The 72,089-nt window shown below is 37.9% G+C and overlaps 3 protein-coding genes and 1 long non-coding RNA gene across 4 annotated transcripts; 3 read left to right on the forward strand and 1 right to left on the reverse strand.

Annotated features, from left to right (window-relative positions):
* Positions 1 to 1,299: 1,299 nt before the first annotated feature.
* On the reverse strand, positions 1,300 to 2,091 carry LOC138882362 (uncharacterized). Its single transcript, XR_011403953.1, has 4 exons — positions 2,009 to 2,091; positions 1,701 to 1,925; positions 1,463 to 1,606; positions 1,300 to 1,378 (listed from the first exon to the last, which is right to left on the reverse strand). It is a non-coding gene; the product is annotated as an uncharacterized lncRNA (long non-coding RNA).
* Positions 2,092 to 5,052: 2,961 nt separating this feature from the next.
* LOC104246457 (large ribosomal subunit protein bL35c) lies at positions 5,053 to 9,506 on the forward strand. Its single transcript, XM_009802267.2, has 3 exons — positions 5,053 to 5,397; positions 6,142 to 6,258; positions 9,162 to 9,506. Exons 1-3 carry the CDS (start codon positions 5,122 to 5,124, stop codon positions 9,234 to 9,236), a joined length of 468 nt encoding a protein of 155 aa, XP_009800569.1. The 5' UTR covers positions 5,053 to 5,121; the 3' UTR covers positions 9,237 to 9,506.
* An 11,835-nt stretch (positions 9,507 to 21,341) lies between these two features.
* On the forward strand, positions 21,342 to 27,660 carry LOC104246459 (uncharacterized). The gene is made up of 6 exons (XM_009802268.2): positions 21,342 to 21,688; positions 23,580 to 23,861; positions 23,947 to 24,120; positions 24,456 to 24,562; positions 25,491 to 25,825; positions 26,795 to 27,660. Exons 1-6 carry the CDS (start codon positions 21,563 to 21,565, stop codon positions 27,367 to 27,369), a joined length of 1,599 nt encoding a protein of 532 aa, XP_009800570.1. The 5' UTR covers positions 21,342 to 21,562; the 3' UTR covers positions 27,370 to 27,660.
* Positions 27,661 to 31,501: 3,841 nt separating this feature from the next.
* On the forward strand, positions 31,502 to 32,041 carry LOC138880682 (uncharacterized). The gene has a single exon (XM_070160857.1). The coding sequence runs from the start codon at positions 31,502 to 31,504 to the stop codon at positions 32,039 to 32,041; it is 540 nt and encodes a 179-aa protein (XP_070016958.1).
* Positions 32,042 to 72,089: the final 40,048 nt, after the last annotated feature.

Genomic DNA, 72,089 nt, shown 5'->3' on the forward strand with positions numbered 1-72,089 from the left:
TTTCTTAGTTAATAGAGAGCAATGTCAATATGCTTCATAAAAAGGCAAAAAATAAAACAAATCAATAACAAATCTGTCATAAAATAATGAAAAATGATAAATTAATAATAGAAAAAATAAATGCCTTGTGAATTATCTAACCTTATCATCAAGAACAAATTTGCTATTTGAAAGCTCAAGGAAAAACATTTTGCTATTGATTTTTTGATGATACAATTTGTATGGTTTTTTCCTCACACTATTATCATCAACATATAAATTAATTTGTCCCCTGAAAATTTTGAAAATGTCAAGTTAGAATTTAATCCTGAACTTAGCCTTTCATGCTGAAAAATTAATGACAGGCAGTCCTTAAATTTGAATTAGAAGTTCAAAAGCTAAGGACAATTGGTCCTTAACTTATAGATTCAAGTTTAAAACTTAAGGACTGTGAATTCAAAATTCATAAGCTAAGGACATGCAGTCCTTAAGTTTGAGTATTAAATTCAAAAGCTAAGGACACTTGGCCCTTAACTTATAGATTAAAGTTTAGAACTTAAGGACTTTCTGTCCTTAACTTTGAATTCCAGGTTCAAATTTTAAGAACAAGAAGTCCTTAAGTTTTAAACTTGAATCTATAAGTTAAAGACAGTTAGTCCTAAAATTAGTCTTACAATCACAGAAGTTAAGGATGTAGTGAAACACATTAAGAGACTTACTCTTTTTTGTGACCTCTCTTTTTCTCCTTGCCCAACCACACAATGAATTTCTTCACTAATTTTTCATCTTCTGTGGCATAATGAAAAATACACCTACGAGTATAGGTTGATTTCATCCAACCTGAACTCTTCGGAGTATTTTGATTGTCTGCCTTGGAACTTACTGCTTTTCCTTCCTTATCAAAAGGAGATTTCAACTGCCAGCTTAACTTCTTGTTCCTTTTACCTCGACCAAGTTCTTCTTCAACATTTCCTTCACCCTCCATAGTCAAAGTCGTATCAATGTCCATTTGTGTACTTGGAGGAGTAGGAGTAAGAAGAGAAAATGACGGACCATCATCACCAATACTGTCTCTCTTTCTTTTCCTTGTATATTGGTTAAGATTGTCATCATTGGTGTCCTCTTTATTTTCCTATGCTGGCGACACTATATATATATATATATATACATATTCATATTAGTTTTCTGCAACAGGTCAAATAAAGAGACAAAATTTCAACTGTACATATAATAATTAGGGCACAATCAGTACATGTCTTCTCCGCAGTACCTTCTTATGTTTTTTCAAGAGACAACTCAGCTAAGATATTGCGTGCAACATTTTCTTTTTCTTGCAATTCCACATTTTCTTTATCTTGCAGTTGTTCACCATGATCTTTAGATGCTTGTTGACAAGATTCTGCAAAAATATTTACAAGAGCTAACATGTTAATAATCTTTAATTAAAACAAACATATATAAAATTAAAAAAGCACTGCCTAACCATTTGCAATATCCAAGATCATTCCAGCTACATCATCATCATCACATGTTGCATCTATAGATTTGGAACCAATCTCACTTCTGCCTATGTCTTGAGATTGTAGTCCAGTTTTCTCTTGATACTGCACTCCAGCTTCTTCGCTTGCTGCTTCAAAAGATACTGTAACATTTGCAATTAATACCCATTCTAATAATTTACTAAAATAAAGATACAATATATAATGAAAATTTTATCTAACCTTGACTGGCACAAGTTTGAACTCCAAATTTTTCTTTGTATGACAGCGGTGTAGAGATATCATACGTTCCTTCTAAGCATTTGCATACAATCTCGCTGACACTTGTCCCCAATGGACTTGTTAAATCCTCCTGTGATTGCAATCCACAAACTCTACAAATTTTCTCTGGCACTCCTTTCTCTTGTTGATTCTCCTGCTCTTGACAATCTCCTAAATCTTCAACTTCTGCATGCACATGCATAGTTTATATGTATTAATCTATTGAATATACATTTCAACGAAGAAAAAAATCAAAATCTATATCTAACCTTTCCCAATATCAGTAACATTTTCAGTTTCATCATCTAGATGTGCATCTCTAAATTCTCTTTCATACTGACCCTCTGCATGCACATCCATCATCACGTTCAACACCACCTGCATCTTGGTTGAATATGCCAGTAGGCTCAGTAGCACGACAATGATCATCAACTCCATATTTTCTAATTGGAACACTAGATTCTCTATCTGTGTTCATCTGATCAGCTTTCCCAAACATGTTCATCAAAGTATCAAGCTTTGATCCTAGAGTTTTCTTTAAATCCTGAGAAAGCAACTAAGTTACAAAGAGAAGGACATGTTTAAAACTTAAGGACAGGCAGTCCTTAAGTTTGAACTCAAAGTTCAAAACTTAAGGACATGCAATCCTTAAGTTTGAACTCCAAGTTCAAAAGTTAAGGACAAGAAGTCCTTAACTTTGAATTCCAAGTTCAAAACTTAAGGACGAGAAGTCCTTATCTTTCAATTCCAAGTTGAAAATTTAAGGACACAAAATCCTAAAGTTGGACTAACTGAAGTTACCTTGATTTCATTCTCAATCTTTTTTTCTGATACAACAATTTTCTGATTAACTCTGGTAACTTCTGCTTGCAAATCCTTCTTAAAACTCTCTGATAATCTCTGAATCAAAAAACATAATATAAAAAAAGGTGTTCGTAAGCAAGAAATAATCAAATAAAAAACTAATACTATTAAAAGGCAGAAACACATACTCTAACAATTTCCTTAAGTACGCCTTCGTCAAATTGTGTGGAAGAAGACCTTGGGCCTCGATCTTGTGAAACTGGCTCCTCCACACAAAGAGGCTCTGTATCTTCTTCTTCCACGGGAATAAAGGGTGACACCTCAATCAACTTAAACACCTATTATATAAGAAAAACTAAACATAAGTATACATAACTAAAACAAATAAACAAAAAAAGAGATAGTAATTACATTAACTTACTTTTTTATTATGGAAATATTTTCTACAAAGAGCATCAAATTGTGGAGACTTCATTTCAGAATAACATAACATTCGAGGATAACCAACTTCTTTGAAGTTCACAAATTGTTTCTCTTGGAAAATAGGAAGTACTTCCATAATCCAGACACAAAACGCAAAAGGAAAGCCAACTAAAGTGTAGCTATCAATATCTTTTTCTTTTTCTTTCTCCTTCTCAACATCATTCTTATTTGATTTCAAGCAACTCTTCAATGATTTTAATAGCGTCTCATAAGCAAGAGAGCCCCAGTTGAAGGAAGCGCAAAGTGGATCATCGTCAATAATTTTCATTATTTACTCCGATACATTCCTATTTTTCCTCTTGCCCATCAAAACCGACTCAACAAAATAGAGTGTTGCCAACTTCAAAGCATCATCATCACTGCCAGCAAATGATGAAGTTGTACCATGTGGGCGACTAGAAATAAAACTATACAAATCAGCCAACTCAATTTTGTCCTTTCCAGGGAAATAGACTCTTAAAAGCCTATTCTCTTTCTCATTTAAACCTTTCATGTCAAGCGACGAATAAGACTTCAAACCAGTAATAATATGGAATGCATCACGAGTAAACTTAATATCGCGGTCAAATACCTTGAAGGTCATCGAATCAGGTTCATTACTAACAATTTTAGAAAGCAATACACAGTGCATAAGTTTACCCGAGAACTTCACACTTTGTAATCTGAAGAAGTTGCCAAAAATACTTTCCCTCAATTTCTTCCATTGGCTATTCGACAGAAAACTTTAATTGTTTCCTTATATTGAAAATCTCCTTTCCAATATACCAGAAAATTACGCCAACCGTCAAAATCAAACAAATGATCGCCTTCCATTATAACACTAGAAAAGAAGGAAAAACAAACAAAGATTAGGACTTAACTTAAAATTTCAAGTTTAAAAGTTAAGCAAATACAATCCTTAACTTTAAATTTTAAGTGCAAACGTTAAAGAAATGCAGTCCTTAACTTATACTTTCAATTTCCAAAGTTAAGGACACTTAGTCCTTAACTTCAAGTTTCATGTGCAAAAGTTAAGGACAATAAGTCCTTAACTTTAAATTGTAAGTGCAAAAGTTAGGGAAATACAGTCCTTAACTTATACTTTCAACATCCAAAGTTAAGGACACTTAGTCCTTAACTTCAAGTTTCATGTGCAAAAGTTAAGGACAATCAGTCCTTAACTTTAAATTGTAAGTGCAAAGGTTAAGGAAATACAGTCCTTAACTTATACTTTCAACATCCAAAGTTAAGGACACTTAGTCCTTAACTTCAAGTTTCATGTGCAAAAGTTAAGGACAATCAGTCCTTAACTTTGAATTCCAACTACAAAATTTAATGTCGTTTCTTCCTTACATTTAATGAACACAGTTAACTGAAAATTCATAATCACAGTAAGCTTATGAATTTCTACGACTATTTTTATGAAATATACCTACATAATCAAATATATTGAATCAACCACAAACACATTTCAAATTTCACACACTAAAAATTTATCAAAAACAGAATCACACAAAATATACTACACTGAATCAACATATAATGCTAATTTTTGAAATTTCACACATACTTCACACGGCATTGAACCAACTTACACATAAAGAAAAACGAAAATGCATAAAAAAAAAACATATTACCAGTCGCGATTGACAGAAGATGACGGAGAAGATGAAAGAGCAGAAGTTTATCTGAGATTGCAGTTTGCATGCGAGGAAGATGAAGAAGCGCAAAACACGGAACCCTGAACCGCTCTCGTCTGAACTCTGAACGAATGGAAATAAGGGTTTTCGTCGATTTTGGGATTATACAAGAAATAGAGAAAGGGTAATTGTGTCTTTTCCCCCTTAGTAGTGGCTATTTTTTATAAGCATTTTAAATAGTGGATAAAAATTAAATACACCCTTATTTAGCGGCTACTACACGCCATTTTTACCCATACACCAGCCAACTAACAGTGTCAAGTGTAATTTCACAAACAAGAGGGGTCGTTTTTATCATTTCCATAAGTTAAATTGAGGTCCATAAAATTTTAGAAAATAACCACAAAGGATAGAGAGAGAGCTTTTCAATCCTCACTTTATCCATATACCAATAGCTTCAGAAAAACAAAGCTCAAATGTCACTAACAATGGCTTCTTCATCTTCAACTTCACTATTCTCCACATTTCTCAACCTTTCCCCTCAAAAAGCTACTGGTTTTACTTGCCGTACATCAGTTAAAATTCCATCAATTACCCAGAAAACTTCCCTCAATCTCAGTTCTTCACATAACATTTCAGCTTTTGCCCCAATTGTCTTTAACAAAGTCTCATTTGCTGCAACACCCACTAATGGAAATCCACAGCCGTTGACTGTAGTGTGTGCTAAAGGGTACAAAATGAAGACCCACAAAGTAAAGTTTGCATTTTAATCACTTTTTTATGTTTTTTTTTTTTTTTGTGTGTGTATGTTGTGGAAGTTTGGTGATGAATGTGAATTGGGTGTTTGAATTTGTGATAATCTTGGAAATTTTACGCTGCAACATCCACTAATGGAAGCTGACTGCTCTTAATTGTAGCGTGTGCCAAAGGGTACAAAATGAAGACTCACAAAGTAAAGTTTGCATTTTTCTCAATATTTTTTTTATGTTTGTGTGTTTGGTTTTTATATGTAGGAGGTTTTTTGTGGTAATTGTGATTTTGGGTGCTTGAATTTGTGATAAGCTCGAAATTTTCAGGCTTCAGCAAAGTAAAGTTTCTATTTTGCTCGCTATTTTGATATTTTGTGTCTGTTGAGTTTTGATGATGAATGTGAATTGGGTGTTTGATTTTGTGATAATCTTGGAATTTTCAGGCTTCAGCAAAGTCTGCTTCTATTTTGATGTTGTGTGTGTGTGTGTTTGATTTCCATATGTGCAGAGTTTATTTGTGGTAATTTATATTTTGGGTGTTTAAATTTGTGATAATCTTGGAAACTTCAGGCTTCAGCAAAGTAAAGTTTCTATTTGCTTATAATTTTGATGTATTTGCGTGTGTGTGTCTGTTGGGGGGTGGGGGGTTGGATGGGTGGGTGGGGTGGGGGGTTGATACATGTGGAGGTTTTCTGCGGTGAATGTGATTTTGGGTGTTTGAATTTGTGATAATCTTGGAAATTTCAGGCTTCAGCGAAGAGGTTTAAGGTATCAGGTACTGGGAAGATATTGAGGAGGAGAGCTGGGAAGCAGCATTTGCTTAGGAAGAAGAATGCTAAGAGGAGAAATAGACTCTCCAAAACGGTTTGACCTCTATCTCTGTGAAAATATAAATTCTGTTGTGAATGCTTGCTTAAACTAAAAAAGATCAAATCTTGGAGCAACATTAAAGTTGTCTCCGTGGGACCTATAGGTCACGGGTTTGAGCCGTGAAAACAACCACTAATGCTTGTATTAGAGTAGACTGTCTACATCACGCCCCTTGAGGTGCGTCCCTTCTCCGGGTCCTGCGTGAACGCGGGATGCTTTGTGCATCAAGCTGCCTTTTTTATTGAAGTGGTGATTAATGAATTTGGGAAGAGACTCCATATTTTGTATTGCATCGATAAGATAATGAAAAAGAGATGCTTAAGCATGTGAAACATTCCAAGGAAATATCTCAAAAAGATTTTTATGTGCAAATATCTACTGCTAGTTTTCAGTTCCAAGCAAGGAAAATAACTTATTTATTCATGTAGTTTTTGGTTAAGCATTGCTCAATATTGTATCAAAAGAATACTAATGCAAACCACGCTATAGCAAATGTTGTTATTCTACTAGACGGTAGTGAAGAGAGAATATTTTATTTATCTCCATAGCTGGTTCATTTGGATTAAAGGAACTGTGGTCTCTCTATGAATATTTACTGCGTAAGGTTTAACAACAACAACAACTACGCCTTAATCCAAACAAGTTGGGGTCGGTAGATATTCACTTCTTCCTTTAAGCTAAACTCAATATAATCATCGTACTTACCTCGTAAGGTATGCGGGTTGAAAATCCTTTGGAGCTATTCTTAATAATTCAACCTATCTTGTCGTGTATTAGATAAGCTACACCCCTCCCTATTCTTCTTCTCTCCCTGGCGGTGTAGTATGCCATACTTAAAAAGATGCCCTTCACTTACTTGTGTGAGCTCCCTGCCAGCTCATGCTCCTTATCAACAACCAGGAGGTTGATGCTCCATTGACGTCCATCAATAGAAGGAGAATGCTACTTCCCTAAATCAAGGGATGGCGTGCTTTCAATTCCATACAGCTACCTCCACGCTCTTCCACTGCCTGAATTACCAGCACAGTCTTGCTTGTTTTGTTCAACTCAAATCTCTATTATAGCGCTTTCTCAACTCTCTCTAAACTTATATAATGAATGTGATGAACATGTATTGGCTTTGATAACAGTAACTATACCCTCGAAAGCATGTAGACAGAAGGCCCTTTTTTCTGACTAGGGTTTAGGACTATGCCCTTGCTTTCCGATATTCATAAAAAGGCCTAGGTATTTTGGCTAGCCACCAGTTGACATGATTAGTTGACTATCCTTGTGTATACAATAAAGACAAGTGTCAGAATCCCAAGCGAGTTGGAGTTTGTTGTGGGAATCTTCACTATCCCTTATGCTTCTTTGAACCCGTTTCATCTATTTTTATGGATCTGCGAAATAAAAATGTCCATGACTACGAAGTTAGAATGTCACTTGCACAGTTTTTAGATAAGAGATATTTGAATAATTCTTAACAGTTCATAGATTCATTCCATGATTGCACAATATTTGGTCCAGTTCCTGTAGTGTGCTTGACATGTAAAGTACAAGTTTATTATTTATAACAGCCATGTTCTCCAAAACATGCCCTGTATGCTTTTCTATTCCAACACAATGGTCCAAGTATGCTTCTGCCATAGGTGTAATCTAGATGATATTTGTGCTAATAGCCGAGGATCTACCGAAACAACCTCTCTTCCTTCATAACGTAGGGGTAAGGTCTGTGTATACATTACCCTCCACAGACTCCACGTGTGGGATTGCACTGGATTTTTGTTGTTTGTTGTTGTAGGCTTGCACAAATACACAGAGGTACCGAAAGAGTTGGAGATTATGATTATAAACCATTATTGTATGCACTAGACCTTTTCTAGATGTCTTAGAGTCAGATGTAATTTCGAGAGTAAGATTTTCCAAGTGTTTGGTGACAGGTTCCGGTAATGCAACTTCCCTTCTTCTGCATGCCATCTTGCTCTATAATATTATCGATGCGAATGAATGACAGTACACTTGAGGATACATTAGTTGCAAATTCATATTTAGCGAAATTGTGAGAGCCACTTTTTGGCGTTGAGGAGATTGACTATATGCAATATGCAAATAGTCTCTGGTTCTGACCATCTTCCTCTCAACTTTTACGACCGTTCAAAGTGATTAAATCTGCTTTGAACCCTTAATAAGTCATCGTGTTGGTGATATTTTATTAATACGGCTTGCACATTTTCTTACCCTCCCTCCACTTTCTAGTACCTTCCCTATCCTCTTTAACCTTTTGAGTCTGGAATTTCCTCCATCGAAGATGTTTACTTTTGTTTAATATTATGACCTCTTTTCTTGTACCGCGAGAAATCTTGCTATAGATGCTTCTTGGCCACAAATTGAAACATGAAAAATACTCAGCATCTAAATCTAGCTCCCTTGAATCTTCTTATCACGTATCTTTTTGTTACATTTTTTCCTTTTTGGTGTGCATTTGCTTTTTCGTGATAGATTTTTCTTTGAGCAATAGTACTTTTTTCTAACACTTGGTTGAGTTCAGCAACTAGCCGATTGACCTCTTATATGTGTTCCGTGTTGCCTTTGTAACACTAATGGCATCACATACTCTTTGAGTAAGCAAGATCAACCATACATTTGATTTCTCTGGAAATTTGGAAGGCTATATTCTTAGTGCAGGATAAAATGAGCGCTGGTTTAAGAAATTTGGAAGGCTATATTCTTAGTGCAGGATAAAATGAGTGCTGGTTTAACGGTATCACATAAATAGAACGAACTTACGCCAAAAACGTAGAGAAGGAAACACGTCTATTTTCTGGCTCGTGAAACTCTCTAACTTCCGCTGTAAGATATGCAGTATGCTTTCCTCAAAGTTGGATGACTCATAATCTTGATGTTTGTGGATACAGGTACAAGTTGATCGCAGCGACTACAACAATGTAATTGGTGCATTGCCATATCTGAAGGTAAACCGAGCCAATTAAGGTCAAGATGCAGTTAGATACAGACTCTTCATCAAGTTGCAGAGCTCGACGGGGTTCTCTCTTTTTGTATAGAGGATGAAGAAAACACCATTTCTTGATTACCCCTTCCAACTTTAATCCATCTGAAATTCTTGTACTTATGATTTTTCATATCATTTTGACTTGTTAAGCACCAGTAAGTTCTGTTTCTTTTTCCCTTTGTAACTTTGTAGAAACTCTTCAGCATCAACTTTGTAAGTTTTTTGTGCAAGTGAGCTTCTATTTTCTTAACTTGCTTTGTTTGATAGACAATATGATTGTGCAAGATATATTACTATAAAGATAAAGGATTTTAGTTATATTTGGCCTCATCGCTTTGGTCTAATGTAAGAGCGTAGCACGTGATATGTGGGGTTAGGGATTTCTCAGTATTAAAAAAAGTTATATTCACTGAAAATGTAACTTTTACAGTATCAGTTTATTTTAACATGTGACAATAGTGGAGTTACTATTTTTACCAGGTTATTGATTAATAATTTTAAAGGTGTGATAAAAAAAATTTCGAGATTCGATGATGATTTAGTAATCGATGCATGTGAGCTCCTTTCTCACGACGAGAGAAGAGCAAAGACGTTTCTCAAATTCGATAAGAACATAGTTGGTGCACCTTGATTAAGCTTCATTTGGTAAAATAAGATTTGAACCAAATGTGATGTCCTTTATGAATTTACTTGAGATAAAAATTTATGAATTTACATGTGGACTAATCCTTTTAAAGTCAAATACTGCTGCAACATTACTCAAATATGTTGTAACAGCTCTTGGGAATTGGCGGTCTCTAGCAAATAAATATACACAGACAATCCAACGAAATTCGTCTTTTTATTTTTGGTTTAATTCTTTTTGATTCGATTAATAAATTTAGTATGCAATATACATATGTTTCCAATATCTCTCTTCATTTTTTTTTGGTTTAACTGATCCGCGCATCGCGCGAGTAAGTATACTAGTTATTTTTAAAAGTGATATGATGTAAATATTTTTTTGCACCGTTAGTACATAAAACTAAAACTGGATACATAAATTGTCGTATAGTGAAACAAACTGTACGTCTGTAACATTTGTGGTATTACGTTTGCTTGGCATGTAATTTTATACATATCTCACTTAGCAACAAAGATTAATTTTTTTTATTTATAGATTTATGTTTGCATTCAGCCAGAAAAATAGTTAATTCAACGCATGTCTAGAGATATAGCGTGTAATAAATAGAGGTTCAGCATTCTTTGATTAGTGAATAACTATAGATATCCCTAATGATATAGGATTACTCAAAATTTAATTTATAATGAGGTATCACTAAAACATATAAAATTTAGGAGGAAATGGTTCTCTTGACCAATTTATTATGCACCATCTTTTACTTTTTTTTAAAAAAATAATTGTGAATTAATAGTTTTTGCTTACACGTTTTATTATATTAAAAAATACACTAAATATTTCGTATTCACTACGGTTTTAGCAATAATACTTTTATCCACCCTTCTGAAATCTGAATTGCTCAGATTTAGGCTCCGTTTGTCCATAATTTTTTTTTTCCTTTTTTCAATTTCTTTTTTTAAAAATGTGTTTGTTCATGAAATTTTGAAAGTTTTTATTAAAATTTCAAAAATAAAGTTTTCAAAAACTACTTTTCCAAAATTTTCAGAATCTTTTTTTCCCCACTTAGAAAACTGCAACATTTTTTTCCCAAGTGAAATGCATGTCCAAATATAATTTCAAATTCCAAATATTATTTTTCAACTTAACTCTAAATATTACTTTTTTTTTTCAAAAATTACAATTTTTATGTCCAAGAACGCCTACTTATTTTTTATTTTTTTTATTTTTAATAGCAGTTGCTTCAACAATCATGACATGACCTACACTCTGAATGAAAATGACATAGACAATCATTTTTGGGGGTTAACATAATCTTTTTCTTAATTTTTAAACTTTTTGGTATGCTACGTCATATTCCATATTATCCAAATGCTTACGTTAAATAATGCTTTTTTGACAGTATGACTCCTATGTATTATTTAATTTTATTGACCCCCATATAATATTTTTTTTGAGAAAGAAAGGAGAATCTATTCATCCCATTAGTTGAAGGTGTGTGACTTTCAAATTGAAAAAAAAAAATTAAAAATAATAACAATAATACAGAAAGGATCACTAACTATGAACTTATCCAGAAAATTAAGTAAAGAAAAAAAGAATAAAAATTAGGAAAAAGTTACACATTTTTAATGATAATTGCTTATATACTAACCGAAATTACTTACTTTTATCTACAACACTTTAAGTAAGTCCATAAGCTAGAACACATACTTCGGGTTCGATCAAATCATGTAGCTTTAATCCAAACGTTATAATTGTTTTAAGAAATTTATTAAATATATATAAATTATTAATTTAGAACCTAATAACTTAAAGAGAAATTTTCATAAACCACTATTGCTTAATTAAAGCCTAATAATTATAGTTTGCCTAATTTTCATAATTAGCTACTATTTAATTGTTACTAACTTGTATCACTTGTATTCAAATGTGCAACGAATACATTCGTCTAACGAAACAACTAAGGCGAAATCTATAAATACAGAAAAATAAAATGTTCTTGTTGAGAGTCAAACTCAAGACGTCCACTAACTAAGCAGACGCTCTAATCAATTGAGCCACGAGAGATTGTTGCTCTCTTGTTTCAGTTCAAAATAATTAATCTCTTATTTTATTGATTTGCTATAATATTCAAATATACCTATGAATGGTAACTTTGCTGAAAGTATAGCTACGAATAATGAATACAGTGTAAATATTTGACGTGTCGCGTAATTTTCCCTAACTTAAACATACTAGAATCCAAAATCTATAAACTTCAAATTCTGTATATTTCGAGTAAAATCGATAAATTGCACGTGTCATTATATATTTCGAGAAAAAGTTCATTTGTTTATTTTTATTATAATTTAAAACCATTATATTTCATATTGAATTGCACGTGTCATTATATATTTCGAGAAAAAGTTCATTTGTTTATTTTTATTATAATTTAAAACCATTATATTTCATATTGAAGCATCATCAAGAGTCAATTTTTCCTTAAAATAAAGGTAAGATTGCTATAGAGTGTAGAGTGCAAATTTAGTCAATTTTAAATAATACACAAATTTGACGATTTTAAAGTTTTTTCTTTTTTAAATGAATAAAGTAGAAGAGAAAACCAAGTAAGAGAAGTAACTCCAGCATCGAATGACACGTGTCACCTCCCACCAACCATTACCCGTCTGATGTAAAGAATCTGGACCCCACTTCCTATATCCAACTTCTAAGCCTACCTGTCACGTGCATATTTAATTCTATAGCAAATTACAAGATTGCCCATTAATAATTTACAAAGCGGGTTTTAATTTATATCCTTCACATTGTTTTTAAATTTCTAAAACAAATTCTTTCATTTAATACAGTTCAAATTATTTGCCTATAATATCTTATACACCCTTTAAAAAAAGATCTTTAATGGGTTTATTCATAAGTATATTTTTCTATTAACTTTCATAGTTCCTAAAATATCTCACTTTATTAATATTTCACTAATGATATTGAGAAAAAAAAATACAAAAATAGCAATAAATAAAAAGTTTATAAATATTTAAGAACAAATTTAGAATGTCTAGGGCTATCCATGATAATTTATAATTATATGATAATACATTAATGCAAGTATACAAATTAATTAGTCATATTTAATAACAAATAGCCTATTTGACAAAGCTTCTGTTTGGCCAAGCTTTTAGCCGGAAAAAATTACTTTTGAGTAGAAGCAGAAGCTGATTTTGAGAAGTAGAAAAAGTAATTTCTTCCCAAAAGAACTTTTTTGAAAAGCACTTTCGAGAAAAGTATACTTAAAAGTATTTTTAAAAACTTAGCCAAATACTAATTATTGCTCAAAAGTACTTTTTAAATTAATTATATAAACACAAATTGCTTCTCATCAAAAGTATTTTTTTGAAAAACACTTTTCAAAATATACTGATTTTAGAAATTTGGTCAAACAAGCTGAAAGTATAAAAATGTATTTTATGTTACAATACTCAATTAAAAAATCAAAAGAAAATTACTATCAATCATGGATAAAATGCATAGTAGAATTGCCTAAAATACTTTTACATGAAGTGCAATAATTACGAAAATTTATAGTATGAAAATCAGAAAATAACTTACCAACAAAAAAATCAGAAAATATGACCTCGAGTTCCTGACCCTAAGCAAGCATCACCCAATAATCAAAGAATGGGTTAGAGAGAGAAACTCTCCCTTCTCACTACAATCCCAACCTCTTTTAGCATGACAACACACGAATCACTAAGAACATTAGAATACAATTCAGAAAACTTAGAGATCCAGCCAATAAATCATGACCTTCCTGAACTTCAACCAATGCATGTTGATGATTCACCTACCCACCAATACTTTCTTCCTATGCTGACAACAAAAACAACAACAACAATAACCCAGTATAATCCCACTTAGTGGGGTCTTGGGAGGGTAGTGTGTACGCAGACCTTACCCCTACCCTAGGGTAGAGAGACTGTTTCCAAATAAACCCCCGACATCCTTCCCTCCAAGAACTTCCCACCTTGCTCTTGGGGAGACTCGAACTCACAACCTCTCGGTTGGAAGTGGGGGTTGCTTACCATCCGATGATGAGCTCAGCCCCACTATCCACAATTCAATCCCTCTTACCAGCTCTGACAAAGAAAGAATATACTCTCCCTAGCAATTCTCCATTATAGTTAAAGTGTTTGGACGCAAGGTAGGTCACCTTATACTCAGGCAAAAACTTCAGGAACTATGGAAGCCATCGGTGCCTCTATCCCTAATTAACTTAGGTAATGAGTTCTTTCTGATCAAATATCAACAAGAACATAATATGAACAAAGCTCTTCATGAAGGCCCATGGTTCGTATTAAACCATTTCTTATCTGTCCGACAATGGGAACCCAAATTCCTAGCATCCAACACTAAACTCACCTTCACTGCTATAATGAGTAGACTCCCTGAATTACCCACGGAATTTTACGACTTATCTATCCTCCAAAGAGTGGGCAACAAAATAGGCAAACTACTTAAAGTAGACTTCCTCTACCTTAAGGGGACGATATGCACGTATTTGCATTGAAGTGCCACTTGAGAAGCCATTACTCTCACATGTATTCATAGCGATGCATAGACAACAAATCCTTTACGAAGGTCTGAACATGCTATGCATCACCTGCGGAAGACTGGGTCACTCCTCTAAGCAATGTCCATATTTCATCACACCACCACTCAATCCCTCAACTACAAATGAATCCTCCCCAAACAAGGAAACTACTAATCAACTTTCATCTAAATGGCAAACGGTCACCTTTCCACGCAGAAGTAATCCTAGAATTGGAGCTAACAGGCAACTACAACTACACGAGGTACTACCAACCAAAGGCCACCCATGATGAAAGAGGCAACATCTACACCAACGCCTACACACTCAATCTCAATTAATTCTACTAATCTAGGATCACCAATCATAACTCATAAACTAAATAATGATATTACAATGCTTAATACTTTTAATGCATTAACTTCCGACAACACACAAATGACCCAATATCAGAAACATTTTCACCACCCAAAGCCTAGCCACCCCAAGCCCATTCCCAGCCCACTAAGCTAGAAACCCATACACTGACAAACAAAGATACTATCTCCCACATGCAACATGTTTCTAGTATGAATAGTGACCTAATGGACACTACTCCCACCCCTCAAAGTGACACGTCCCCAACACCGTCCTCATCCACCAATCCACAAGTACCCCCTCCATGCAATAGCCCAAATTCACTAAGCCCAGAAACCTACCTGTTAGGCAATCATGACTCATCTTCTTCATTCACCAATCCCCAGCCCGCCATTCGATCCCTAGTAGCACCCATTGCTTTAGCTAACTTAACCCAATACTCAAGCCCACGTGACAAGCCCACCCCAATACACATAGAGTCCCACACAATTCTATCACCGCCCCAACCAACGACTCCTGTTTTAAACACCACTGATCCTCCATCATTACAACACAACTCCCACACGCATAATCCTAATCTAAACCCTTCAAATCATACTCATGCAGAGACATCACTCTCCATTATTTCCCCTGAGAACATACAACTATCGTCCATCTCTTCTCCCATTCAGACCACTCAACCATCATCATCTTACTCCTTCCACAATGGACCAACAGAGCGCACCTCCTTTACCATTGATGTACCCGGTGATTTACACCTCACAAACTCCCCACCCTTACGACCCTCCTCAATCATGGCTAGAACTAGGACTACACAACCATGCATTAACTTTCACGATGGTTGTGAACAACCAAAAAGTAATAATTCGCCTCCAAAACCCAGTAGACCTAGCCCAAATAGTCACAGAAGGCATGACATTAGCCATGAACCTTTATGGTCAATACCACTGGACCAGCCTATAGATGGCACACCTCCACAACTGGGGAATGCTGTTCATGGGACAGTACATGGGTCAAACATCCACCAACAACCACATGACAACAATGGCAAACCTTCCTTTTTACCCCATCTCAATCTCCGATCCCATGGATTCATGAAGCCCTCCCACTACCCCCTCCATCTCTTCCACTGTTCCCAATGAGCCCCTTCGAAAACCTCACCCCTCTCCCAAATCCATGAGTCCTCAGCCTCCAACACCAGAAGAACAAGATCTTCTTACTCCTTAAGAAATCACAGCAATCATAGAAGAGATGAAGGAGATCAGACCGGAGCCAGTGTCACTAGGGGGATGCCATATAACCGTCCTCAAGGAACAGTATGCAAAAAAATCATCCTCAACTGCCCAACGGAAGTGACAAAATGCTTGATCAAGCTACGCCCACCAACGAACCCAGCAACGGGGAAATTTGCAGCTATGATCACTCTGACACTGAGGACGACAATGCAGATGCAGAATCAGGAGGATCAACCACCCAACACAGTGGTGCCAATTCCCTAGCCACCCCCCACACTAACTCAATGAATTTTATTATATGGAATTGTAGGGGTGCCCAGTCCGATGAATTTCGTCAAAACTTTCGCTCCGTGCTTGATTATTATAAACCACCTCTTGTGGTACTGCTTGAAATGCATTTACAGGATTATGCATGACTAAGGGATGACTTAACCTTCTCTAACTTGGCCCAAGCACCTTCTGAGGGACAAGTAGAAGGAATATGTGTCATATGGAATGAACCAATCATCAACTTAACTGAAATTGCGGTTACAAACCAAGAAATTCACTGCATGGTTCAGGTATGCCAAAATGAACTCCCCTTTATGTTATCAGCTATTTATGCTAGCCCTAGATTACAATGCAGGCAAATTCTATGGCAAAACCTAAAACACGTAGTGATACTTATAAGGGACCTTGACTAGTGGGGGGTGATTTTAATGATATTATTTCGTCAAATGAAAAATTTGGCAGCTGCTCGATAAATAATAATAGAGCAGATTCACTAATTGCTTGTTTTAATTATTGTAATTTACTTGATTTGGGTTTTCGAGGCAGCAAGTACACATGGACAAATAAACGTAGAAGGGGTAAATTAATATTGGAACATTTAGATCGAGTTGTCGCAAATTATGAATGGCTTAAATTATACCCGGAAGCCCAAGTACACCACTTACCACGCACACACTCTGATCATTGCCCTCTTCTAATAAAATTACACACACAGCCACCACCAAGAACTCTTCCCTTTAGAATGGAATCAATGTGACTTACATACCCTTAGTTTCCCTCACTAGTCCAACAAGTGTGACAGTTAGACACAACATACTTAGAAGCTGTTCCAAAATTCCAATTACAAGCGTAACAATGGAATAAAAACACTTTTGGTAACATCTTTAATCAGAAAAAAAATTCTTAGAGCCCGTCTACTAGGAATACAAAGCTCCGCCAACTACCCTACAAGTTCCTTCCTCCAAGGATTGGAACAAGAACTCATCCTCCAATTTAATCAAGTATTACGCTTGGAAGAAGAATTTTGGAAGCTAAAATCACGTGTTAACTGGTTAAACAACGGAGACGCTAACACTAGATTTTTTCACTTAACTACCTTAAAAAGAAGGATACGCAATCATATCACAGCACTCAAGGACACTAATGGCAACTGGATAAATGACGAACATCAATTAAAATCAATGATTACCAATTTCTATAATGACCTTTACCAAACAAGTCATCTTTACTCACAAAAAACACACGAATCATCCAATTTTAATACTTTAAGTAATACATCTATTGACGCTCTAATACAACCTCTCACGGATATAGAGACCATGCAGGCAGTCTTTTCCTTCAACCCCCACAAATCTCCAGGACCAGATGGTCTTCACCCTCTATTTTTCTAACACTTTTGGCCAACATTAAAATATTCAGTCATACCCTTTTGCAAAAATATTTTCTCCTCAGGCATCATTCCACTTGAGTTAAATAAAACTCACATCTGCTTAATTCCTAAAATGCATAGTCCCTCAAATCCCTCTCATTTTAGGCCTATAAGCTTATGTAACACCATTTATAAAGTCATCACCAAGATTTTGGTCAATTGCATAAAGCTTTACCTTGACCACCTAATACATCCATCACAATCTGCTTTCCTTAAAAATCGTCGGTCATCGGACAACGCTAGCATAGTATAAGAAATGCTCCACCATTTTAGAACTTCTAAAGCAAAATGCTCAAACATGATTCTTAAAATTGATCTCGAAAAGGCTTTTGATCGCTTAGAATGGGATTTCATAAGAAGAACCCTAATTTACTTTAAATTCCCCCACCAAATTATTTCTCTTATAATGTCATGCGTCTCAACCACCACCACTTCAATACTTTTTAACGGCACCCCCACCCCTTTCTTCTTACCTACTAGAGGTATTAGCTAAGGAGATCCATTATTACCATACTTGTTCATCCTCACAATGGAACTACTTTCAAGAAGTATAAACATAGCGGTTGATCACAATCATTGGCTTCCCATCACCCTAAACAAAAAAGCACCGCCGATCTCTCATCTATTCTTTGCGGATGACATCATTCTGGCATCCAAAATAACGACTAATAGTTGTCACACCATCATTGATCATCTTAACCACTTTACGACTCTCTCCGGCCATCGCATAAACTTCGCAAAATCAAAGATATTCTTCTCTAAAAATTGCTCACAACACACTAAGTCATTCATTCTAGGTTCCTTTAACATGGTTGAAGGAACACACTTCGGCAAATACTTAGGTTTTCCCATCTTCACCTCCAAACCATCCAAAAATGATTTTCAGTACATTATTGATAGCTTTAAATATAGGTTAGCGGGTTGGAAAACAAATCATCTAACACTAGCGGGGCGTGCAACGCTTATAAAATCTACCCTTAACTCCATCCCCAATCATCTCATGCAACTTATTAAAATACCCAACTATATAATACAAAGAATGGAACAATACCAAAAAAACTTTCTTTGGGTTTCAAATGCACAAAGAAAACGCATGCATATGGTTAAATGGGAAGTTATCACGACTCTTAAATCTCAAGGTAGACTAGGTATACAAAAACTAAAGGCCAAAAACCTAGCACTTCTTGCAAGCACAGCTTGGCGCCTTTTTCAGAACCAACAATCCCACTGGGCATCAATCCTCCTTTCTAAATATGGGCATAGCCAAGCCAACAACCCCAGAAATTCAACTCTTTGGAAACACTTAATGCTTGGTTGGAATGTTTGCCAACAAGGGTCAGTATGGCAAGTCACTCGTGGCACTAAGATTAATTTTTGGCAAGATATTTGACTAGCACCTAATACTAAAATACGTTCTCTCATCAATGGTCCCTTAACAACCCAAACACAAACCCTAATGATGGATCGAGCCCTCGAACTAATCCACAACTCACCACAACATACACCCATCACCCTGTTCATCCGATTGCCACCATCTACCCTCCAACAAATCATGCAATTTTACTTACCCTCATACTCTACCAACCCTGATCGACTCATCTGAGGGTCCACATTCACAAGCACTTTCTCGGTCAATTCTTGCTACAAATTGTTAACAAAAAATAACGACGCACCCAACAATCAAGGTTGGATATGGAAACTCCACACTCTCCCAAAAATAAAAAGTTTTCTGTGGCTATTAAGCCATGCAAGATTACCCACACAACATTACCTCCATCGATTAGGAATCCTCCCTACACCCCTATGCACTATTTGTCAGCAAGTTCCTGAGACTATTCCCCATATTTTTTTCTCCTGTGCCAATGCTCAACAATGCTGGTCCAAATTTCAACTCACGTCTTTCATAAATAAAATCAACTACAATAACACTCCGCCTCACTTTTGGCTACAGAAGCTGCTTAAAAAAAACACCTTAAGCAGCCACCAACAAATACCCAACACTATTCTTATTCCTTTTATACTTTGGCACCTATGGAAAACATGAAACTACAACTGCTATGAAATAGGCTCCAAACAACCACAGTCGCCTGATATTCTTAACCATGCAGCAGAATTCTTTTACCTCACTAACTCCTTCACAGTTAGAAGGCCAAAAACACATACTCTAAACAAATGGAAGCCACCCCCACCAAACTCTTATAAACTTAATACAGATGGGGCTGTAAAGCCTTCAAACCCAAAAACAGGCTTTGGGGGGGAGGTATCAGAGATGACAAGGGCAATTGGGTACTGGACTTTTGTGGGCAACCTTGATATCTCAACTCCTCCCGACGACCAACTAGTGACAAAAATCGAAGCTTTAGCACTGCTACATGGGCTCCAACTTGCACTTCATCATAATCTCAAACCTATGGAAATAAATATGGATGCCACACAGGTAATTGAAAATCTCAAACCCAACGCTACAACATACTAACCTATACTTAATGATTGCAGGTACCTGATTCACCAGTTGGGTAGTCCTTCTCCACAACATGTTTATAGGGAGCAGAACATTGTTGCGGACCAGTTAGCACATTTTGGCATGGAGATCACTAGATCCAACATCACTTTTTTGGGACAACCACCACCTTTCGCTATGGAAAACCTACAACTTGATCAGCAGAGCCTTCAATACAGTTCAACTACTAGTAGTAGTAGACAACTAATGCCTTATGTGACATCTTTTTGTAATGCCTCTGATATAGCTTCATCTAGCAGCCATTTGTGTAATCGTAACTTACTAAACCTAGATGATGATGATTAATGCGTTGCCAGCAGGGGCGTACGCAGGATTTTTTGCAAGCGGTGTCATTACTTAAGAAACAAATCGCTAAAACTACATAAAAAAAATTGAGAAGAGTAACACCAATGAATCTGGTCACTCAGAAGTTGTATATTGTATAAAAATTAGAGTAATTCTTTTTTTAAAATTATAGTAATAAATCCTTTTAATTTATACTAAACTAATTGCATGTTATATTTGTTTATTTATTTATCACTTTAGTTAATGTTTTTAGCTTAGAGGATAGAGAGTTCAATCCTTACATAATCTAATTTTAAACTAAAATGCTTTAAAAATGTGCAAAAACTTTGAGTGTGTTTCGATCCCCCGGTCTTTAGGTGCAAAAAGGGGCGCTGCCCATCAGACCAGGCGAACTAGTTTATCAAATAGCGTTATTTAATTAGCATAGTTCTTTTGCTACACTGTGTGTATATATATATTTAGTAAAAATTTTCGACGAAGCGGTGTCGGATGACACCGCTCCAACTAGCATGCATCCGCCCCTGGTTGCCAGGATAGTTAGTAATCGTAGTATGTATACGTGTAACTCTGCAACTCCATGCAGCTCCCTGTAATGTTTTATTAATTAGTAATAGTCTTTTAAAACCAAAAAAAAGAGTTTCTGACCCGAATATATTGCGGATCCAACTCGGGGGACAAAATAGTCAAATCAAGTTTCTGCCAATTATTGGACTTAGCTTTCTTGCTTATTTTCGCTTTCTCCACCACTTTATATATACAAATAATTTTTTTTAAAAACAAAATATTCCCCATTTTCAATCCCCGCAATAAGAAAAGGAGAATCCCAAATTTTCTCTCTATATTCCTAGGGTTTTTGGATTCTTCACTTCCAATTCAAATTCAAATCCAAAAAACCTAGGCGTTAAATTTCATTTTTTTTTGCCCAAATTTAACACTATCCTCTGAATCTCAATTTTGATTTAATCGATTCTACAATTTTATTTTATTTCTGGTTTTGGGATTTTAATGGTACAGTTGATGAAGTCGTTAGGAATGGCAAACTTAACGGTGAAAATGGAAGTAGAGGATTCTCTTGAAGATGAATATGGCCCCCTCACTAAACGGCCCAAGTCTTCTTTGCAAGTTAATCAGGTTTTTTTTTCTCTTTAAATGTTTCGTTAATTTATTTGGATCAGAAGTATTTGTAATTATCAACGGTATTTATAGTTATCAAAAGTAGTTGTAGTTACTCCTCGGTTCGATTTTATGTGATAGTGCTTGACTAAGAAAAATAGACTTTTGAAACTTAATGAAATATTTCATTTAAGGATAAAATGGTAAGCTTAAAGTTGAATTGTTTATTTTTTTCCTTTTAGAAAAGTATGTTTCCTGGTTTATCTGGAGGGAACCTATTTGTAGTTACAAAATAGGATTACTCTGTTCCGTGTTTGATTGGGCGCGTAGTTTAAGAAAGAAAGGAAGGCTTTTCAAACTTGTGGTCTTAAAACAAGATATAGATTGTGTGACTATAATGTCTCATTAGGAGAAATGAGAAGTTTAAAATTAAATTTTTTCTAAATATAGAAATGTGTCATTCTTTTTAGGACAGATTTGAAGAGAAAGTGTGCCACATAAGATGGGACAAAGGAAGTTTTTTTCTGATGTTTATTTGTGTTTGATGTTGTGCATTATGGCTTTTGAACTGAAAGTGCCTCTTCCTTTTCTGGTAGAAGAAAGCGATTTTAGAAGAGGAATTGCTTTTTGTAAAGTAAAAAAACTGAGAAAACATATTGGATGTTTTGGGTTGATTTGTTTAGAGTGCTGAGGAGTTAGTGGTAATTTGGTTGAACTTTAACTATTTAATGAATGCAAAATCCGTTGGTTTTGAGTAGGATATAGCGCGTTAATGTTAGTATGACCTTTTTTACATCCTTATAGCAATGGATTCTTGTATGAAATAATGAACAGGGTAATATTTGCAATTTTTGGGTGGCTGTATATTGCTTAGGTATATGCATTGACTCCCACCAGACTGACAAATAAGAAAAAGAAAATGAACTGGGTAATTATTTAGTTATAATTTCTGTCCTTTTCTTGGTGCGGAGGGATAAGAGATAATTTGGATCCTACTAATTGAGAAAATCAAATCTAGGAACTATTGATCCTTGGGACTTTAACTATTTTTCTTTGTCGCTTGAGCTAGTCTAACTGGTGAGGTGAGTTTGACATGGTAAGTGATATTAAAAGATGAGTCAACTAGGGAGCTTTATGTTGACGAATTTATTATTTTCTTAAGCTTTCTTCAGTGTGCCATCGGCCAGAGTATCAACTAGCCTGAATCATAGGTTATTTGAAGTGAGTGCAAATGCGCTGCCGTAGAAAATATGATCAAATGGAGATTAAGAGATTAGATCAAGTGAAAAGAGAGCCAACTTCAGTACAGGAAAATATCCATCATTGAAGAAGGGTGTTGAGTTTTTATGACTGGAACACGTAAAACTATGGAGTCTCTGATTAAGAAGAATAATAACTGATCTTTATATTTTAGATGAGGAATTTGGAACTTTACTGTCAAATACGGCTGATCAGTCTTTTTGGCATGGGAAAAGTGGGTAGAGGTTTGACTGTTATCCATTGTGTCAAGTAATTGTTAATGAAAGAAGAAAAGACGCCAAAGGGGTACCAACATTTCTGGAATACTGGAACTGGTAACACTAGACAGATGATTAATGTATTGTTAAGATACATAATTCCTTGCTTTTAGGATGGTGAAAGCGCATATTGGTAAGCATACTCCACTCTATCATGATGACGAGCATTTGAATCAAGAATAAGGCCTTAGCTCATTTTATGGTACAGGCAGCAAATTTTAGCTGTACAGGGCTAAAGAAGTCCTTTTCTTCTTGCAAAGTCACTTCCCAAGTTTTCAGATATTTTACATTTGTCCCTGATATTATTCTGAGCTTGTTTGTTATTTGCATTTGACCTGTGACTAAGGGACCCAACTTTCAGCTACTTAACTGCCCTCCTGCTTTCTTTACAGTGGAATGCTGGAAATAATGAATTTCCAGTTCCTCCTCCAGAATATAATCCGCTTGATGAGCCAAGTCCTTTAGGTCTGAGGTTGAGAAAGAGTCCATCTCTCTTAGATTTAATCCAGATGAGGCTGTCACAGAACAATGCTTCATCTGTTGCGCCCACACCAGCTGAAAACTCTACTGCTGTAAGCAAAAAGGGAACACGGGGTGCGGCCACTTCAGGAGCAACTGACAAGCTGAAGGCATCAAATTTTTCCGGTTCACTTCTAAGGATAGGGTCTTGGGAAGTAATTACCATGAACCTTTTGTCTGTCGTGATATGATTATCTGTGAATAATTTGCTTTTGGCTAACTTTTTCTATTTTGTTTTAGTATGCATCTAGATATGAAGGTGATTTGGTGGCGAAGTGTTACTTTGCTAAGCATAAACTTGTTTGGGAAATTCTTGAAGGTGGGCTGAAAAGTAAAATTGAGATTCAGTGGTCGGATATCATGGGATTGAAGGCGAACTGTCCAGAGAATGGTCCGGGCAGTTTGACTCTTGTGGTAAGCATTTAGTCTCCATACTAATTGCTTCAGAGCCTAATTATAAGCATTATTTATTAGCAGCACCAAAGTAAAGGGTCACTCTACCATATTGCATACTTATTTTCCTACGGAAGAACTTTATAATGCAGCACCAAAGTAAAGGGTCACTCTACCATATTGCATACTTATTTTTCCTACAAAAGAACTTTCTAGGCCAAAAATACTTCATCCTGTGAACGGAACATTTCTAATGCTTGAAAGAATAATTATACTGGCACTCTAACCCTTCATTTAGTACGTCAGGAGTTGTAGTATTTTCTTCAATTTTTAGTTTATGGTTTTCTGTGATTCAGCTGGCTCGACAGCCTCTCTTCTTCAGGGAGACAAATCCACAACCCAGAAAGCATACACTATGGCAAGCAACTTCAGATTTTACTGATGGACAGGCTAGCTTGCATAGGTAAATAATTTTTACTTCCTGTTAGGAAATGACTGCTTGAGAATTTATACTTAGTTCGCTATGATGTTTTGTGTTATCACCCCCCGTAACATATGTTTTTTAGTCACTAGAGTTTGTTTTATTCACATGCTGGATCATGTTTATTATACCTGCCTTCTAGATTACTTTAATCATGTTAGACTATTTCCATGCGGCTGTAAATACTCCTTAGCCCTCCTTTATGTGAGTTTTGTGATCGAACCTTCTGGCTTATTTATCCAATAAAAATAAGAACCTTCTAGGTTATCAGCTTCAGCAAGGGGACTGTCTGTTAGGTGAGATTGGAATGCCTAAATGGGTTAATATCGTGGGGATGGTATGTGGTGATGAGGGGATTATGCATGGGATTTGATAAATTGGACTCTTTTATGTGTTTGTTTCCCGGAATTAGATCCAAGATTGCTCTTCTTCAATAATTAGATCAACGATTGTTATTCAGAACAATATTCTTTCTTTGACAATTATACCCTTGTTGTTGTATTGATAATAATGAAAACTAATAAAATTAGGTGGGAGGGTTGTGCTAGGAAGTAGGCATGGTAGGTCGGAGTGGAGTGCTGGGGTGGTATCATAGTGTGTGTGCCTGCGAGAAGGGCTAATATGGTAGTTTCTGTATAATCTGCAGAATAATGTTATCATTAGGGTTATCGTGATACCTGCTAGTCCTTCCAGAATGGGATTGAAAATCCTCCTGTTAGGCCAATAAGTCGAAAAGCCAGCTAAGCAATGGGGTTGAGATCCCCCCACCTTAAAGATGCACCAAGCATTGAAAAACTGAATCACCTTTTTTTTTTTTTTGAGAAGGAACTGAATCACCTTATTTATACCATAGTTGAGTAGTTTAACTTCTAATGCTATTGGAGATAACTTTTTTGTGTGATCTGTATAGGCAACATTTTCTACAGTGTCCACCTGGTGTCTTGAATAAGCATTATGAAAAATTGATCCAGTGTGACGTCCGACTTAACTTTCTGAGCGAACAGCCTGAAAAGGCGTTGGAATCTCCATATTTTGATACAAAAGCTACTATGCTTGAAAATCCTGACGAGTTTAACGCCCATGTCTTCGATCCAGTTGGGTCTGACACGGGATCCCCACTATCAAGCTTCCAAGATGCAGCATCACCTGCTGCAGTACAGTCATCTTCCTTGACTTTTGAACAACCTGATCTCCTTGGTGCAGCCCGTGAACGTTTGTCTAAGGATAGCCCTTCTCCAAGCTCAGGTAAATAGTTCTTCCCTCCTGTTCTTATATTCCAGGTGCAAACATCAACTGTTTGTTCGTAAGCTATGACCTCAATATTATGAGACGTCAACCATGGAAAATGTATCTAGTAGATTCAGATTCATTTTCATTAGTGAAAATGTGTTGCTTTTGGCAAAATCATTCTGGTATACATGTTTTATACTTGCTAGTTTACATGCATACATGCAATAATTAGTTGTGCTATTGGACTTTGGTAACTCCTTTCCTCCACCCCTGTGGTGTTTGATTCCATCTTCTCTTTATTTATTTATTTTTTATTTCTTGGGGCAAGGAGTTCTGATCTGATGCCATGTCTACATTTTCATCTTCAGCCTCACTTTTTAACTTGTCTTACTATTTGGTTTTCTTAATGGAGTACTTGTGTTATCTTCTTTTTCCCTGTTGATATCCTTGTCAATTTTCTGCTCCTGAGATGAGTGATGGGGAAGATGATTGTTTTGTCCTTATACAAGGATATTATCTTTCTGATGGACCACTTGTTTTTGAGGTCTATGGTCGCTGTGATCTTCAAGTTCATGATACAATTATGTTGAAAATCTCTTTTTCATGCCTACAATTTGTAGTTTCTGGGTCAGGATTGATCAAAAATTGCGTAAGTTTGACTAAACAGAGGTACCTAGATAAAAAAGCTAACAATTCATGGTCCTTTTCGAATGTGTTGTGAAGTTGGTGCTTCCCTATAGTCTTGGTCTGGATTATCCAAAGTTGCATATGCGTCGCTAGACTGGTTTAGATAATGAAACGAAGCAAGATAGTTAGTGTCCCATTTTTATGCATTTTCGATTTGTTGAAGCTGTTGAAGTTCGGATACTAGATTTTTTGACACTGGGTTAGTATTTACATATAACATGCAATAGTAACCGACTTCTGTATGTTAAAAGTTGTTATGCCAAAGTTGTCACTAGTGATTATTCTTCTGATGTACAGTGATGGATACACCTGCTATTGAAGGGAATGCAAACAGCATAGGCTATGATCCTGAGGGGATGAGAAACTTTGAGCAGTTGAAGGTGCCAGGACTTCGTCCATCAATGTCTATGACTGACCTTGTCAGCCACATTGAAAACTGCATATCAGAACAGATTAGTTCCGGAAACTTGCCTTCTGATCAGGCGTTAGAATGCAAGGGCATACTGGAGGACATAGCACATGTGTGGCTGAGTGACACTCAATGTGCAACATCGGACGAGAAATCTCTCCTGAAGAAGGTCAATTCTCTATGCTGCCTCTTGCAGGATCCTAGTGCGTCTCACGAGTCCCATTTTAATGGAGAAAATCATCTGCAAAAACCTATTCAATCTAATGATGCTTGTAGCTCTTCTGCATGTGAGAGCAAGGGAAATGGCGAAGAGGACGCCAAGGATTTTGCTGGTGGTAAGCTGACACCAAGTATTCCAAGGAGAGACTCCTTTGGCGACTTGCTCCTTCATCTTCCTCGTATTGCATCCCTCCCAAAATTCCTGTTTGACATTGCTGAAGATGATGAAAACCAAACTAGATAGTGATTCTTTTCTTGAAAGATGTATTTAAATGTGAGGTTATAGTAGTCCAAGGAAATCATTGGGTTGCCTGTTTGTAAGCACCCCTTTGGGGTTCAGAGGACGTTCTACATGGAGAAAGACTGGGATTTGGAAATTCTTTTGATGTAGAATTCTAGTGAAATTTCCTCTTCAGAGTTGTGTTATAGCTGTAAGATTTAAAGTTTTCACCTTTGCTGAAGAGCATACATTGATTATATTGTTGTACATGGGTTAGGTCAATTAGTATAAATTGTTGTCATACTTTTTAGTTCAGGGTTTGTTGTTATATCGCTTATTTCTATTGTTTATTTTCTTCAAGGGTCTATCGAAAATAGCATCTCTACGTTTTTAGGGTAGGAGTAAGGTCTGTCTATACATTACTCTTCCGAGATTTCACTTGTAGAATTTTACTGAGTTCAATGTTGTTGCATTTTAGTTCAGGGATTAGTTCCCATTTGAATGATAATTTCGACCTAACGAACGTAGTGATTATTCATATCTACTCGTTTTTTGGCATTTTTGGGCCATAGAATAAGAATTCAACACGATTTTTATTTTTCCGAGTGCTAATATCCACACCATCTTCATCAACTCGTAGCTCTAAATCGCCTCAAATTTTATGAGCCCGTTAAAAATGTCCTAATGAACACTTATTGATTCGCCAGGACCGTTTCTCATTTTTTGGCATTTTAGGTCTATAAAACAGGAATTGACGACGCTTTCCAATTTTTCGTGTGCTAATGTCCACGCCATCTCATGAATTTGAGCGACGCGTTCCGAAACGCCAAAAATTTTGTGGGCCCATCAAAAACAATCTAATAAACAATAGTCATTGTTCCTTGTTTTAGGCATTTTAGAGCCATAAAATAGGAATTCAGGACGCTCTCCTAAAATTTTGCGGGCCCACAAAAAACGATCTAATGAACAATAGTCATCAGTTTACCATGATTGTTCCTTGTTATTTGGCATTTTAGGGTAATAAAATAGGAATTTAGGACGATTCCCAGATTTTCGCCCACACCATCTCCATGAATTCAAGCGATTGGCTCCAAATCTCCTAAAATTATGGGTCCATTAAAAACGACTTAATGAACAATCGTCATCGCTTCGCCATCGCCGTTCATCATTTTTTGACATTTTAGGGCCATAAAACATGAATTCAAATTTTTGTGTGCTATAGTTCACACAATCTACACAAATTCAGGGATCAGTCTCGAATTTTCTAAAATTTTATGGGTCCATAAAAAAGACCTAATGAACAACAGTCATCGTTTTGCATGATTGTTCCTTATTTTTTGACATTTTAGGGCCAAAAAAAGAAATTCATGACGATTCCCAGATTTTTGTGTGATATAGTCCACGCCAACTGCATGAATTTGGGCGACCGACTCCGAATCTCCTAAATTTTGCGGGCCCATAAACAATGACCTAATAAATAATAGGGAAAAAGGCCAATATTACCCCTGTACTTTTCAAAATCATCCACGTTCGTCCCCCGTTACACTTTAGGTTCAATCTCCAACTTACCGTTAATAAAGTCTATACAATTACCCCTAACCCTAATGCCCGTCCAAGTGGCAGCTGACCCCATTTCTTTTTTCCAACTCAGCTGCCAACTAAGCTGCCAATTGGGACTTCCACTCACTTATTAGATCCAAACCCAAACCTACTCCCAAATCTTACTGACCAGTAACCCGTAACCGAAAACCCATCAAATAAATAGATTAAACCCGTCTGAAAATCAAAACCTTATTCACTTATTTGCTCGAATCTTCTGGTACTTCAAAGAAAAAAAGAGAATCAACACCGGTCAGGATCCTTGCTTCCAGTGGCGATTTCAAGCAAGGTAAGAAAATTTTCTCCCAAAATTGATTTTTTTGTTAGTTTAATCTCTTATCTTGAGTTATCCCAAAAAAAATTCCGAAGAAAGTTTTCCGAACCCCTTTCAGATTTGTTCTTTGTTGGTTAGGTTTCCATAAACCCTTTTCTTTTTCGATTATTTGAAGTTGATAGGTGTTTGTAGTTGTCATAGGGTTTCTAATTTTTTCTGATTTTGTATTTATTGAAGTTATGGTTTACTGAATAATTCTTTGTTGGTTATGGTTTTCACTTCTCCTATATTTGACGATAATTTCAAGCTGGGTAGTGTGTGCTTTGCTTTTGTATTCACTTGCATGTAGTTTTACAGTAATAAACCCTTTCTTTACTCTTTTTGTTTGCATGTGCCTCATCTGGTATTGGAAGCCTTTTGGTGGTTTAGGGTTTCGATTATAATATTTTGTGGTCCCAATTTTTTTTTTTTTTTGTAGAAAAGAAGTGAATCAGAATTTTAATATTGAAGGGTGAGGCTGGCACACTTTATTCCATATAATACTTTAATGTATGGTCCCCATATCCATGGCTGCTTAATGTTGACTTGCATTATTGAATTTGTGGCTGATTCTATTTTATTATCTTTATGCCTTTATTTTAACTGTCCTTATTCTTTTTCCCCATCCTAATTTTCTCAGTACTAATTTATTCTGCAGTTTACTATCAATGGTCCTACTAGATTTAGTCTTTCATTATGGTGGAGAGTGGGTCAAGAAGCCACTCATAGCATACTCAAGAAAATTCTGGCACATTAAGAAAGGTTTTGAATCTGACTTGCTTTCCTACAATGATTTAGTGGATGAATATATTTCTAACTTGGGGTATATAGGAGTCCAACAATTAGTAGTTAATGGTCCTTCTGGTTCAATTTATGAAATAGAAGGTGATTATGGCATTAGGACTTTACTGGACCTTGTGAATGAACAGTTTAATGTTATTAATATATTTGCTGTAGAGGATTGTGAGCCAAGTATTAATGTACCTAATATAATCCATCACAATGAGAATGATGAACCTGATGAACTTGAAGCTGCCACGGATTGTGATGAAACTGATAGTTGTGATGACAATGAAAATGTTGTTTCTTCTAACTATGACTGTGATACACTAGAGAAACTTTTTAAACAAAAGAAGAGAGACGCTAATCATAAATTAAATGAATATAAAGAGTTGGATAGGTCAATGACATTCAAAGACATTGCTGAATCTAGGAAAGTTATAAATATGTATGCACTTGCAAATGGTTATGGGTCAGAGCAAGTTAAAAGTGACCCAACTAGGCTTAGGTACATTTGTGAAGCTGGATGCCCTTTTGTATGCCACATATCTAGGAATACTTCAGGGCGTGGGGCTGAATTCAGGAATTTACATTCTGAGCACACTTGTGAACCTGCATATGAGAATCATAGAGTTAATTCCAAGACCATTGCTGAATACTTCAAGAGAGGGTTACAAGAAAATCCAACCATTAAGGTTAAAGAGATAAAGGCAAGCTTGAAGGCTACATTTAATGTAAATGTTAGTGAGTCAAAGTGTAAGAGGGCAAAAAGATTGATTTTGGAGAATTTGGAAGGTAGTTTTACTGATGCATATAATAAGTTGGTTGCATATGTTAATGAATTGAAGTGTAGTAATCCTGAAAGTGATGTAGTAGTTAACTTATCAAAGGATGCTCTTGCTGAAGGCAAGAAAAGATTCCTAAGGATGTACATATGTTTTCATGCAATAAAGATGAGGTTTAAGAGTGGGTTGAGGCCCTTTATAGGGTTGGATGAAACTTTTTTGAAAGGGAAAGTTAAGGATCAACTCTTGATGGTAGTTAGTCTAGACTCGTCAAACCACTTTTATCCATTAGCTTGGGCTATTGTGGATAAAGAAACAAAAGTCACATGGAAGTGGTTTTTAACTCTTCTCCAAATGTCTTTGGACCTTAAGATGGGTGAAGGAATCACTTTCATCTCAGATATGCAAAAGGTATGAAAACGTTACTTCACTATTTCCCTTTATTATTTTATTATTTTTCCAATATGTACATATAGATTCTCATACTTCTTCTTTCCTATATATGTAGGGGCTAATTGACTCAATCTCAGGAGTGCTTCCTGAGGCACACCACAGATTTTGTGTTAGACACATAGAAGCAAACTGGTGCAAGAGATGGGGATCTGGGGAATACGAAAAATATCTGTGGTGGGCAGCTTGGAGTACCTATGAGGAGGACTTCTAAGATCAGTTGAAGAGTATGAGCCAAGTGGATGATGATGGTAAAGCTGATGTTGAAGATTTGTTAAGGTATCCACCTACCTGCTGGAGTAGGGCCTTCTTTGATACTACATGCAAGAAGTCGTCAGTTGATAATAACTTGACTGAGTCCTTCAATTCATGGATACTGCAAGCTAGACAGAAGCCAATTATAAAGATGTTAGAGGAGATAAGAATCAAGGTTATGAATATGTTGAATGATAATGAAGCTGAAGTTATGGGGTGGGGAGGTGAGTATAGTCCTAAGACTCTAAACTTGTATAATCAATTTATGAGGATTGTACAAAAGTGTCATCTGAATGGCAGTGCTGACCAAGGTTATGAGGTGACAGAAGGTAGTGACAGGCATATTGTCAATTTGGGGGCAAAAAAATGCACTTGCAGAACATGTGACCTTTGTGGAATCCCACATCCTCATGCAATCTGTGCCCTCTTGTACAAGAAGCAAGATCCTTTGAGTGAGATTCACTGGTTTCTTTCAAAAGAGACATATCTCCAGACTTATTCTCATAAGTTATAATCTGTGAGAGGAGAAAAGTTCTGGAAGATAGAGCCCTCCCAGAAGATGGACCCACCTGAATTTGTAAGGCAAGCTGGCATACCAAAAGTAAAAAGAACAAAAGAGACAAATGAGTCAACCAATAGGCAAGGACAATGGTCTCAATCCAAAAAAGGAAAGTCATGACATGTAATAACTGTGGAGAAACTGGACATAATGCTAAATGTTGTGCCAAGGTAATCTTGTTTGTTGAATATAAGTATGCCTTGTTCTGTTTTTTCTGCCTTGTTCTAACATATTATTGTGTTCTATTTGATAATAGCACTCTAAAAGAGAACAACCAATGAGTGGCAATTCAAGGAGAAAGCAGAACAAAGAGCAAAGAACTTTGGTTGATGAACCTGTTACTGAACAACCTACATTACCAGTAGCTGTAGATATCCCAACTGAAGAGGACTTTCATTTATCAGCACCCCATCCAAGTCAAAACAGTCAGTCCAACAACTTTGTGTTTATGCCAACCCCTACTGTTCAACGGCAACTTCCAACTAGCAATTATCCAGATTTTGAGATCCCTAACTTTGAACCTAAGCCTGACATAACTGTAAGGCCAAAGAGCATCTCAGAAGCAAGGACAAGACTCCAGCTGAGGCAGCAAAATATACCAATTGCAACCAGGCAAATTGGATTTGTTGGTGATTCAAGTGGTGCAAGTCAGCCTTCAAAGCTTACTTTCTCAGCAAAAGGCCTAACATGGCTGGGAACATCTGCCATCACTGGAAATCAGTTAAACAAGCAAAGGTTGAAGAAGTTGAATGCAAGAAAGGGTAGTAGTAAGGAGCAAAAATGATGAGACTTTGCTTCAAGTATTGAACATTTGTAAATTTTTGGATGTGTTGTAATTACTGCCATGTCAATAAACTTTATATTTTGGTTGTGGTTGTTTAATTGTGACAGTTGGATGCCATGATATAGCTAGGTGTTAGACATCTTTTTGGGGTTATAATATGGTATCCAACTGTCTTATAAACTCACTTTATGAATGTTGATAGTTGGTGAATGTAGGTGAATGCTATTAATGTTATGAATGTTGACTGTTGGAGTTCCATTTTCAATGACGGAATTCTGGTTATGTAGTTAGCAATTTTACATCTAGATAATAGGGTATTTAGTTTTCCAGTTTTCCATTTTTCCATTTTGTAAGTGTTTCAATTTTAAAGCTTTGTATCCAGTTATTTGCAGCTTGCTGCTGTAGTTTGTTTTATTTTGTTTTTAAATTTTGCACTTGGGTGTAGTTATTTAGAAAGCAAACAAAGAACATGTTTAGGAACAACCAAACATATCTTATAAAGAAAACAAACATGTTTAGGAAATGGAGTATACAATAAAGGAAAAGTCCTTTTCACAACAAATACTACTACAACATCATAATCAAAAAACATACAAATACTAGTACAACATGGCTACACATATAAAACTCAACATCAACAACTTTGAATTTGCAAAATAGTCACTTCATCATCGAGGCCACAAAATAACCAATAAACAATCCCCAAGAAATCATAAGCAACATCCTTGTCTTTGCAAGTTTATCTTCCAACTTGACAACTTTATCCACTTCATATTGGTGTATAGCCTTCATGGCAATTACTTCTTCATTCAATTTGTCCCTTTGCATCTTAATCTCCTCAATCGATGATGTTACATCTTTAATATTAGTCTAATCACTTCGCAAAAAGATTTCATCTTCCCATTCCCAAAACCCACATGAATTAGCCTGTCAAATATAAATCAAAAAGAAGATTTAATTTTCAAAGTTGAAATAAATTATTAACCAAAAAAGAAGAAGAGAACTGAAAAATATGGTAATCTTGGGCCTCGAACATTTGTAGAATTTTCTTCCAGGGTTATATGGAGTAGACAAAGTGAAGTGTTTGGCTATAATGCCACAACGACACCTAATCTGTAATGAACAGCTAGCTTGCAACATTTAACAACCAAAGTAACGACGACAATGAAATAAAGAGGATTTTTTGGGAAGATTTCAGTCGGATGGAAGGTTTTAGCAATGGAGTTTATTTTGGGGGAGAAGAAGACGCTGGGTATGTGTCAAATTTATTTGACTGAAATTGGGTTATGGGGGACTAAATGGCCATTGGGTTTGGGTCTAATAAGTGAGTGGAAGTCCCAATTGGCATCTTAGTTGGCAGCTGAGTTGGAAAAAAGAGATGGGGTCAGCTGCTACTTGGACGGGTAATTGTATAAACTTTATTAACAGTAAGGTGGAGATTGAACCTAAAGTGTAACAGGGGACGAACGTGGATGATTTTCAAAAGTACAGGGGTAATAATGGCCTTTTTCCCTAAATAATAATTATTGCTTTGCCATGATTGCTCCTCATTTTTTGACGTTTTAGGGCCATAAAATAGGAATTCAGGACGATTCCCAGATTTTCGTTTGCTATAGTCTACGTCATCTGCATGAATTCAGATTACCGACTCCGAATCTCCTAAAAATTTGTGATCATACAAAAACGACCTAATGAATAGTAGTCATTGTTTCGCCATGACAATTTCTCGTTTTTTGGCATTTTAGGGCCATAAAACATGACTTCAGGACGATTCCCAGATTTTCGTGCGCAATAGTCCACGCCATCTTCTTGAATTCGAGCGACCAACCCCGAATCTCCTAAATTTTGTGGGCCTATAAAAAATGGCCTATTGAACAATAATCATAGCCTCGGTTTTTTGGTATTTTAGGGCCATAAAACATGAATTCAAGACGATTCCCAAAGTTTCGTCAACGCCATATGCATGAATTCAGGCGACAGGCTCCGAATCTCCTATAATTTTGGGGCCCATAAAAAATAACCTAATGAACAATAGTCATCTCTTCGCTATGATCATTCCTCATTTTTTAGTGTTTTAGGGCCTTAAAACAGGAATTCAAGATTATTCCTAGATTTTCGTGTGCATAGTCCACGCCATCTACATGAATGCGTGCAACCGACCCCGAATCTCCTAAATTTTGCGGGCCATAAAAATGACCTAATGAGCAATAGTTGTCGATTTGCAATGACAATTACTCGTTTTTTGCAATTTATGGCAATAAAACCCCAATTCAGGATGATTCATAGATTTTCGTGTGCTATAGGTATCATTTGCATGAATTCGGGCAACCGACTCCGAATCTTCTAAAGTATTGCAGTCCGATAAAAAATGACATAATGAATATAGTTATCGCTTCGCCATGACCATTCCTCATTTTGGGTCTTTTAAGGCCATAAAATATATAGGAATTCAGGACGACTCCCTGATTTTCGTGTGCTATAATCCAAGCCCTCTGCATTAATTCGGGCGACCGAATCCGAATATCCTAAAATATTGCGGGCCCATAAAAACCTACCTAGTGAATAATAGTCATCCCTTCGTAATGATCATTCCTACTTTTTGATATTTTAGGGCCATAAAACAGGAATTTAGGATGATTCTCAAATTTTCGTAGGCTATAGCCCATGCCATCTGCCTAAATTCGGTAGACCGGCCTCGAATCTCCTAAAATTTTGCAGGCCCATAACAAATGACCTAATGAATAAGGCATCTCTTCGCTATGAGCGTTCCTCATTTTTTGGCATTTTGGGGCCATAAAATAGAAATTTTGGACGATTCCTCGATTTTTCGCGTGCTATAATCCATGCCATCTGCATGAATTCGGATGACTGACTCCGAATCTTCTAAAATTTTGCGGAACCATAAAAAAATTACCTAATGAACAACAGTCATTGCTTCACCATGATCGTTCCTCATTTTTTTGGCATTTTAGTACCATAAAACAAAAATTTAGGATGACACCCAGATTTGCATGTGCTATAGTCCACGCCATCCGCATGAATACGGGCGTCCGACTTCAAATCTCCTAATATTTGAGGGCCCATAAAAAATTACCTAATAAAAAATAGCCATCGTTTTGCCATGACCGTTCCTCGTCTTTTGGAGTTTTAGGACCATAAAATAGGAATTTAGGATGATTCCCTGATTTTCATATGCTATAGTCCAACACCATCGGCATTAATTTGGACGACCGACTCCGAATCTCCTAAAGTTTTTCTGGCCCATAAATATGACCTAATGAATAGTAGTTATCGCTTCACCATGATCATCCTCATTTTTTCGCATTTTAGTGCCTTAAAATATGAATTCAAGACGATTCTCAAATTTTCGTATGCTATAGTCCACGCCATATACATGAATTACTGTGACTGGCTCTGGATCTCCTAAAATTTTTGGCCCATAAAAAATGTCCTAATGAACAATAGTTATCACTTCTCCATGTCTGGTTCTCGTTTTTGGCATTTTATGGTCATAAATTAGGAATTCAAGACGGTTCCAAGATTTCGTGTGCTATAGTCCACGATATCTACATGAATTCAGGTGAGTGGCTTTGAATCTCCTAAAATTTTGCGGGCCCATAAAAAATGACCTGACGAACATAGCTTCGCCATGATTGTTTCTCATTTTTTGTCGTTTTAGGGCCATAAAATAGGAATTCATGACGATTCTATGATTTTCGTGTGCCATAGTCTATGTCATCTACGAGAATTCGGGCGACCAATCCCAAATTTCCGAAAATTTTACAGGCCCATAAAAAATGACCTAACGAACAATAGTCATCGCTTCGCCATGACTGTTCCTTATTTTTTTAGCACAATAAACAGGAATTAAGGAGGATGCTCATATTTTCGTGTTTTATTGTCCACGTTATCTACATGAATTCGGGAGACCGACTTAGAATGTCATAAAATTTTACAGGTCCATCAAAAATGGCCTAAAATATTTTTTGGTGATCTGGGCAATAAAACAGGAATTCAGGATGATTCCAGATTTTTGTGTGCTTACAGTCTACGCCAGCTACATGAAATGGGGCCACCGACTTCGAATCTCTTATAATTTTGCGAGCCCATAAAAAAGGATCTAATGAATAATAGTCATCGCTTCGCCATGACCGTTCCTCGATTTTTGGCTTTTTAGGCCCATAAAATAGGAATTCAGGTCGATTCTCAGATTTTTCGTGTGCGATAGTCCACGCCAAATGCATGAATTCGGGCCACCGGCTCCGAATCACCTACAACTTTGTGGGCCCATAAAAAACAACCTGATGAATAATAAGTCATTTCTTCGCCAATCATCGTTCCTCATTTTTAGGTGTTTTAGAGCCATAAAATAAGAATTCAAGATATTCCTAGATTTTTGTGTGTTATAGTCCACACCATCGACATGAATTCGAGCTATCAGCTCCGAATCTCCTAAAATTTTGCTAGCCCATAAAAAATAACCTAATGAACAATATTCATCGCTTCGCTATGATCGTTCCTCATTGTTTGGCATTTTAGGGCCATAAATTCAGGCGTCCGGCCCCGAATCTCCTAAAATTTTGTGGATCTTCAAAATGATTAAATGAATAATAATCATCACTTCGCCATAACCATTCCTCATATTTTTGGCATTTAGGGCCATAAAACAGGAATTGAGGACGATTCCAAGGTTTTCATATGCTATAGTCTAGGCCATTTACATAAATTTGTGCGACTAGCCCAGAATCTCCTAAAATTTTGTGGCCCAATAAAAAAAATGACCTAATAAATAATAGTTATTGCTTCGCCGTAGCCATTCTTAGTTATTTGGAGTTTGAGGGCCATAAAACATGAATTTAGAAAATCTATCAGATTTTCGTGTGTTATCGTCCATGACATTTGCATGAATTCGGGCAACTGGCTCTGAATCTCCTAAATTTTTGCGTACCCATAAAAAAAGACCTAATGAACAATATTCATCGTTTAACTATGAACGTTCCTCTTTTTTGGCATTTTAGGACCATAAAAAGGGAATTTAAGATGATTCCCAAATTTTTGTGTGCTATATTCCACGACATCTGTATGAATTCGGGCGATCGATCCCGAATCTTCTAAAATTTTGCGAACCCATAAAAAATTACCTAATGAATAATAGTTATCGCTTCTCCATGACTTTTCCTCATCTATTGGCATTTTAGGACCATAAAACAGGCAGATTTTCACGTGTTATAGTCCATGCCATCTGCATAAATTCAAGTGACAGGCTCCGTCCCAAAATTATGCGGGAACATAAAAAACAACCTAATGAACTATAATCATCACTTCTCCATGATCTTTTCATGTTTCTTGGGCATTTTAGGGCCATAAAACAGACATTCAGGATGATTCCAAACTTTTCGTGTTTTATAGTCCATGACAATCTACATTAATTCGGGCGGCCGAATCAAAATCTCTTAAAATTTTATGGGCCAATAAAAATGATCTAATGATTAATAATAATCGCTTCACCATGATCGTTCCTCATTTTTGGCATTTTAGGGCCATAAAACAGGAATTCATGACAATTCATAGATTTACGTATCCACGCCATCTACATGAATTCGGGCGACCAACTCCATATCTCCTAAAATTTTGTAGGCCAATAAAAATGATTAAATGAACAATAGTCATCGCTTCGCCATGACTATTCCTAATTTTTGGCTATTTAGCGCAATAAAACATGTATTCAAGACAACTTTCAGATTTCCGTGTGCTACAGTCCATACCATCTGCATGAATTCGTGCGACCCGCTCCTATTCTCCGATAATATTGCAGACCCATAAAGAGAGACCAAATAAACAAAAGGTATTGATTCGCCATGTTCGTTCCTCATTTTTGACGTTTTAGGGTCATAAAACAGGAATTCAGGACGATTCCCTGATTTTCATGTGCTATAGTCCACGCCATCTACATGAATTCGGGCGACCGGCCTCGAATCTCCTACAATTTTGAGGTCCTATAAAAAATTATCTAATAAATAATTGTCACCGCTTCTCCATGATCGTTCATTGTTTTTTTGGCATTTTAAGACTATAAAATAGGGATTCAAGACGATTCCATAATTTTTGTGTGCTATAGTCCACGCCATCCGCATGAATTTGGGAGACCGGCTTCGAATCTCCTAAAATTTTGCGGGTCCATAAAAAATGACCTATAAACAATAATAATCGCTTCGTCATAACCGTACCTCATTTTTTGGCATTTTAGGGCCTTAAAATAGGAATTCAGGACGATTCTTAGATCTTTGTGTGCTATAGTCCATGCTATCAGCATGAATTCGGATGACCGACTCTGAATCTCCTAAAATTTTGCGGGCCCATAAAAGTAACCTAATGAACAATAGTTATCGCTTCACCATGACCGTCCTCATTTTTTGGCATTTTAGGGCCTTAAAATAGGAATTTAAGACGATTCCTAGATTTTTGTATGCTTTAGTCCACGCCATATGCATGAACTACTGTGACTGGCTCTGAATCTCCGAAAATTTTGGGCAAAAAATAAATGACCTATTTAACAATAGTCATCATTTCGCCATGAATGTTCCTCGTTTTTGGCGTTTTAGGGTCATAAATTAGGAATTCAGGACGATTCCTAGATTTTCGCATTCTATAATCTACACCGTCTACATGAATTTAGGCGACCGACCTCGAATCTCCTAAGTTTTTTTGGGCCTTTAAAAAATTAACTAGTGAATAATACTCATCAGTTCACCATGACCGTTCATCGTATTTTGGCATTGTAGGGCCATAAAATAGGAATTCGGGATGATTCCCAGATTTTCGCGTGCTATAATGCACGCCATCTGTATGAATTCGAGCGACTGGCCCAAATCTCCCAAAATTTTGCGGGCCCATAAAAAATAACCTAATGAACAGTACTCATCGCTTCTCCATGACCATTCCTCGATTTTTGGAATTTTAAGGCCATAAAAAAGAAATTCTGGACGGTTCCCAGATTTTGGTGTTCTATAATCCACAATATCTACATGAATTCGGGTTACCGGCTCCGAATCTCCTAACATTTTGTGGGCCCATAGAAAATGACCTGATGAACATAGCTTCGCCATGATAGTTCCTCATTTTATGGCGTTTTACGGCCATAAAATAGGAATTCAAGACGATTCTATGATTTTCGTATGTCGTAGTTTATGTCATCTGCGAGAATTCAGGAGACCGGCCCCGAATTTCCGAAACTTTTGCAGACCCATAAAAAATGACCTAAATTCATTGCTTTGCCATGACTATTCCTTATTTTTTAGCGCCATAAACGGGAATTAAGGACGATGCTCATATTTTCGTGTTCTATTATCCACGTTATCTGCATGAATTCATGCGACCGACTCGGAATGTCATAAAATTTTGCAGGCCCATCAAAAATGACCTAAAATGATTATTGGTGTTCTGGGGCAATAAAACAAGAATTCAGGACCATTCCAAGATTTTTGTGTGCTTATAGTCCACACCAATTACATGAAATCGGGACACCGACTTCGAATCTTCTATAATTTTGCGAGCCCATAAAAAACGATCTAATGAACAATAGTCATCTCTTCTCCATGACCGTTCCTCGATTTTTGGCTTTTTAGGTCCATAAAATAGAAATTCAGGTCGATTCTTAGATTTTTCGTGTGCTATAGGTATGAATTCGTGCGACCAGCTCCGAATATCTTATATTTTCTAACCAATCAAAAATGAGCTAATGAATAATTGTCAACGCTTCATCATGAACATTCCTTGTTTTTGGAATTTTAGGGGCATAAAACAGGAATTCAGGATGATTCCCATATTTCGTGTGTTATAATCCACACCATCTGCATGAATTCAGGCCACCGTCTCCGAATCACCTATAATTTTGTGGGTCCATAAAAAATGACCTGATGAATAATAGTCATTGCTTAATACGAATTCAAGAACATTCCTAGATTTTCGTATGCTATAGTCCATGCCATCTACATGAATTCGAGCTACCAGCTCCGAATCTATTAAATTTTGTTGGCCCATAAAAAATTACCTAATGAACATAGTCATCGCTTCGCTATGATCGTTCCTCATTGTTTGACATTTTAGGGCCAAAAATTCAGACGACTGACCCCGAATCTCCTATAATTTTGTGGATCTTCAAAAACGATCAAATGAATAATAGTCATCGCTTCGCATAATCGTTCCTCATGTTTTGCCATTTAGGGCCATAAAACAGGAATTGAGAATGATTCCAAGATTTTTGTGTGCTATAGTCTAGGCCATCTACATAAATTTGTGCGACTAGCCCCGAATCTTCGTGGCTCAATAAGAAACGACCTAATGAATAATAGTTATTGCTTCGCCTTGACCGTTCCTCGTTATTTAGAGTTTTAGGTCCATAGGAATTCAGAAAAACTACCAGATTTTTATGTGCTATAGTCCACGACATTTGCATGAATTCAGGCAACTGGTTCTGAATCTCCTAAATTTTTGCGTGCCTATAAAAAAAGACCTAATGAACAATATTCATCGCTTAGCCATGATTGTTCCTCTTTTGGCATTTTAGGACCATAAAAAAGGAATTTAAGACGATTTCAAATTTTTCGCATGCTATAGTCCACGACATCTGCATGATCGGGCGACCAACCCCGAATTTCCTAAAATTTTGCGAGCCCATAAAAACCTACCTAATGAATAATAGTCATTGCTTCTCCATGACTTTTCCTCATCATTTTGAATTTTAGGACCATAAAACTGTTAGATTTTTGCGTGTTATAGTCCATATCATCTGCATAAATTCGGGTCACATGCTCCAAATCTCCTAAAATTTTGCAAGAACATAAAAAATAACCTAATGAACTATAATCAACGCCTCTCCATAATCGTTCCATATTTTTTGGAATTTTAGGGCCATAAAATAGAAATTTAGGACGATTTCAAACTTTTCATGTTTTATAGTCCATGCCAATCTGCATTAATTCGGGCGACCGACTCAAAATCTCTTAAAATTTTACGGTCCCATAAAATGATATAATGATAAATAGTCATTGTTTCGCCATGATCGTTATTCATTTTTAAAATTTTAGGGCTATAAAATAGGAATTCATGATGATTTATAGATTTACGTATGCTAGTCCACGCCATCTACATGAATTCGGGCGACCGACTCCATATCTCCTAAAATTTTGCAGGCCAATAAATATGACCAAATGAACAATAGTTGCCGCTTCGCCTTGACTATTCCTAATTTGTTTTGGCCTTTTAGGGCAATAAAACAGGTATTCAAGACGATTCTGAGATTTTCGTGTGCTACAAGCCATGCCATCTGCATGAATTCGTGCGATCCTCTCCTATTATCCGATAATATTGCAGACCCATAAAAATGACCTAATAAACAAAAGATATCGACTCGCTATGTCCGTTCCTCATTTTTTGACGTTTTAGGGACATAAAATGGGAATTCAGGACAATTCCTAGATTTTTGTGTGCTATCTATCTGCATGAATTCGGGCGACCAACCCCGAATCTCCTAAAATTTTGAGGTCCTATAAAAAACGATCTAATAAATAATTTTCATAGCTTCTCCATGACCGTTCATCATTTTTTGGCATTTAAGACTATAAAATAGGGATTCAAGATGATTCCATAATTTTCGTGTGCTATAGTCCACGTCATCCGCATGATTCGGGAGACTAGCTTCGAATCTCCTAAAATTTTGCGGGTCCATAAAAAATGACCTAATAAACAATAGCAATCATTTCTCCATGACCTTTCCTCATTTTTTGGCATTTTAGGGCCTTAAAGTAGGAATTCAAGACGATTCTCAGATTTTTATGTGCTATAGTCCGTGTCATCGGCTTGAATTCTGACGACCGATTCTGAATCTACTAAAATTTTATGGGCCCATAAAAATGACCTAATAAACAATAGTTATCGCTTCACCATGATCGTCCTTAATTTTTGGCATTTTAGTGCCTTAAAATAGGAATTCAAGATGATTCCTAAATTTCGTGTATTATAGTCTATGCCATCTACATGAATTCGGGCCATCGACTTCGAGTTACCTATAATTTTATGGGCCCATAAAAAACGACCTGATGAATAATAGTCATTGCTTTGCCCATCAATGTTCCTCATTTTTGAACATTTTAGGGCCATAAAATAAGAATTGAAAAATATTCCCAGATTTTCTTATGCTACAGTTCACGCCATTTGCATGAATTCGGGCGACCAAATCTGAATCTCCTAAAATTTTGCTGGATAAAAATAACCTAATGAACAATAGTCATCGCTTCGCTATGATTGTTCCTTATTTTTGGCATTTTAGGGCCATAAATTCAGACGATCAGCCCCAAATCTCCTAAATTTTTGCGGATCAAAAAAAACGACCAAATGAATAATAGTCATTGCTTCGCCATAATCTTTCCTCATTTTTTGGCAATTAGGGCCATAAAACGGGAATTGACGACGATTCCAAGATTTTTGTGTGCTATATAGTCTAGGCCATCTATATGAATTCGTGCGACTAGCCCTGAATCTCCTAAAATTTTGTGGCCCCATCAAAAATAATGAATAATAGTTACAACTTCTCCATGACCATTTCTTGTAATTTGGCATTTTAGGACCATAAAACATGAATTCAAAAAAACTTCTAGATTTTCGTGTGCTATAGTCCACGATATCTGTATGAATTCAGGCGACTGGCTTTGGATCTCCTAAATTTGTGCGTGCCAATAAAAAAAGACCTAATGAACAATATTCATCGCTTAGCCATGACCGTACCTCTTTTTGGCATTTTAGGAGGATCAAACAGTAATTTAAGACGATTCCGAAATTTTCATGTGCTATAGTCTACGACATCTGAATGAATTCGGGTGACCGACCCCGTATCTCCTAAAATTTTGCGAGCCTATAAAAAAATACCTAATTAATAATAACTATCTCTTCTTCATGACTTTTCCTTATCTTTTGGCATTTTAGGGCCATAAAACAGACAGATTTTTGCGTGCGATAGTTTATGCCATCTGCATAAATTGGGGTGACAGGCTCTGAATCTCCTAAAATTTTGCGGGAACATTAAAAAAATCTAATGAACTATAGTCATCACTTCTCCATGATCGTTCCACCTTTTTTGGCATTTTATGGCCATAAAACAGAAATTCACGACGATTCCAAACTTTTCGTGTGTTATAGTCCACGCCAATCTACATTAATTCGGGTGACCGGCTCAAAATCTCTTAAAATTTTGTGGGCCAATAAAAATGATCTATTGATCAATAGTCATTACTTCGCCATGATCGTTCCTCATTTATGGAATTTTAGGGCTATAAAACAGGAATTCAGGACGATTCATAGATTTACGTATGCTATAGTATACGCCATTTGCATGAATTCGGGCGACCGACTTCATATCTCCTAAAATTTTGCAGGCCTATAAAAGTGACCAAATGAACAATATTCTTCACTTCGATGTGACTATTCCTCATTTTTTGGCTTTATAGGGCAATAAAACAAGTATTCAAGACGATTCCCAAATTTTCGTGTGCTACATTCCATGCCATCTGCATGAATTCGTGTGACCCGCTCCTATTCTCTGATAATATTGCAGACCCATAAAAAATTACCTAATAAACAAAAGTAACCAAATTGCCATGTCTGTTCCTCATTTTTTGACATTTTAGGGTCATAAAACAGAAATTTAGGACGATTCCCACATTTTCGTGTGCTATAGTTCACGCCATCTGCATGAATTCAGGCGACTGGCCTCGAATCTCCTAAAATTTTGATGTCCCATAAAAACGATCTAATAAATAATTGTCATCACTTTGCCAACATCGTTCATCGTTTTTTGGCAGTTTAAGACTATAAAATAGGAATTCAGGACGATTCCATAATTTCCGTGTGCTATAGTTCATGCCATCTGCATGAATTCCAGCAGCCGACCTCAAATCGCCTAAAATTTTGAAGGCCCATAAAAATGACATAGTGAACATTAATCATCGCTTTGCCATGACCGTTCCTTATTTTTTGGCCTTTTAGGGTCATAAATCAGGAATTCAGGACGATTCCTAGATTTTCGTAAGCATAATCTACACCGTCTGCATGAATTCAGGCGACCGACCCCGAAACTCCTAAAATTTTTTGGGCCTATAAAAAATGATCTAATGAACAATACTGATTGGTTCGCTATGACCGTTCATCGTATTTTGGCGTTGTAGGGCCATAAAATAGGAATTCAGGATGATTCCCAAATTTTCGTGTGCTAACCATTTGTATGAATTTGGCACGACCGGTCTGAATCTCCTAAAAAATTTTGAGCCCATAAAAAAGAACCTAATGAGCAGTACCCATTACTTCGCCATGACAGTTCCTCGATTTTTGGCATTTTAGGGCCATAAAACAGGAATTTAGGACGGTTCTCAGATTTTGGGAATTCGGGTGACTGGCTCCGAATCTCAAACAATTATACGGGCCAATAAAAAATGACCTGGTGAAATAGCTTCGCCATGATCGTTCCTCATTTTTTGGCATTTTAGGGTCACAAAACAAGAATTCAAGACTATTCTATGATTTTCGTGTGCCATAGTCTATGTCATCTGCGAGAATTCGAGCGACCGGCCCCGAATTTTTGAAAATTTTGCAGACCCGTAAAAATGACCTAACGAACAATAGGTATCGCTTCGCTATGGTTGTTCCTTATTTTTTAGCGTTTTAGGGCAGTAAATGGGAATTAAGGACGATTCTCACGTTTTCATGTTCTATAGTCCACGTTATCTGCATGAATTCAGATGACCGGCTCGGAGTGTTATAAGCAGGCCCATAAAAAATGACCCAAAATGATTTTTGGTGTTCTGGGACAATAAAACAAGAATTTAGGACGATTTCTAGATTTTCGTGTGCTTATAGTCCACGCCAACTATATGAAATCAGGACACCGACTTCGAATCTCCTATAATTGTTTGAGCCTATAAAAAATGATCTAATGAACAATAGTCATCACTTTGTCATGACCGTTCCTTAATTTTTGTCGTTTTAGGGACATAAAATAAGAATTAATATCGATTCTCAGATTTTTCGTGTGCTATAGTCCACGCTGTATTGGAAAAAAAACTGAATTTATATTAAAAATTATGTGGCATGACACGTGGATTAGTTGAATGGTCAAAGAACAGCAATTGACTAAGAGGCACGGTGAAAACAGCCACGGGAAGAAGAATTTAAATAAGCACGAGACGACGTATAGATACGAGTCTCGTACCAATTTAAATTATTTACAGCCAACGGATTAGAAGGCATTGAAAGCAAGGATCAGATGACAGAAAGGAGTCCAAATTCATTATTAAATGTCTGATACGTTATAAAGTTGGTATTTAATAGGAATGATTGTATAACGGCTTATTTAATGTCATTTATTGCTCATGATTATATCATTAAAGTTGAGGCTTTATTCCTTTACCTAGAATGATCTATAAAAGGAAGAAGTATCATCATTTGTAAGGACACGAAATACTATTGAGAATTCATTGAAATACTTATCTATTTACCTTCTACCATTGTTCTCAAAAGTATTTTATTTTTTGTCTCCTGATTATCAGTAACCCGAATTTCTCTTTTAGCTTTGACCAAGGACTCAGATTTTTGGTTAAACAAATTGGTTCCGTTACCGGGAATCTGATAATCTTTCCTTTTAAGCTATATCTTATCTATTATCGTCACCATGTCAAACAATAACGCCGACAACAACAGTAACAACACATTGGGAAACCATGAGAATCAAATACATCAAAATCAAGATATCGTGGTTCCCTCTCCTTTAAATTCACCACGTCAATCTCGTGAAGGCACTCCTGTTACTGAATCCCGTGCTGATCAACAAGAGCAATCTGAACATTTTGAAGGAGTTACAACTGAAGCTTTGCAAAAGCTAATCGATGCACAAGTCGGCAAAGCTCTTCAGGCACTTGTTAGTCGATTGCCTGCTGCGCCACCTACACCGACTCCTAATAATAATACATTGGAGAACCCCCGTTCTGGTCTTGATAATTCTGGAAACGGAGCAACCCCCAGTGAACCACAAGAAGGGGGACCAGGTAATTTAAATAATTCATATTTGCAAAATTTAGTACTAACCTTGCAGAAACAGCTGAAGGAACAAAATGAGCGAATAGAACAAATCCCTGGAGTTCCACCTGTAATAAAAGGAGTAGACATGGACAAATACTCACAACAGCCATGGAAGCCTAGTGCTGCTCCCCTTCCAATTCCGAAAAAATTCAAAATGCCTGACATCCCGAAATATGATGGTACTACAGACCCACGTGACCACGTGACTGCATTTACAACCGGCGTGAAAGGCAACGACTTGACCAAACAAGAAATTGAATCAGTATTGGTCAAGAAATTTGGAGAAACACTCACCAAGGGTGCATTAACCTGGTATTCTCTTTTATCTGAAAATTCTATTAATTCTTTTGCTGAGCTTGCAGATTCTTTTATTAAAGCACATTCGGGAGCACAAAAAGTTGAGAAAAGGATGGAAGATATTTTCAAAATCAAACAAGGGGATTCGGAGTTGCTTAGAAACTTCGTTGATAGATTCCAACGTGAAAGAATGACTCTACCTCGTGTGCCAGACAATTGGGCTGCTATAGCTTTTGCAAGTAATTTAAATGACAAAAGTTCTGAAGCCACGAGACGACTCAAAGAAAGTCTTAGAGAATTTCCTGCAACTACATGGAATGATGTTTACAACAGGTATAGCACGAAGCTGCGAATCGAAGAAGATACCGTACCTAAGCTCCATCATGAAGAAAGGGGCGGTACCCGAAGGTCAGATTCCGAAAAAAGATCAGGTAAAAACAGGTACGATCCATATATGGGACCCGCAGGAAAGGACCCACGGTCGAAGCAAGATAACCAGCAATACGATCAAAAGTCAAGGAACCGGGATTCTGGCTCTTCTTCAAAGTTCAGGAATGATCGGAATAGACAAGAATCACGTGATGATGACAGGAGTTTAAAGGCACGATTCGGTGGATATAATTTTAACGTCTCTACCTCCGAGCTCGTAGCTGTTTTAAGAAGCATGGGAGATAAGGTACGGTGGCCGAAAGAAATGCGGTCAAATCCAAGTAGACGCAATCCGGATCATTGGTGCGAATTTCACAACGATCACGGGCACAAAACTTCAGAATGCAGATTCCTGCAAAGTGAAGTAGATCATTTATTGAAGCAAGGATACCTCACTGAGTTATTTAGTGAGAAAGGAAAACAAGCTTATATGAAAAACAGACAAGAACCACCACAACCTCCTTCACCCAAGAGGACAGTGAATGTCATAAGCGGGGGAGAAGATATTCATGGCATAACTTACACAGCTTCCAACAAGGTTTCTAAGGTAACGATTACACACGAGAAACGGGTGCGGCAGGTCCTTGACAATGAAAGCATTTCGTTCGATGACGCAGATAACGAAGGAGTGACAACTCCACATAATGATGCACTGGTAATATCTTTACTTGTATATGATACTAATGTAAAGCGAGTTTTGATTGATCCAGGAAGTTCTGTAAATATTATATTACTAAGGGTACTGCGGGAAATGCAAGCTGAAGACAAAATGTTACCCAAGGCGCACACCTTGTCAGGCTTCGAACAATTCAAGTGTAGTAACAAAAGGTGAGGTAATACTAACAACTTTTGCTATGGGTGTTGTGAAGGAAACTAAATTTCAGGTAGTTGATATGGAAATGGCCTACAATATGATCATGGGAAGGCCATGGATACACGATATGGATGTTGTCCCATCAACCCTGCATCAGGTTATCAAATTCCCATCACCATGGGGAATTTGTCAAATTCGTGGGGATCAGCAGATGGCCAGAAATGTCAACGCTGTAACAAGTACGAGCGCCGTAAATAAAGCAAAATAGCAATTACAGGAAACAGTTGAAAGTAAAAAAGATCAAACTTCAACTGAACAAGAGAAAACAGATTTGGACTCAAGGCCTGACACAATTCAAGAACCTGAAGAGAATGAAAGCATCAAAACGACGATTGAAGAGCTTGATGCAGTGATGTTATTTGATCAACAGCCTGAACGGAAGGTTTATATCGGGGCTAATTTAAACACGAACATGCGAGGTATGATAATCGAATTTTTAAAAGCTAACTTAGATTGCTTTGCTTGGTCCCACGCTGATATGACAGGGATACCACCAAATGTGATGACTCACAAACTCAACGAGGACCCTTCTTTCACACCAATAAAGCAAAAGAAACGGAAACAAGGTGCTTTCAAGAACCAGGTGATTCAGGATGAAGTCCAAAAATTATTAAAAATCGGATCAATCCGTGAGGTAAAATATCCAACTTGGTTAGCTAATACGGTGGTTGTACCCAAGAAAAATGGTAAGTGGCGTGTTTGTGTAGATTATACTGATTTAAATAAAGCATGTCCAAAAGATTCCTTTCCCTTACCACATATAGATCAACTAATTGATGCGACCGCAGGTCATGAACTTTTAAGTTTTTTAGATGCATACTCAGGATATAATCAAATCAAAATGGATCCTGGTGATGAAGAAAAAACTTCTTTCATCACAGACAGGGGGACTTATTGTTATAAAGTAATGCCCTTTGGTCTCAAAAATGCTGGGGCAACCTATCAAAGGTTGGTCACCAAAATGTTCCAAGAACATTTAGGGAAAACAATGGAGGTATATATAGACGATATGCTCGTCAAAACCCAGCAATCTCATGATCATATTTCTCATCTATCTATTACTTTTGAAATTTTGCGAAAATTTAATATGAAACTCAACCCAGAAAAATGTGCATTTGGAGTTGCATCAGGTAAGTTTTTGGGTTTTCTTACTTCTAACCGTGGTATTGAAGTGAATCCTTCTCAGATCAAAGCAATAGAAGAAATCCCGGATATCCTTACTAATAAAAAGGAAGTACAAAGATTAACGGGAAGAATTGCAGCTTTGGGGAGATTTATTTCCAAATCCTCAGAAAGGTGTTTTAAGTTTTTCTCTGCACTTAAAAAGCAAGATCATTTTGAATGGAATGAAGATTGTCAGCAAGCCCTTAGAAATTTGAAAACTTATTTGTCAAAACCACCGTTGTTGGCAAAACCGAAGGTAGGGGAAAAACTTCTCATTTATCTGGCCGTATCTGAAGTCGCGGTAAGTGCTGTTTTAGTCCGCGAGGACCAAGGTAAACAATCTCCTATTTATTACGTAAGTAAGTCCTTATTGGAAGCTGAGACACGATACCCACAGCTAGAAAAATTAGCATTAGCTTTGGTCATGGCATCTAGAAAGTTAAGACCTTATTTTCAATGTCATCCCATTGTTGTAGTTACTGCTTTTCCGCTTCGAAATATTTTGCATAAACATGAACTTTCAGGAAGATTAGCAAAATGGGCTATAGAACTAAGTGAATATGAAGTTATTTATCAACCCAGGACCGCTATAAAGTCTCAAGTACTAGCTGATTTCGTGGCTGATTTTAGCCAGGGGATGCATTTAGAAGCAGAAAAAGAATTATTAGTTTTTAATGGTGCGAACCCGGGGACTTGGGTTTTATACACTGACGGTTCATCTAATGTAAAAGGGGCAGGCTTAGGAATAGTCCTCGTACCACCTGCGGGTGAGACCATTAGACAGGCTATAAAATGTCATTCTATAACTAACAATGAAGCAGAATATGAAGCTGTAATTGCAGGTTTAGAATTGGCACGAGAACTCGGCATAACACAGATTATAATCAAGAGTGATTCTCAACTCGTGGTTAATCAGATGCTGGGGACTTACACAGCCAGAGAGTCACGAATGAAAGAATACCTCGCAAAGGTACGGGAGTTAATAAAGCAATTCCAAACTTGGAAAGTAGTGCAAGTCCCAAGAGATGAGAATGCAGAGGCAGATGCTTTAGCAAACCTTGCATCCGCAGTAGACGTGGCAAACAATACAGATGCTTCAGTCATACATCTATTTCATTCCGTTCTTGAACCTGACAAAAACGAGGTAAATTTTAATCATCTAACATGGGATTGGAGAAATGAAATTGTTGCCTTTTTACAGCACGGAACCGTGCCTAATGACAAAGGAAAGGCTTACGCGCTTCGCAAAAAAGCTGCACGATATTGTTTATATCAAGGTAATCTTTATCGAAAGATGTTCGGCGGACCACTAGCAAGGTGTCTCGGCCCTTCTCAAACCGAATATGTCATGAGAGAAGTACATGAAGGACATTGTGGGAATCACGCAGGAGGACGGTCACTGGTAAGAACGTTAATTCGCACAGGATATTATTGGCCTAAGATGGAAGAAGAGGCAACCAGTTTCGTGTCCAAATGTGATAAATGTCAAAGGTACGACAATAATATGCACAGACCAGCTGAGTTACTACATCCTGTTTTAGCCCCTTGGCCCTTTATGAAATGGGGAATGGATATCGTAGGTCCACTTCCACAAGCAAAAGGTCAGGTAAAATTTCTACTCGTACTTACAGATTATTTCACTAAATGGGTAGAAGCAGGGGCATTTAAACAGGTACGAGAAAAAGAAGTTAAAGACTTCATATGGCGAAATATAATATGCCGCTTTGGAGTACCAAAGGAGATCGTATGTGACAATGGACCACAATTCATTGGAGCACAAGTTACAGAATTTCTTCGAAGTTGGCAGATCAAAAGAATAACATCTACGCCATATCATCCAGTGGGGAATGGACAAGCGGAATCAACTAACAAAGTTATTATCAATAACTTGAAAAAGAGGTTACAAGATTCAAAAGGTAATTGGCCTGAGGTGTTACCCGGAGTACTATGGGCTTATTGTACAACGACCAAAACAGGCACTGGAGAAACACCATTTTCGATGGTTTATGGTACGGAAGTCTTAATACCAGTTGAAATAGGTGATCCAAGCACACGGTACGATCAGGCAACGGAGGAATCCAATAATGAAGAGATGCGGGTTAGCCTAGATTTACTTGAAGGAAGAAGAGAAGATGCTTTGATAAGGATGGCAGCACAAAAGCAAGTAATAGAACGATATTACAACAGGAAAGCATGCCTCAGATATTTCAAAATTGGGGACTTCGTGCTTAAAAAGGTGTTCCAATCTACAAAAGCTGTTAACTCAGGAAAGCTAAGTCCAACATGGGAAGGACCATACAAAGTTCGTGGCATTGCGGGAAAAGGAGCATACCAGTTGGAAACAATGGATGGTAAAGTTTTACCCTCACATTGGAATGCTGTCCACTTAAAAAGATATTGCTTTTAAGAAAGTACCTACGGTCAGGTATCATCATGTAAAAATTCTTCTCTTGGTTTATTAATATTTTACTAACGATTTTAGATGCTAGGCTAAATATCCTAACTCGTGCCAAATGATGAGTCACAACCTGCAAGGCAAAATGGAGTATGCTTAAATTCCTAGCCCAGGGTTACAATTAATCTGATGGAAATACACACGAGTTAGGCAGTCTTCATCTATAATCACACCGTCGAGTCCCGTATATCTTTCTGTTTCAGGAAAAGGGCCAAAGTAAAAGAAATAAACAAGTGCTCGAGGCTTCATACTTCACCGCTCAAACACTTGGGGGACTACATATTATACACAGATAGGTGCAAAGAAACAGATACGAGTATCGAATAAAAATCGGCCACAAAGAAGCAAGTGTTGAGAAGAAGTTACGAAGTCTTCAGCATTCATGAGAACAACAGAGTCATCTCTCAAACTCATAAACAAAGTCACCTCTCAAACCCTTCTTAACATATAAAGATAGGGTCATGACTATGTACTGAAACAGGTTATAAAAAAAACCTTGTTTAGTTTATGTTATTTACAAATCTGTTACAAGAAAAACAGTTACGAGAAAAGTTGTAGATGTATTGTAATACATGTAACAGTCAAACACTTGTTAAAAGTTTATGAATGAAAACTTGCCAAAGTTGTTTCATACAAAACGTGTGTTTTCCTATTACTTTCATCGTATTTTAACACCATTATGAAGTTGAGACGTCTTCTTCATTAAGTGTCGATAAAATAAAAGGGCCCTCTTTTATAAGCCTCATGTCAATAAGTCATGGGAAGAATCATAAAGCATTTTCAAAGGATAAAAATGCTAAACTATTCTATAAGTCCTAAATAAGTAAAGAAAAGGCAAGAGTAGAACACATTGAAGTACTAATAAAACTTCTTGATATAATTAAAAAGACTAAGTAGAAACTTAGTCAATAAAAGTTTATACAAGTGCCCCATTATGATAACTGGGGACTTTCACCAAAAAATCCTTTAAAAAAACTAAGGGATAAAACCATCATTCAATTGAGGGGGTTGTCACGGAAGCTTCAACTTCCACAGACTGGGTTGTAGAAGTTTCACCCTCTGAAGCTGGAATAGCAACATTTTCAGGAACTTCAAGGGCAGGAGAAGGAGTATCAGTAGACTGTTGGCTTTTCTCGATGGTATCTATGACTTTGGCCAGTTCAGACTGCAAGTCAAAACCCTCTTGAGCAGCTTCCGTCAAAGCATCACGACGAGAATTCAGAAAAGCCCAAATCACTTCTATGTTAAAATTTTCCTCTAGAAGTCCATATTCCTTTTCCCACATAGCAAGATCATTTTTTAAAATTTGATTTTCAGCTAAATGGGAATCAAGGGAAGCTTCAAGAGAAGCATGAGAACTCTTCAAGGCTTGAATCTCGTCAGAAGAAGTCTGTAAGTCAGCCTGAGCTTGAGTCAAGCTTTGCACTAACTCTCCTGCATATTCTTCCTTTTTAGCCAAAAGTGCCTTCAGCTCTCTAACTTCTTCACTAGCTCTGGATAATTGTTCTGACAAAGAGCATTCCAAAAGCTCTTTGTCTCTTTTCAATTGGCTTGAAGAGGCTTTGACTGTTGCCAGTTCAGAAGTTAAACCACGGTTTTGCTGCTCTAGGAGGTTTTTATCTTCTTGCAACTCTTCTATAGTCCCTTGAGCATTTTCGAACTGTTCCTTCCAGTTGGTTGCTTCAAGTTGGGCTCCTCTAGCTATTTCCTCAGCCTCGTGGACAGACTTTTCAGACTCACGAGCTTTTCTTTCCAGTAAGGAAATTCTTCTCATTAATTCTGTGCTAATAAGGTTAGCCTACAGAGGTAAGTCATGAAAATGAGAAATTGAAGATAATTTAAAAAAAAAAACTTGTTGGTAGAAATACCTTCAAAGTAGAATGAACTACGTCGTTCATCAAAATTAAGCAGCTATGGCTCTCCATCTTCTTCTTCTCGATATCTCCAATTAGAGGTTCGAGCCAAATATTGGCTCTGCCGGTCTTCCTCAGGAGGCTATGATTGGCAGGAACCTCCAAAGTAACACTTCTCATTGTCATATTTCCACTGCTAGGACCTGTCTCTGTATGATGAACAGAGGGAAGAGGAGCAGCGGAGGGAATGGAAGGAATGGAGGGAAAAGATGTAGAAACCAACACCGGAGCAGAAGCAGGTGCGGTTGAAGCAGCCAAGGGAACAAATATAGGAGCAGTAGAAATTGGCAAACAAACAGAAGTTGTTAAAGCTGGTAAAGAAACACTTACGGCAGGCAGAGGAATGGAGGAAATAGGAACAAATGAGGAAAGAGGAGCTTCATCAAAAACAGGTCTGAGCTCGCCACTCCCGAAACCACTGTCAAAAAGGTGCTGAATTGACTCATTATTATCTCTTGGTTCGGCATCCTCATCAGATTGAATCAAAACAGGCTCGGTGGTGGAGGTACGAGCAGGAGTGTTTTCAATTTCATTATCAATGATTATTCGTCTCCTGGCCCTTGGCCTGGTAATTAGGGAGGTACCCTCCTCTTCTTCAGAACTTTCCTTTGTAGCTTTTCTTTTAGGCAGCAAGGCTCGAGCCTTATCTAAATCTAGAGCAGCATTCGCAGACATGCGAATGGCCATAGCTACTTCAGCTGTCATTCCTCTAATGCCAAATCCTGATTAAAGAATGGATATACATGATTAAAGTTGAGGAAAAAGTGCTTAACATGTAAAACAAAAAAATTTTAAAAAAGGGGGGATACCATGTGTTTTGACTTTCCAGCCATGTAAAGAAGAAATTGATTTCCAAGTTCTCTGCTCCCTAGTAGCAATCTTCAAAAGTGAGTCTACCCAACCACTAAAGTTGGGAATAGGTTCCACATCTCCCATGGTTGCTACAAAAAAACAAGAAGGGACGAGGTTAAAAACAACATTCTTTTGAAATTCTCAAAAGTAGGTACGGTAAACAAGAGGAAACTTACGTTCAAAATTCCACTTCTCAGGAAAGGGAATATTTGTTTCGCCAATCAAATCCACTGTACGGACAGCAACGTAACGGATATACCATCCACGATCTTTGTCATCCTCAGGGTTTACCAAAACTTTTTTGCTCCTTGCAGTTAAGGTGAAAACCCCATGGCGTATTAAGTTGGGATGGTATAGATGAATGAGATGAGAAAAGGTGAAATTGACATTGGCCTTGGATGATAAATATCTCAAACAAGCCACTGTTCTCCACACCAATGGACCAATTTGGGCCAAACAAATGGTAAAGAAACGACAAAAATCGAGAATAACTGGGTCAATCGGAGGATTAAAACCTAAAGTGAAGGGGTAAGTGTAAACAGAAGAATACCCATTTCTAAAAGAGGAAATTCTTTGATTTGGGGAAGGAATTGACATTCGGAGACTATCCTTCCAGTTACAATCTCTTCTTATGGTGGGGATTGTAAGCTCGGTTACTAATGTTGGGTAAGTATCGGCTCTTTCTAAATTTTTAATTTGTTTTTGAAGAGACGTTTTGTCACTTTCAAAAGACAAATCGCCGGGAACTATATCATCAACTGAGGGTTCTTGAGAAGTATCAAGAATTTCCCTACTTTTAGAAGAAGGGGCTTTTGGGATAAAACTCCTTGAAGAAGAACCAGAGGAACCGCCTCGTGTAGATTCTAACCCTGTTCGAGGCCTACTTCCTCCGCCTCTTCTGTGTCTAACAGGGGCGTTGGGGAACTGATCTAGAATTGGAACTTTTTTATGGTTAGGGTTTGAAGAAGACATTGTTAAGAAGAAAGTATGTGCTGAAGATTTGTGAAGAAGACAAAGGAAGACAAAGTTATGTGTAAAATGGGAACCGTCAACTTTTTAAGTATATAATAAAGGCAGCTATCACTTCGTAAATAGTGAGAATGAAGAAGTCTCGAAGAAGGGTATGAATAGCGGAATCAATTATAAAATGACACATGGACAGAACATTAAATGGAAAAGACTGCTGAGACGTTAGTACTGTCATGAGCATTAATTGTGGCAAAAGTTCTTTTTACATGAAGATCCACTTCCCAATTATTTAATTGATAAAAAAAATGGAAAGTGGGGGGACTATCTGTATTGGAAAAAAACTGAATTTATATTAAAAATGATGTGGCATGACACGTGGATTAGTTGAATGGTCAAAGAACAGCAATTGACTAAGAGGCATGGTGAAAACAGCCACGGGAAGAAGAATTTAAATAAGCACGAGACGACGTATAGATACGAGTCTCGTACCAATTTAAATTATTTATAGCCAACGGATTAGAAGGCATTGAAAGCAAGGATCAGATGACAGAAAGGAGTCCAAATTCATTATTAAATGTCTGATACGTTATAAAGTTGGTATTTAATAGGAATAATTGTATAACGGCTTATTTAATGTCATTTATTGCTCATGATTATATCATTAAAGCTGAGGCTTTATTCCTTTACCTAGAATGATCTATAAAAGGAAGAAGTATCATCATTTGTAAGGACACGGAATACTATTGAGAATTCATTGAAATACTTATCTATTTACCTTCTACCATTGTTCTCAAAAGTATTTTATTTTTTGTCTCCTGATTATCAGTAACCCGAATTTCTCTTTTAGCTTTGACCAAGGACTCAGATTTTTGGTTAAACACACGCCATATACATGATTTCGTGTGACCAGCTCCGAATCTCCTAAAGACTTTCAGACCAATCAAAAATGACCTAATGAATAATTGTCATCACTTCGCCATGACTATTCTTCGTTTTTGGCATTTTAAGGCCATAAAACAGGAATTCAGGATGATTCCCAGATTTCGTGTGTTATAGTCCATGCCATCTGCATGAATTAGGGCAACTGACTCCGAATCACCTATAATTTTGTGGGCCCATCAAAAATGACTTGAAGAATAATAGTCATTGCTTCGCCCATCATCGTTCCTCATTTTTGGGCATTTTAGGGCCATAAAATAAGAATTCAAGAATATTCCTAGATTTTCGTGTCTATAGTCCATGTCATCTGCAAGAATTCGGACGATTAGCTCCGGATCTCCTAAAATTTTGCTGGACCATAAAAATAACCTAATGAACAATAGTCCTCGTTTCGCTATGATCGTTCCATATTTTTTGGCATTTTAGGGCCATAAATTCAGGCAACCGGCCCCGAATCTCCTAAAATTTTGCGGATCTTCAAAAATGACTAAATGAATAATAGTCATCACTTCGCTATAACCGTCCCTCATTTTTGGGCATTTAGGGCCATAAAACAGGAATTGAGGACGATTCCAAGATTTTCGTGCGCTATAGTCTAAGCCATCTAGATGAATTTGTGTAATTAGCACCGAATCTCCTAAAATTTTGTGGCCACATAAAAAACGACCTAATGAACAATAGTTATCTCTTCGCCATGACTGTTCCTCATTATTTGACGTCTTAGGGCCATAAAACAGAAATTCAGTAAAACTGCTGATTTTCCTGTGTGACATATGCATGAATTCAGGTGATTGGCTCTGAATCTCCTAAATTTTTCCGTGCCCATCAAAAAAGACCTAATTTCATTGCTTAGCCATAACCGTTCCTCTTTTTGGGTATTTTAGGACCATAAAATAGGAATTTAAGACGATTCCCAAATAATCGTGTACTATAGTCCACGCCATCCGCATGAATTCGGGTGGCCGACCCCGTATCTCCTAAAATTTTGCAAGCCCATAAAAATTACCTATGAATAATAGTTATCGCTTTGCCATGAATTTTCCTCATCTTTTGGCATATTAGGGCCATAAAACAGGCAGATTTTCGCGTGCTATAGTCCATGTCATCTGCATAAATTCGGGTGACAGGTTTTGAATCTTATAAAATTTTGTGGGAACATTAAAAACAACCTAATGAAATATAGTCATTGCTTCTCCATGATTGTTCCACCTTTTTGGTATTTTAGGGCCATAAAATAGAACTTCAGGACGATTTCAAACTTTTCATGTGTTATAGTCTAAGCCGATCTGCATAAATTTGGGCGACCAACTCAATATCTCTTAAAATTTTGCGGGCCGATAAAAATGATCTAATGACCAATAGTCAATTCTTCGCCATGATCGTTCCTCATTTATGGCATTTTAGGGTCATAAAACAGGAATTCAGTACGATTCATAGATTTACGTATGCTATAGTCCACGCCAACTGCATGAATTCGGGCGACCGACTCCATATCTCCTAAAATTTTGCAAGCCCATAAAAATGACCAAATGAACAATAGTCATCGCTGCATCGTGATTGTTCCTCGTTTTTGGTATTTTAGGGCCATAAAATAGGAATTCAGTACAATTCATATATTAACGTATATTATAGTTCACGCCATCTGCATGAATTCATGCGACCCGCTCCTATTCTCCGATAATATTGTAGACCCATAAAATGACCTAATAAACAAAAGTTATTGATTTGCCATGTCCGTTTCTCATTTTTTGACGTTTTAGGGTCATTAAACAGGAATTCAGGATGATTCCCAGATTTTCTGTGCTATAATCCATGCCATTTGTATGAATTCAGGCGACCGGCCCCGAATCTCCTAAAATTTTGAGGTCCCATAAAAACAATCTAATGAATAATTGTCATCACTTCGCCATGACCGTTCATTATTTTTTGCCATTTTAAGACTATAAAAAGAAAACTCAGGACGATTTCATAATTTTCATGTGTTATAGTCCATGCCATCTGCATGAATTCGGGCGACCAACTCCAAATGTCCTAAACTTTTGCGGGCCCATAAAAAAATGACCTAATGAACAATAATAATCGCTTTGCCATGACTGTTCCATATTTTTTGGCATTTTATGGCCATAAAATATAAATTTAGGACGATTCCCAAATTTTTGCGTGCTATAGTACATGCCATCTGCATGAATTCGAGTGACCGGCCCGAATCTCCTAAAATTTTGCAGGGCCCATTAAAAATAACTTAATGGAAATAGTCATCAATTCGCCTTGACCGTTACTTTTTTATGGTGTCTTAGGGTCAAAAAATAGGAATTTAGAACGATTCCAGATTTTCGTATGCTATAGTCCACACCATCTGCATGAATTCAGGCGACCAACTTTGAATCTCCTAAAATTTTGCGTGCCCATCAAAACAACCTTATAAACAATAGTCATCGGTTCGGCATGATCGTCCCTTATTTTTTTGGTATTTTAGGGCCATAAAACTAGAATTCAAGATAATTCCCAGATTTTCGTGTGCTATAGTCCACGCCATCTTCATGAATTCAGACAACCAGCTCCGAATCTCCTAAAATTTTATGGGCCCATAAAACGATCTAATGAACAATATTCATTGCTTCACTATTACCGTTCCTCATTTTATGGCATTTTAGGACAAAATAAGAATTTAGGATGATTCACATATTTTCGTGTGCTATAGTCCACGCGACCAGCATAAATTCGGGCGACCGGCTCCGAATCTCTTAAAATTTTGAGGGCTTATAAAAACAAACTAATGAATAATAATCATCACTTTTCCATAACTATTCCTTGATTTTTGATGTTTTAGGCCCATAAAATTGAAATTCAGGACGATTCCCAAATTTTCGTGTGTTATAGTCCACGCCACTTGTTTGATTTCGGGCGACCCGCTCCGAATATCCTAAAATTTTGCAGGCCCCTAAAAATGACCTGATGAACTATTCATCATATTGCCATGACCGTTCCTTATTTTTTGGTATATTAGGACCATAACATAGGAATTCATGATGATTCCTAGATTTGTGTGTGCTATAGTCCATGTCATCTACCTAAATTGAGGAGATTGGCTCCAAATCACTTAAAATTTTACGGGCCCACAAAACAACCTTTCCTCCTAATGAATAATAGTCATTACCTTGTCTTGACCTTTCCTCGTTTTTGGCGCTTTAGGATCATAACATGAATTCATGATGATTCTCATATTTTCGTGTGTTATAGTCTACGCCATATGCATGAATTCGGGTGACCAGCTCCGAATCTCCTAAAAAAATTTTGCAGGCTCGGAAAAAATGATCTAATGAACAATAGTCATTGTTTTCCTGATTGTTCCTCGTTTTTTAAAATTTTAGGGATATAAAAGATAAATTCGGGACAATTCTCATATTATCGTGTGCTATAATCGACGCCATCTGCATGTCGGGCGATCGGCTATGAATCACCATAGCGGGCCCATCAAAAATGATTGATGAACAATAGTCATCACTTCGCCATGACCGTTCCTTATTTTTCTGGCTTTTTATGACCATAAATAGAAATTCAAAATGATGCCCAGATTTTCATGTGCTATAGTCTATGCCATCAGAGGCGGACCCAGGATTTGAACGCAGCGGGGGCACTGGTATTTTTGACATAGATATGTCAGCTAATAACGACAAAATTTAGCACACTAACTCCTTGAAAACTTAAGGAATATGACTCAGTGACAGAAAGGATGTTCAAAAATATAAAAAAAAAAACTTAGTCAAATATGATCAAGATTAAAGATCTATTAAGCAATCCAAGCACTTTGCCGTTTTCAAGCACTATCATTGAATGGATAGACGTTTGCTACTTTGCCGAAGTGATCCTTGAAAGCAGAACGGTTTTTGGAGTTTTTAATTACTGTTTTGGGGAATTTTTGGTGAATTACTTAATTTTATACATGTCAAGAAAGTGATAACGATTATAAACTTAGATATAAAGATAAAGAAAGTGATTGGCTTTTTGTTAATGGAATATCTTATCCCCTTCTATGTATTAGTACTGAATTATTGTTCATTAACTTAGAAAAGATAAAGAAAAAAAATAAGTTGACCACTAAATACAGGATACTACACTATGTTGAATTCAAAGAGAAAAATAAATTAAAAAAGAGAGCTGGTGTTGGGTCTCGAACCCAGGTCTTCTAGTGAGGGAGGACATAACGCAACTTGTAAAACCAACGAAGTTGTTCAGCTTTTCTGCTTGAGGGGGCACATCAAAATTATTTCAGGAGTCATTGATATATATACAAATATATATACACGGTATTTGTCGAGGCTAGCGGGTTTCGATGACCCCTCTCATCACCATGTAGGTCCGTATCTGTATGTTATCTGCATGAATTCGGGCGACTGGCCCTGAATCTCCTAAAAAATTTTAGGGCCCATAAAAATGCACTAATAAAAAATAATCATCTTTTCACCATGACCATTCATCGTTTTTGGCATTTTAAGGCCATAAAACAAGAATTCAGGACGATTCCATAATTTTCTTATGCTCTAGTCAATGTCCTACATAAATTCGGGCGACCGACCTCGATTCTCTTTGTCACGACCCCAAACCGATGAGCCGCGACGGGCACCCGGTACCTTACTCAACCGAGTACCAACGTAACGTATCTTTCTTATTACATCACCATAGATAGGTAGGCCAGAAGGCGCATCATGATACAACTAAAGTAAACATGAGCGAATACCCAACATAAAATGACCCAACCTGATATAGAAACTTATACATGTGACATACGGGCCTATAAGGCCCACGTGATCCGTTATATACTTTAAATATAGGTCGATAAGGCCATACATATATCTATATACATGACATTTGTCTGCAAGCCTCTAAGAGTACATACTTATCATAAAGTTCGGGACTGACCTCGTCGTACCAACCAATACATATACTAATCATACTTACCAAATAAGCAACCCCAGAGTAATGGAGTGCATCAACATCTTCCGCTGAGCTAATAGCTTACTTGGAGGACTCTCGACTAGTCTATCAGGACCTACGGGCATGAAATGCAATATCCCTAGGCAAAAGGGACGTCAGTACAAATAATGTACCAAGTATGTAAGGAATGAAAATTAGTAAATAATAAATATGAGAGAAACATGGAGTAAATGACTCGACATGTAAGTCTAAATAACTCTGTAAATAATGAAATACTCATAATGTCATGCATATGTGTATGTATGTCATGTCGTGCATAGGTACATGTGTTCATAACATCATCAAACCTCTGAGGGCATCCCATCATATCATCTCGTCCACGGTGGGCAAATCATCAACATATGCCAGATGATCAGGTGATGGTGCATATATAACGTTATAACCTTTTCCCATATCTCATATACATATATATACATATATACGCTTATATAATACCATCTGGTCATGGGTCAATGTAAATGAATGAAATGTAAGAGAAGTACGTCAATAAAATCTTTCGGAGTATCATAAGACCATTTTCCTTTGATTAATATCATGAAATGAACTTTATCAACTTACGTATTTTCTTAGACACATGAATAGATGATAGAATAATATGACACATGGGGAATCAAGAACATAAGCATCTTTAGTATTTCTATGAATAAAGTCATTTATGGAAATTATGCATTTACTCATTTTGTTTGTGTCGTATAGATCATGCCAAAAGAAAGAAGGGATAGCCTTAACATACCTGAGCCGATTCTCTTGACAATCCTTCCAACACATGTCAATTTCGACAACACGTAATGGCGGATTGAAGTAGGGAAAAATCTGTACGATGTTCTTGAGAAAGATTGTATCGCGCCCTCTTAGATTGCAAATCCCGTTGCTATTACGCAGTGTAACTTTGTATGAAAATTTTGCCCAAAATCCGTCACTTTGCTTAATTAATTCACGTTTCTTTGTGATCAATTTGAAGTTTTGGAGAGTTTTTGAATGCCAAGCTTCATCCATGTGATGACCCGGCCAGTCGTCTCATGAGTTATCGCTCCATTTTCCCCCATTTCTTCTTCTTTATGCCTTGTTATCCATGTTTTGTGATATCGGGTTGGTCGATCGAATTCGGAATGATTTTGGTAAGGTTTAAGACACTTAGTCTCTTGTGAAGAAGGTCAAGTTGGAAAGGTCAACCGGATGTTGACTTATGTGTTAGAGGGCTCGGATGTGAGTTTTGATGGTTTGGTTAGCTTCGAAAGGTGATTTATGACTTAGGAGCATGATCGGAATGAATTTCGGAGGTTCGGAGTAGATTTAGGCTTGATTTGGCGAAGTTGATATTTTGGCGATTTCTGGTTGGTAGGAGAGATTTTGATATAGAGGTCGGATTGGAATTCTGAGAGTTTCAGTAGTGCCATTGTATCATTTGGGATGTGTGTGCAAAATTTCAGGTCATTCGGATGTGGTTTGGTTGGGTTTTTGATCAAAAATGGAATTTGGAAGATTTTAAAAAAATTGGCTTGAATCCAATGTGTTTTGGTTGATTTGATGTTGTTTGAGGTGTTTTGAAGATTGGTACAAGTTTGAATAAGGTATTAGGATATGTTTGTGCTTTTGGTTGAGGTCCTGAGGGCCTCGGGGTGATTTCGAATGGTTAACGAAAAAGTTTGGACTTTGTTGCAGCTGCTGAAGTTGCTCCCTGTGGTATTTCCGCACCTGCGGATTGGGGACCGCAGGTGCGTAGCCGCCGCAGGTGCAGAGCCGCATAAGCGGAAGGTTGTCCGCAGAAGCGGAATTTGGAGAAGTTGTCAGGAACCGCAGAAGAGGTTGGAATACCGCATCTGCGAGGGCGCAGATGCAGAAAGTTGACCGCAGATGCGGAAAGGGGAGCTTAAGTGATTTCCGCAGAAGCAGAGGAAGAACCGTATATGCAGTACCGCAAAAGTGGAAATATAGGCTCAGATGCGAAAATCCCTGACCAGAAGATATATATTGTCTTCTTCGCAAAATTTTGCTAAGTTTATCATTTTTGAAGATGGGAAAGAGGCTAAGGCATAGGATTTCGAGAGGAATCAAAGGATATCAGCTAGGTAAGTTCCCTAAGCTTAAGTACTTGTGATTAATATCATTTTTGCACTGTTTAATCATGGTTTTAGTGGAGATTAAGGAATAAAAATTGGGGATTAGGGCTTGAGATTAAGAGACCTTTAAATGGGGATTTGAGGGGTCATTTGGACTCCAATTTCAGTGTTCTTGATATGTATAGACTCGTGGGAGGATAAGAATTTTGTTGATGTGATTTTTATCGAGTTCTGAGACGTGGGTCCGGGGGTCGAGTTTTGGCCAATTTCGAGATTTTTGGTATTATTTGATTGTTTTCGCTTGGGCTTCGTTCCCTTAGCATATTTTGACGTCGTGATTCTGATTTTGGATAGATTCGACGCGAGTGGAGGTCGATTTTAGGGGCAAAGGCATTGCAGAGTAGTATTTTCACCGGTTTGAGGTAAGTAACCACTGTAAATCCAGAACTGAGGGTACAAACCCCGGTATTTGACTTGTTTTAATAAATGCAGTGACGCACATGCTAAGTGACGAGCGTGTGGGCATGCACCGGTAGGGATTGTGACTTGGTCCGTCCCGTAGCGACTATTAAGCTGCGTGTTTGATTTGGAACCTTATGATATTCCGTACTTTAGCTATTCATAGTATATTATGGGTTGTATGTCGTGTTTTGGGCCTTGTGCCGACCTTTTGAGACCCTTAGGGGCATTTTTACTGTTTCTCCTCACTTTACTTGTTGAAAGCATATCCTCAGTCATGTTTTACCTATTTAGATGTTTAAAACTGGTTTTATCACTTCACTTCTAATTGTGAGGACTGTTTGGGCTGAATTCCCTAATTTATATTGTTGTGCCCGAGAGGCTGTGAGGTTAATGACTAAGAGAGGTTGAGAACCAAATAGTGAGGATATTATATGTATATATATTATAGATTGGGCTGCACGTCATAGCGATATATATATATATATATATATACTGGATCGGGCTGTACGCCGCAGCAATATATGTATTCAATCAGCGTGCGCGCCGCAACAATATGACTCTTGGGCTATAGGAGCCACTCCAGAGTCTGTACACCCCCAGTGAGCGTAGTCGACTATAAATTACGGATCGGGCTGCATGTCGCAGTGGTTACTATGATTTCTATTACTATGAGATACTAATGAGCTTGAGTGCTAAGAGCGAGTATTGGGTGATGAGAGTTGAGCCACGAGTGACTGAGAAGCTGCCCGAGAGACCATATTTTGAGTGATACCTTGCCCGAGGGGCCCAGTTATGATATTTTTACTGATTTCACTCTTCTTTTAAAATAAGCCTTTGTTGGAAAAATTACTACGTATATGATTTCAAGTGTTTAAACTGAAATTTGATGATTTTACGACGAAACTGGTTTTAAACTGTGAAGTTGACCTATTATCTTGTTGTTTTTCTTCAGTTATATGATTTTAACGGCTCGTCACTGCTTTCAGGCCTTATTTACTTTAGTTACTTACTGAGTTGGCGTACTCACATTACTCCATGCACCTTGTGTGCATATCCAGGTGCCCGAGCGGCCGAGTGAGGGTCTTCAGCTGATCCAGTGTTTGACGGGGATTTCAAGGTAGTGGCGTCCGCAGCCCTATTTTCTCCTCCCTATCTCATTATCTTTTCGCATTTTCCTAGACATATGATGTAGTAGTTATTCAGATATGTACTAGAGGCTCTAGACTTGTGACACCAGATATTTGGGGCTATGTTGTTTCATGTTATTTAACTTCCGCATATTTTCCGTTGCTTTAAATGTTTATAATGGAATTTGGTATTTAAAACCTATGTTAGGAAATGGCTTATTGTTAAAGGAAAAAGGGTTGTGATTCATTGATTGGTTGGCTTTCCTAGTAATGTGATAGGTGCATCACAACTGGTATTCGGGGTCGTGACAAGTTGGTATCAGAGCCTAGGTTACATAGGTCTCGCGAGTCATGAGCCGGTTTAGTATAGTCTCGCGGATCGGTATGGAGACGTCTGTATTTATCCTCGAGAGGTTGCAGAACCTTTAGGAAAATCTTCAAATTCTTGAAATTCTTGTCGTGCGAACTTGTTGATCCGAATACTAAACTTATGTTAATCCGTTCTCTCATAGATGGTGAGGACACGTGCTACCGGGTGGGGTGGACGACCACTAGTTGGGGCCACCAGAGGCCGAGGATGCGGTCGAGGCTGTGGTAGGGGAAGAGCAGTTAGGGCAGCACCTGCAGATCCACCAGTTGCCCCAGTTCAGAATCAGGTCCCAGTTGTGAACGCTACAACAGCACCAGCTATGCCCATTGTGATTCCAGGCCTTCAGGAGGCTTTAGCTCAAATCTTATTAGTGTGTACCGGTTTGGCTCAAGTGGTTTCAGTTACTACGGCCGCACCTACTTCTCAGGCCGGGGGAGGCACCCAGACTCATATTGCTCGCACACCTGAGCAGGTTATGTAGGGACTCCAGACACCGGGGGCACCTCTAGCCCAGCCGGTTGCACCAGCTCAGGAGTTTGTGGTACCAGTTATACCAGACGACGAGCAGCGTCGACTAGAGAGGTTTGGTAGGCTCAAGCCTCTGACTTTTAGCAGTGCAGAGGGCGAGGATGCACAGGGGTTCTTGGATAAGTGTCAGAGGATGCTTCATACAACGGGGATCCTAGAGACCAGTGGTGTAGCTTTTACCACCTTTTAGTTTTCTGGGGTTGCCTTCACTTAGTGGGAGGCATATGAGAGGCGTAGGCTTGTTGGTGCAGCGCCCCTTACTTGGCAGCAGTTCTCTGTTCTCTTTCTGGAGAAGTATGTGCCACAGTCTCGCCGAGAGGAGCTGCATAGGCAGTTTGAGCAGTTGCATCAGGGAGAGATGACTGTGACGCAGTATGAGATGTGGTTCTCTGAGTTAGCCCGTCATGCGGTTTGGTTGGTTCCTACAGATCGAGAGAGGATTATGAGGTTTGTTGATGGTCTCACATATCAGCTTCGGATTCTCATGACTAGGGAGAGGGTGACAGGTGCTACTTTTGAGGAGGTTGTTGACATCGCCCATGATATTGAGATGGTTTGCTGCCAGGAGCAAGAGGAGAGGGAGGCCAAGAGGTCTCGGGGATATGGTAGCTTTAGTGGTGCTCTTTTGAGGGGTCAGTTCCAGTAGGGCAGAGGTCGTCCCTTCAGACAAGCTCATTCAGCTCGCCCAGGGTATCGTGGGGCATCATCGGGTCATGGTTCTCACAGTTCTCACAAGGGTCACTCATCACTTAGTGCCCTCCCAGCCCAGAGTTCGTCCCGTTCTCCATCAGTGCAGGGTTCTTCCATGCCAGACCTTTCTACTGGTCATTTCGATGATAGGGGTTCCCTTCAGTCCCCATCTTCAGCAATGGGGAGTTGTTATGAGTGCGGAGAGTTTGGGCATATAAGGAGGCAGTGTCCTCGTCTTCATGATGGTCAATCTCAGCAAAGGGGTCAGCCCTCGACTTCTGCTCCAGTTACTTCACCACCCGCCCAACCAGCTAGGGGTGGAGGTCAGTCAGCCAGGGGTCGCCCTAGAGAGGGAGGTCGATTAGGTGGTGGTCAGGCTCGTTTCTATGCTCTCCTAGGTAGATCAGATGTTGCTGCTTCAGATGTTGTGATTTCAATTATTGTTTCAGTCTACAACAGAGATGCCTCTGTATTATTTGATCCCGGTTCCACCTTTTCTTATGTGTCATCACACTTTGCCCGTCATCTAGATACACCCCGTGAATTTTTTGTTTCACATGTTCATGTATCTACCCCAGTGGGCGATACTGTTGTTGTAGACTGTGTGTAATGGTCGTGTATGGTAACTACTGGGGGTCTGGAGACCCGAGTGGATATGTTATTACTTTGCATGGTGGATTTTGATATCATCTTGGGCATGGACTGGTTATCTCCGTGTCGTGCTATTTTGGATTTTCATGCCAAGACAGTCATATTAGTTATACCGGGTGTGCCACGGATTGAGTGGCGAGGTTTGACTGACTATGTTCCCAGTAGAGTGATCTCATTCTTGAAGGTTCGGCGTATGGTTGGGAAGGTATATCTTTCGTATCTAGCCTTTGTGAGGGATGTCGGTGTTGAGACTCCTAGTATTGATTATGTTCCAGTTGTGAGGGATTTTCCCGATGTGTTTCCTGCAGACCTGTTGGGCATGCCACCAGACAGAGACATTGATTTTGGTATTGACCTGGTGTCGGGCACTCAGCCCATTTCTATTCCGCCGTATCGCATGACACCAGCGGAGTTGAAGGAATTAAAAGGACAACTTCAGGAGCTCCTTGATAAGGGGTTCATTTGGCCTAGTGTGTCACCTTGGGGTGCGCCGATTCTATTTGTAAAGAAAAAGGATGGCATTATGAGGATGTGCATTGATTATAGGCAATTGAACAAGGTAACAATTAAGAACAAGTATCATTTGCCCTACATTGATGATTTATTCAACCAGCTTCAGGGAGCGAGAGTGTTCTCCAAGATTGATATCCGTTCAAGTTATCACCAGTTGAAGATCAGGGATTCGGATATTCTTAAGATAGCTTTCAGGACTCGATATGGTCATTATGAGTTCTTGGTGATGTCTTTTGGGCTGACTAATGCCCCAACAACGTTCATGCATTTGATGAACAGGGTGTTCCAACCCTATCTCGATTCATTTTTCATAGTCTTCATTGATGATATTCGGGTATATTCGCGTAGTCAGGAGGAGCACACGGAGAATTTGAGAGTTGTGTTGCAGAGATTGAGAAAGGAGAAGCTTTATGCAAAATTCTCCAAGTGTGAGTTTTGGCTTAGTTCAGTGGCTTTCTTAGGGAACGTGATATCTAGCGAGGGTATTCAAGTTGATCCGAAGAAGATAGAGGCAGTTCAGAGTTGGCCAAAACAGTCCTCAGCCACAGATATTTGCAGCTTTCTTAATTTGGCAGGCTATTATCGTCGGTTTGTTCAGGGATTCTCATCTATCTCATCACCCTTGACCAAGCTGACTCAGAAAGGTGTTTCATTTGTATGGTCGGACGAATGCGAGGAGAGCTTTCAGAAGCTCAAGACAGCTTTGACCACAGCTCTAGTGTTAGTTTTGCAATTAGCTTTAGGTTCATATACTGTGTATTGTGATGCTTCGAGAGTTGGTATTGGTTGTGTCTTGATGCAGGAGGGTAGAGTTATTGCTTATTCTTCTCGACAGCTGAAGCCCCATGAGAAGAACTACCCCGTTCATAATTTGGAGTTGGCTGCCATAGTTCACGCATTGAAAATTTTGAGGTATTACTTGTATGGTGTGTCTTGTGAGGTGTTTAGTGATAATCGTAGCCTCCAGCACTTGTTCAAATAGAAAGATCTCAATTTGAGGCAGCGGAGATGGTTGGAGTTGCTTAAGGATTATGATATCACTATATTGTACCATCCAGGAAAAGTCAATGTGGTGGCCGATGCTTTGAGCCGAAAGGCGGTGAGTATGGGGAGTTTGGCATATATTCCAGTTGGGGAGAGACCTCTTGCAGTTGATATTCAAGCCTTGGCCAATCGGTTCGCGAGATTAGATGTTTCGGAGCCCAGTCGGGTATTGGCTTGTGTGGTCTCTCAGTCTTCCTTATATGATCACATTAGAGAGCTCCAATATGATGATCCGCATTTACTTGTCCTTAAGGACAGAGTTCAGCATGATGATGCCAGAGATGTGACCATTGGGGATGATGGGGTGTTGAGGATGTAGGGCCGGATTTGTGTGCCCAATGTGGATGGGCTTTGGGAGTTGATTCTGGGGGAGGCTCATAGCTCGCGGTATTCCATTCATCCAGGTGCCGCGAAGATGTATCAGGATCTGAGACAGCACTATTGGTGGAGAAGAATGAAGAAAGATACTGTGGGATTTGTGGATCAGTGTCTCAATGTCAGCAGGTGAAATACGAGCATCAGAGACCGGGTGGTTTGCTTCAGCGGATAGATATTCCCGAGTGAAAGTGGGAGAGTATCACTATAGACTTTGTTGTTGGACTTCCACGGACTTTGAGAAAGTTTGATGCTATTTGGGTGATTGTGGACCGGCTGACCAAGTCCGCGCACTTCATTCCTGTGTGTACTACTTATTCTTCAGAGTGGTTGGCAAAGATCTATATCCAGGAGATTGTTCGGTTGCATGGTATCACCGTTTCCATCATTTCAGATAGGGGCACTCAGTTTACTTTGCAGTTTTGGAGATCTGTGCAGCGAGAGTTGGGTACTCAGGTTGAGTAGAGCACAACTTTTCACCCTCAAACGGATGGACAGTCCGAGCGCACTATTCAGATATTGGAAGACATGTTGTGTGCTTGTGTCACTGATTTAGGAGGATCATAGGATTAGTTTCTACCGCTTGCAGAGTTTGCTTATAACAACAGCTACTAGTCGAGTATTCAGATGGCTCCATATGAGGCTTTGTATGGGAGGCGGTGTATATCTCCAATTGGTTGGTTCGATCCCGGTGAGGCTAGACTATTGGGGATAGACTTGGTGCAGGATGCCTTAAAAGGTAAAGGTGATTCAGGAGAGTCTTCGTACAGCGCAGTCAAGGCAAAAGAGTTATGTTGATATGAAGGTTCGGGATGTGTCCTACATGGTTGGCGAGAAGGTTCTGTTGAAGGTTTCACCCATGAAGGGTGTTATGAGATTTGGAAAGAAAGGGAAATTGAGTCCTCGGTTCATTTGGCCTTTTGAGGTGCTTTGGAGGATTGGGGAGGTGGCTTATGAGCTTGCTTTGCCACCCAGCTTGTCGAGTGTGCACCTAGTATTTCATGTTTCCATGCTCCGGAAGTATATTTGGGACCCGTCTTATGTTTTGGGTTTTAGCACGGTTTAGTTAGATGATAATTTGACTTATGATGTGGAGCCAGTAGCTATTTTGGGTCGACAAGTTCGAAAGTTGAGATCAAAGGATATAGCTTCAGTGAAAGTGTAGTGGAGAGGTCGGCCCATGGAGAAGGCTACCTGGGAGACTGAGCGGGAGATGCAGAGTAGATATCCTCACCTGTTTGAGGCTTCAGGTATGTTTCTTACCTCGTTCGAGGATGAACGTTTGTTTAAGTTGGGGAGGATGTGATGACCCGACCAATCGTCTTATGAGTTAAAGCTCCGTTTCTCCCCATTTCTGCTTTTTTATGCCTTGTTATCCGTGTTTTGTGATATTGGGTTGGTCGAATAGAATTCAGAATGATTTTGGTAAGGTTTGAGACACTTAGTCTCTTGTGAAGAAGGTCAAGTTGGAAAAGTCAACCGGATGTTGACTTATGTGTTAGAGGGCTCAGATGAGAGTTCTGATGGTTCGGTTAGCTTAAGGAGGTGATTTATGACTTAGGAGCATGATCCGAATGAGTTTCGGAGGTTCGGAGTAGATTTAGGCTTGAATTGGCGAAGCTGATATTTTGGCGATTTTCAGTTGGTAGGCGAGATTTTGATATAGATATCAGAATGGAATTCCGAGAGTTGTTGTAGTTCCGTTGTCATTTGGGATGTGTGTGCAAAATTTCAAGTCATTCGGATGTGGTTTGGTTGGGCTTTTGATCAAAAACGGAATTTGGAAGATTTTAGAAAATTTGGCTTGAATCCGATGTGTTTTGGTTGATTTGATGTTATTTGAGGTGTTTTGAAAATTGGTACAAGTTTGAATAAGGTATTAGGATATGTTTGTGCTTTTGGTTGAGGTCCCGAAGGCCTCGGGGTGATTTCGGATGGTTAACGGAAAAGTTTGAACTTTTTACAACTGCTGAAGTTGCTGCTTCTGGTATTTACACACCTGCGGATTGGGGACCGCAGGTGCGATGCCGCATAAGCAGAAGGTTGGCCGCAGAAGCAGAATTTGGAGAAGTTGTCAGGAACCACAGAAGCGGTTGGAATACCGCATCTGCAAGGGCGCAAATGCGAAAAGTTGACCGCAGATGCGGAAAGGGGAGCTTAAGTGATTTCAGTAGAAGCGGAGGAAGAACCGCATATGTGGTACCGCATAAGCGGAAATACAGGCGCAGGTGTGAAAATCCCTGGCCAGAAGATATATATTGTCTTCTTCGCAAAATTTTGCTAAGTTTATCATTTTTGAAGACGGGAAAGAGGCTAAGGCATAGGATTTCGAGAGGAATCAAAGGATATCAACTGGGTAAGTTCCCTAAGCTTAACTACTTGGGATTA

The sequence above is a fragment of the Nicotiana sylvestris genome, chromosome 11, assembly GCF_000393655.2.
Source record: "Nicotiana sylvestris chromosome 11, ASM39365v2, whole genome shotgun sequence".
NCBI lineage: Eukaryota > Viridiplantae > Streptophyta > Magnoliopsida > Solanales > Solanaceae > Nicotiana > Nicotiana sylvestris.

Bases quoted from the DNA above. Each gene is read 5' to 3' on its own strand.
- LOC104246457 (XM_009802267.2), top strand. From the start codon at position 5,122: ATGTCACTAACAATGGCTTCTTCATCTTCAACTTCACTATTCTCCACA. The intron at 5,398-6,141 runs GTAAAGTTTGCA...TGGAAATTTCAG, and splicing joins ACAAAATGAAGACCCACAAA to GCTTCAGCGAAGAGGTTTAA. The intron at 6,259-9,161 runs GTTTGACCTCTA...TTGTGGATACAG, and splicing joins GAAATAGACTCTCCAAAACG to GTACAAGTTGATCGCAGCGA.
- LOC138880682 (XM_070160857.1), top strand. From the start codon at position 31,502: ATGAGCCAAGTGGATGATGATGGTAAAGCTGATGTTGAAGATTTGTTA.
- LOC104246459 (XM_009802268.2), top strand. From the start codon at position 21,563: ATGGTACAGTTGATGAAGTCGTTAGGAATGGCAAACTTAACGGTGAAA. The intron at 21,689-23,579 runs GTTTTTTTTTCT...CTTTCTTTACAG, and splicing joins CTTCTTTGCAAGTTAATCAG to TGGAATGCTGGAAATAATGA. The intron at 24,121-24,455 runs GTAAGCATTTAG...TCTGTGATTCAG, and splicing joins CGGGCAGTTTGACTCTTGTG to CTGGCTCGACAGCCTCTCTT.